At 37.4% G+C, this 72,089-nt stretch overlaps 6 protein-coding genes and 1 pseudogene across 6 annotated transcripts; 2 read left to right on the top strand and 5 right to left on the bottom strand.

Moving 5' to 3' along the window:
• Window positions 1–8,932: 8,932 nt before the first annotated feature.
• LOC128718166 (uncharacterized) lies at window positions 8,933–9,657 on the top strand (annotated as a pseudogene).
• Window positions 9,658–16,962: 7,305 nt separating this feature from the next.
• On the bottom strand, window positions 16,963–18,915 carry LOC128707331 (uncharacterized). The gene is made up of 2 exons (XM_053802283.1): window positions 18,879–18,915; window positions 16,963–17,411 (listed from the first exon to the last, which is right to left on the bottom strand). Exons 1-2 carry the CDS (start codon window positions 18,913–18,915, stop codon window positions 16,963–16,965), a joined length of 486 nt encoding a protein of 161 aa, XP_053658258.1.
• Window positions 18,916–20,278: 1,363 nt separating this feature from the next.
• On the bottom strand, window positions 20,279–21,177 carry LOC128709113 (leucine-rich repeats and immunoglobulin-like domains protein sma-10). Its single transcript, XM_053804097.1, has 2 exons — window positions 21,158–21,177; window positions 20,279–21,029 (listed from the first exon to the last, which is right to left on the bottom strand). The coding sequence occupies exons 1-2, from the start codon at window positions 21,175–21,177 to the stop codon at window positions 20,279–20,281; spliced, it is 771 nt and encodes a 256-aa protein (XP_053660072.1).
• Window positions 21,178–33,220: 12,043 nt separating this feature from the next.
• Window positions 33,221–35,279, bottom strand: LOC128708458 (uncharacterized). Its single transcript, XM_053803437.1, has 4 exons — window positions 34,719–35,279; window positions 34,456–34,654; window positions 34,292–34,392; window positions 33,221–33,580 (listed from the first exon to the last, which is right to left on the bottom strand). Exons 1-4 carry the CDS (start codon window positions 35,277–35,279, stop codon window positions 33,221–33,223), a joined length of 1,221 nt encoding a protein of 406 aa, XP_053659412.1.
• An 11,304-nt stretch (window positions 35,280–46,583) lies between these two features.
• On the bottom strand, window positions 46,584–52,678 carry LOC128718167 (pro-resilin-like). Its single transcript, XM_053811837.1, has 3 exons — window positions 52,649–52,678; window positions 46,862–47,269; window positions 46,584–46,715 (listed from the first exon to the last, which is right to left on the bottom strand). Exons 1-3 carry the CDS (start codon window positions 52,676–52,678, stop codon window positions 46,584–46,586), a joined length of 570 nt encoding a protein of 189 aa, XP_053667812.1.
• Window positions 52,679–59,839: 7,161 nt separating this feature from the next.
• On the bottom strand, window positions 59,840–61,808 carry LOC128707214 (histidine-rich glycoprotein-like). The gene is made up of 4 exons (XM_053802164.1): window positions 61,773–61,808; window positions 60,624–60,905; window positions 60,417–60,551; window positions 59,840–60,328 (listed from the first exon to the last, which is right to left on the bottom strand). The coding sequence occupies exons 1-4, from the start codon at window positions 61,806–61,808 to the stop codon at window positions 59,840–59,842; spliced, it is 942 nt and encodes a 313-aa protein (XP_053658139.1).
• A 1,535-nt stretch (window positions 61,809–63,343) lies between these two features.
• On the top strand, window positions 63,344–64,016 carry LOC128707215 (uncharacterized). The gene is made up of 2 exons (XM_053802165.1): window positions 63,344–63,748; window positions 63,837–64,016. Exons 1-2 carry the CDS (start codon window positions 63,344–63,346, stop codon window positions 64,014–64,016), a joined length of 585 nt encoding a protein of 194 aa, XP_053658140.1.
• Window positions 64,017–72,089: the final 8,073 nt, after the last annotated feature.

Here is a 72,089-nt window from a genome sequence, read left to right on the forward strand (position 1 = left end):
ACATTGAAATTAAAATCAAATTACTAAACTTAAATCGATTTTTCTCAAATTTTAGTTTCACAAAAATGATCCATTGTGTCATTCTTTATGTCAAAATGCTATGTCCTTTACGAATCTGTACAGAATGATACAGCCCGGTACCTGGATTATTTGACAGATATAGGCTTAAAGCTTAAGCTTTCTAACTTTTGGGATGATCTACCCCAACATTAGAAAGAATCCAGTATAGAAGCTTGGAAATCACGATGGGCAGTATGAAATAAACTCATATTCTGTCCTTGGAAGTATTATCCGGAGTGATGCCCCAAAACTAAGGTTTTTTATACCTTTCGCTCCGACTTTCTATCCGTTTTGCGTATCAAATCCTTTGATGATACAGAACTCCTAATTGTTACTAGAAACACAATCGCGCTTCCAGAGACCTACATTTCCCTTTTAAATATCCTCGATGACAGAGGAAACTAGAGCTGTACCGGGTAGTCTTCGCTGGATGACAATTCCTTGCATCTTCGAGAACAAGTATGGCCATTTAGATAGTTATAAACAGTACTTCACTGATGTATCATCCTCAGATAATGGTACTGGTTTTTTTTTTTTTTAATACAAACACAGAAATTTTTCATAAACTGAGGCAACCGTGCTCAATTAACATTGCTGAGTTAGTAGCAATATTTTTCGCACTGCTGTTTATTAGTGCCAGACCGCCAGATGAGTATTTTATGTTCACAGACAGCGTCAGCGCGATGGAAGCACTCTAAACAGTGAAGTCTGTTAAGAGTTCAGGCTATTTTGTGGAAAAAATTCCCGAAGTCTTAAGCTCCTTGTTTGATCAAGTGTTTCATATTGCGCTTGTATGGAGAGGTGCTACTGAAGGTGACTTCTATGATAGACCGATTCTCGTTCACAAGTATACCTATTTTCTCCAAGAATTATGCTTAGCCCGATGGTAGAATTTATGAGATACATGATCACGGAAGATTTTGTTACTCGATTTCACCAAAAGTCTACGACCCTTGTTTGAAGGTAGAGCTTACGTAGCCTTGCTGTTGTAGAGTAAAAAGGAAGTATTGCCAAAAAGGTGCATTGTTTTTTTTTTTTGTGATGGAATGTTTAAACACCACAAACATATTGCGAAGCGGTTCCCGATATTATGATATAACATTATTTTTTTATGAGTTCAATGTTTGCAATGGTTTAGCTGAAACCTACATAAAACATATAATTATACGAACAAATTTTAGACTAGGCAAAATAAGCACTCATAAGTGTTCGGTATTACTGTTTTTTTTTTTTTTTACATTTACCGGCAGAAATAGAAGGTTTAATTTGCTCATTATCATTAGCCATTTCCAAAACAACCATTAGTTTCACAGGAGAATGTTTATCGATTTCTACAACACTTTTTTACACAACTTTGCGTATGCTTCTATTATCGGTGATGGTGATCGGTGATTACAATGACGCGTACGGAGAATACGGGCTGATCGTACGACTATTGTGTCTCGCTTGTGCGTACGGTAAAGGATAGGCGTTTATGTTCGGATTTGCACGAAGTTCGATGTGGACGTGGGCAGGACGTGGAAGTCCCGTGTGTGCCCAGCCGTGTATGACCGTTGACCTCCCGAGCTGATCCTTTTTCTTCTTCCTCTTCTTATTAGGTGGATGGGTTGAATCCTCCTATGATGTTTGCTGTCATAATCAGAGGCGTACGTTACCACTCTGTTTGTGAATGAGGGGGACTGTGTGTCCATTTCTCTGATTATTTTTGATGTTATTATTCCAGGTGAGTTTCTGTGAGTTTATTGTTAGCTTCAGTCACCGGTTTTATGTTAGTGTATATGTAGTGTTTCTATTGTCAGTACTGTCTTCTGTCCCGAGTTTTTGTTGTTCCGTCGTTCGTCTCTTCTCTTTTTGTTTGTTGAATGAGTTCTCTTGTCAGTAGTTTTCTTCCATCACCGAGTTTGTGTTACAGTTTTTGGTTAGCCAGAGGTTCTTCTATTTTATTTTCATTTCATTTTTTCGATTAGTATGATTTTTGGGTTTTTGTCTTTGATGTTATTTTTTTTTTGTATGTTATTTTTTTGGGTTTTAATATTGTTATTTTAATTGGTATTATTATTTGTTTTTCTAGTGTGGTGCATAGAGAGTTGTCGTCGTTTTTCTTTGAAACATGTTTTATTTCCTGTTTATCTTCATCTTGTCAAATATCCTATATCACTTGAGATATGGGCCTTTTTTTGCTAGACTGTCAGCGATTTCATTTCCTCTTACTCCTGTGTGGGATGGTGTTGCGGACGCGGGCTGCGTCGACGACTTCGACACTCCTGGCTGTCGCTTCATGCGACAGCCTGTGGATGTGGTCGTGTTGGCGGCGACGTACGCTGCCAGCGAAGTCTACCGAAGGAGCGGGGGTCATCGCCTCGAGATGATCCCGGTGACGCTCCCAGACGGAATTTGGTTCTCGATCGTGCTGGTCTAAGTTTTAATAAATAATGTGATAAGTTTTATTCCAATGAGTGTTTATGTCTTGTGTGTGTGCGGATGAACGATCCGAAATTATTCCCCCGCACCAGGACGTAACAGATGGTATCCTAACTATTTATGCTTTAATTTGGTACATGTTTTTATTATTGTGTATACATTTTCTTCTATTAGCAGTTTTTGTTGGGCGGTTTTCAGTATATTGCATGCTGTTAGGCTATCCGTGTATATGACTGGTTTTTTTTTATTTTCACTGCTTTGTCGAGAGCCTTGCTTATAGCTTTAATTTCGGTTGTGGTTATGGAGGCGTATTTTTTTATGCTGTAATTGAGATGTATCTCGAGATGTATGAGATGTATGTTGTAGATGTATGTATGTTCATTTCTCTAATATATATCCCTATTCCGGCTTTGCCGGTAATTATGCTTCCATCCGTGTATATGGAAGGTCTGTTTTGATTTGTTTGTTCTATTTTTTGTAGTGTTAATTGTTTCTTCAAATCTCTGTGATTGTTAGTTTTTTTGTCTATTTTATTGGTTAGTGTTGTGTCTATTCGTATTTGTAATTCATTATTGTCTGTTGTGGCTATATTTAGGTGGGTATTTTTGTTTTTGTCTTTTTCAAATAGCGACTCTTGATTTTTTTTTTCCTTTTTTTGTAGTTGATTTTTTGATGTTTTTTTATTTATGATCTTATTAGTTTTGAGAATACTATGTTTTTCGTTAGTTCTTTCTGAGTGGTTTATGTGTTCCTTATGTTGAATGCGATTTCTACGGCTAAAGCGTGTAAAGTGTTTATAGGCGTGGTTTTAGTGCATCCTGTTGCTTTTCTTAGTGCTTGGCTAATGGTTGTGTTTAAAGTTTTTTGGATTTTTTTAGTGCTGTTGTTTGTGAATGCGCTTCCTGCTTCTATTATGCTTCGAATGTTTGCTCTGCATATGTTTAGGGCTTTGTGTGGGTATAAATTGTTTGTTCTAGAGCATACAATTTTTATTATGTTTAGTCTGGTGTTTGTTTTGTTCTTTATATAGTTAAGGTTTTGGAACCACAGCTTTATTGTCGAGGTTATTCTCGGGTGGGTGCTGATACCGATCTGATTTCGTTTGCGAGCCCGATTACAGATCAGGCCGTCGTGTCAGCATCCATCGCACGCACACCAGTGTAACGCAGGGTTCGGCAAGACGTACAGGACATAACTATATATTCTATGAGAGGTTTAAATGATAGTTTTCTGTCTCTAACATTTCCAAGGTATTTGTAATGTTGTACTTCCTCGATTGGGTTGGTTTGTATGATAATTATTATTCTGTTGATGTTTTCTTCGAAAATCATAAGTTTTATTTTCTCTGTGTTGATTGTTAAATTTAGTTTTGTTATTTCTTGAACAAAAATGTTCGTATCATTTTGTAGGTTTGTTTCTAGTACTAGTTGTGTTTTTCTGTTTCCAATTATGGCGAAATCGTCTGCGTATTGGATTAGTATTATGTGATTGTTATCCAAATGTGTGTTATTGTTTGTGTTTGTGTTTGTGTAAATCTTTGATGTAGAAATTGAATAAGGTTGGTGACATAACGTCACCTTGAGGTAGTCCATCCGTGACTAGTTTTTTGATTATTTGATTATTGCTCTCTAATTCTATTGTTCTGTTAGTCAGGAATATTCAAATCCATTTGATTGTTTGTGTTGGTATCTGAGTTTCTATCATTTTTTCAATCAAAATGTTTGTTTTGATTTTGTTATATGCTTTTTCAAGGTCGGTGAATATTATACCCGTTTTTTCCTTTTTTTTCTTTTGTTGTGTTGTATTTTTTTTGCTTTTGTTGTGTTGTATGTGATTTGTTATGAAGTTAGTGGGTTGATTAGTGGTTCTATTGTTTTTGAATCCGAAAGATAGTTCGGGGAGTATGTTGGTGTTCTCTATGTGTTTGTTCATTTTCCTTATTACGGCTGTGTTGAAAATTTTAGTGTTTGTTGGGATTAGTGTTAATAGTCTGTAGTTTTCTATTTCATTTGTGTCTTTGTTGGGTTTGCAAATAGCTGCTATCTTCATTCTTTTTAAGTGTTTGCAACAACTGGTCTAACTGGACGAGCAACTGGTCTAATCAGCTCGGTCAGGTTGGATCCCAACGGTTAGCTCGGCCTATAAATCGCTTGGACTAATAAATCGCTTGGTCCGTCCGATACTGGAATACACCAGTGTTGTGTGGAGCCTCTTTGGAGTTGTGGCTACTGCTGGAGTTGAAAGGGTGCAAAAACACTTTACGCGCATTACGATCAGGCGCCTCCGAGACTGCTGCAATGCCGATCTACCATCCTATTCAACTCGGTGTGAGCTTCTAGACCTTCCTTCGCTGGAATCTAGACGTATGCTCAAGGAGTTTTTATTGCCGGCTTACTTCTTGGGGTTACCGATGCGCCATCCCTCCTTTCTCTCATTCCTCTTTATGTTCCCCCCCGGTCCCTTCGTCATCTCCCTCCACTATCTGTTCCAGCACGACGAACTTTATTTGGCTATAACGACTCGCTTTTAGTGTTTTCGGCAGTTTAGTTTAGGGTTTAGTTTAGATTTCATTCTAAAATTCTATAGCCTGAGAGTCAAACAATAAATTATTAATAATAATAATAATAATAATAATAATAATAATAATCATGACGAGCTGTATGAGCTGTACGGCGAACTTACTGTCGTACAGCGTTTTAGACTCGCCAGGCTTCGGTCGGCTGGTCACATCATGAGAATGACACCGGTCGACCCAGACCGTAAAGTCCTTTTAGGTCGTCCATATGGACAGAGGAGGCGTGGTAGGCCCAAACTGAGATGGAGTCATGGTGTTGATGCGGCCGCCAGGTCGGAATAATCGTTTGGCAGTCGAAGGCACTCGACCGTGAGCGGTATATAGGAATCCAGCAGCAGGCCAAGACCGCGAAGTGATTATAGTGCCGGATTAGTAAATAAGTAAGTAAGTAAGAAAGCATTAAATTTTAGTTTGTTTGTTTGCTTACTTTGTGGTAGACATTGAATCTTATTTGCTATTAGCTTGATAGATTTTGTTTATTTTTTTGCTCTAACATAATCCTACACTAATATCCTAATATCATAATGCAAAATCAATTAAAACTATTCTATTTAGAATCTAATCTCATCCCTAAATAAATCTCTTATGCCATGAATGTATTGGTAGGAAGAATGCAAACATTTGATTTTAATTTACTATTGATATGGTCTAGCTGTCATCTTGGCTACCATGGCTTGACTATGGCTGTCATCTTGGTTACCATGGAGTACTGCATGCCAGGAGGGATGAAGACAGTCGGAGGTATTGCTCGAGTTGTTACTGTGAGAGGGTTTGCCGGGGTAGCTCTGTCAGAATTTTTATTCAATGGCGGAAACAGTGAAGGTTTGTTCAGCACTTTGGGCTGGGTAGGAGTAACGCGCATATTCACCAGCTGGATAGCAGATGCGAGTTGTCGATTTAGACGATATTTCGCTCTATGCGGACACTCGTGGTTAGCCAACCGTACAGCTTCTTTGGTAGCCTGGCATTGCGCAAATTCGTGCTCATCGGCACAATTGGGATATTTTTGTTTCATTCGGCAATTACACAAGCCATATCCAAAGGCATCATTCATTTCATCATTTCATTTCATTCATCATTCATATCATTGAAGACACTGGGCCATGCGCCGACGTCCACCGCGGGACGACTCCCAACGTACACTAATGAAGTTTAGTGCACGGGCCTCCTTGAACCCTTCTTGTGTACAAGTGCCCCTGTCAAAATGCACATATATATATATAGGCATATATATATGCCTATATATATAGGCATGTAGAGTATGCCACCGCTTCCTAATTTCTTTGCTTAATGCGAAAGACTCCAAAGGGTTTCATGAAATAGCGTTTCCGCAGCTCCTCCATGATTTCTTTAGCATCCACTAGCAGTAATCTGCGTAGGACAGCCTTGAACGGTTTTTTTTTTACGCATGTCGTGCGAATAAAACTCCGCATCCTTTTTTCCTTCAAGATACTTAAACAGTTATTCAAAATCCTCCACTGATTTCACGAACACTTTGACTCCTATTCCGATTCATTGATATTCCACGCCGGGAATATATTTGAGATCATCCTTAAGTTGATTTACAGAAGGTTGTTTCACAACCACAGGCGGTGGTCATATCGTTTTGGTCGTTGCTGCAGGCAAAGTTTCATCGGTTGAAGCAGAATTTATCGTTACACTGTGAACCCATCTCCTATATTTCGCCGTTACAAAACAATCCTCCTGATCAGGAACATCAGGAACATTGTCATTTTTTCTCACAGGTGTCTCTTTCGTTTTTTTTTGGGAGCCAGCTCCGTTGGGTTTGGAAAAGAGAGCAACAAAGTACCTTTCTCTTTTTACGCTTATTCATAAAGGTAAAACTGTTATGCAATGCAGATAATAGATCAGATTGTGAACTGGAACGATCGGATGGGAGATAACACGAGCTAGCTAGCGCTGGATGTTGACCTGTTTTCTTCGACGTTCCAGATGAGACTGACGCGAATTCTAATGTCGCAGGGGAATGAAAAGGGGGGGGGGGGGGGGGGGGCGTACACGCAAGCGGTAGGGTGTGATATATAGGTGGATAGCCGCCAGAAGGGAAGGGGAATCGTTATAGGATAGCAGGATGTTGGCAATTAACAGTGTACGCACATGATCGTAGCGCTCTTTTAGCCCGACCAGAGTAAGCATTTGACAACGTACTGTATAGGGAAGGGAAACAACGCTAGGGTCGTTTAAGAAGCGTTTGATGGCGATTCTAGTAAACTTCCGTTGCACCCTCTCCAACCTATCCACAGAGGTGAATTCTGCTGGAGATCAAACCACGCTGACATAGTCCAGAATAGGATGCACCCAGCAGCAATACAGCGCCCTTAAACACAGCGGATCACGGACCTCAGACGCCATGCGGGAGATGAGGCCCAATAGCTTATTTGCCCGCTCGAGGACAAAATTGATGTGTGGTTCAAAGGACAGTTTGTCATCGAGCCACAGGGGTGGGGAGAGCGACCAAACGAGATGACGTAGCATTTGTCTACACAAAGGATGAGCCCGTTGGACAAACACCATTCTACAAACGCATCAGCATAGCTTTGGAGGGAGAGGAAGTCAAGAGACGAGGACTCCGGAAGATAGAACTTTACATCGTCAGCGTACAGCAGACATCCATTAGGTGGGAGACATCTGACGCATTCCGAGATGAAAAGAGACAACAGTAACGGACTCCAGACGCTACAAGCTTCAGCTTCAGCTGAGCGGTGGGTACCATGGTTTCCTTGATCGGAACAGAGTTCAGGTTGATGGCGTCACAAGGAGCGCCCATGAGCCCTGACTCGAAGGACGCGGATGTGCTGGTTGGGTCTACGAAAAGGCCTTCAAAAGACGTGCTAACAGGTTGCTGATTGCCAACGGAGAGGATGTGGAATGGTCGCCCACTGACATCGTGGATGGAATATCAGAGTTGCCATGACGGCTGTTGGCGAAACACTAGAAGGATTTAGGATTGGAATGGAGCAGGGATTCCAATATATGCGCAATATGAGTGCCAAATCGGATCCTGTTGTATCTGCGGTGAGCAGATGCTGCATATTTGAACACGTGTAAGTGGTAAAGGGAGCGGTGCCAACGGTAAGCGCGACGTGAACGTTTAATATAAATATGGACGCGAATGTATATCTTAGGATGTGCAAATATTCGTTTAGTTGTTTGTAACGCGTCTTTCTACCGATCGCCCTATTGCACTTTGTCTGCGAATCCCATAGAACTATTCCATACATGAGTCACATCATCCTCCATGGACCCAAATCCAGCACATTCATGGCCAAGTACGTCACAAATATTGCGTATCAGCGCCTTAAACATAAGTTAATATAATACTAATTACACAGATAAACGATGTTGACAAGCTCATATTTTGTTCACGAACTAATATCTTTGATGAGGCGATCAATGGCTACTACATACTACTGTGTCCGAAAAGTAAGGTGACATTGGATGTCTAATTTCGCGCGTCAAATTTGACAGATCTGCCACGTTTCAAGTCACAACATCTAGCAACAATTTGTTTTCGGAGCTGCGCCAAGTGTTTTTGTCCATATCGATTGTTCGATCCTGATCCTAAACCTAATCCATAAGAAGACGTATGCGCAAGCGTGTGAAAGAAATGACGTCATATGAGATACCTATCAACACCATGATAAGAGTTGAGATTCTCATCCTCAGGGAGGATATAAAACGAGTCAAATTTTGTGGCTCGATCTCTTGTTCCTTGTATCCTCTTATCGCGACAAGAAGTAAAGTCCAACCCAAGTGTGAACCCAATCGGCTCTTTTCAGAGCCACCGAACGTTTTGAAATATTATTAGATTAAAGCAAACACAACGTAGGACAACCCCCGGTCGGAACATTGACCATGTCCAAATTTGTGGAGCAGCGCGCATTTATCAAATTTTGTTTGCGCAATGAAATAAACGCTGCGGAAACATTGCGGATGTTACAAAAAGCCTTCGGTGATGAATCTATGAATCTATATCGAAGAAAAATGTATACAAAGGTCGAAAACGATAGACGACCGTCCGGGGAGACCATTCACCTCGACCGACGACGCCCACGTCGTCCAAATCAAGGATTTGGTGGTCAACAATCGTCGGTTGACGATACGAGACCTTTCCGAAAGTGTTGGGATTTCCAAAGCCTCGGTCAACAAAGGGGGTTGAAGCGGGTGAAGTCTCGCCTGGTGCCGAGTGCCTGAACCTGCTCGAAAAGCGGAATCGCGTCGAAGTCTGCAAAACCGATGCTGGCAGACTACGCTGGAAAGCTGAAATCGATTTTAACTGGCGATGAAACGTGGATTTACGCATACGACCCGGAAACAACGGACCAGTCCAGCGAGTACCGTTCCCCGAACGAGCCGAGGCCCAAGAAGTCGCGCCAAAGCCGGTCGAAAATCAAGGTGTTGCTGACGGTATTCTTTGATTACCGTGGGGTGGTTCACAAAGAATTTCTCCCGAAGGGCCAAACGGTGAACACAGAGTACTATCTAAGCGTAATGCGGCGGTTGCGGACCTCCATCCGGCGAAAGCGGCTGGATTTGTGGAAAAACAACAGCTGGTTTCCATACAGCGACGGCGGAACTAAAGGACATCCCAGCATCCGGGTTTTCCATCTGCTTCGAGGAGTGGGAGAAGAGGTGAAAGAGGTGCATTGCATCGGAAGGGGATTACTTCGAAGGTCCTTCATGACCTTCATGTCCTTCGATGACCTTCATTTGGCATAATAAAAAAAAAAAACATTTAAGAAAAAAACGTAGTATAGTATTGCTAAAAACGTAGTATAGTATTGCAGTAGTATATTGCTAAGCAATTACAACCAGTCTTGGTTTCATACATCCTGTCAAAAGTTGATTTTCCTCATGAATCTCATGATCTTCCTCATAAAATAGATCCCAAACGACCCAACCATCCAGTGCAATTTTAGTAGCTGGAAAGCATTCATTACCTAATCAGTGAGGTTCGACTACAATTCATTCATAATCTAATAACTTTGATAAGGCAAACAATGAATATTACTAATGTTCTTAAGCAATAAATACCACTTTTCACCCGTCCTGTTAAAATCTATTTTTTCCAGGGTTTGGTTATCAATACTCAAAATAAATTATTTCTTGACTTTAACCACAATTTTTTTGCATAAATTAATATATATATATATATATATATATATATATATATATATATATATATATATATATATATATATATATGTAAGAAGGAGAAGAGGCCGAAGGCAGGAGAGTAAGAGAGAAAGAACGGAGAGGAGTTGATAGGTTAGGTAAGAACAAAAATTGAAATTGTTATCAGTAGCGATTTGAACTTCAATAAAGAAACAAATCTCTCTCCTTACATTTGGGGGCTCGTCCGGGATTATGTCCCGCTCGTGACTTTAAAGAAGTGAGCCGATTAAGTGTGAATATCGCTGAGTGTGATATTACAGTGTGATATTATAATGCTGTGTGCGATATTATAATATCTACGTACAAGACTATTTTAGCTGAGTGCATTGAAATAATAGTTGAGTGCAAAACTATACGCTGAGTGCGTGCGGTTAAGTGTGAATATCGCTGAGTGTGATATTACAGTGTCATATTATAATGCTGTGTGCGATATTATAATATCTACGTACAATACTATTATAGCTGAGTGCATTGAAATAATAGTTGAGTGCAAAACTATACGCTGAGTGCGTGCGTGTGCAAAATACTATGGCGGAAGAACGTATTCTGTCCATGATTGAGGAGTTCACCCGTGCCGGTTTAGCGAAACGGTGCGTGGCGGAGGGATTCCCAGCAACGGGTACGAAAGAGGACATGGCACGTCTTCTGGTGGAAAGTGAAGTTAAGCTGTCCGAGATTGATCAGTCTACGACGGCCCCTTTTCTGGATGCTCTGCAGGAGGATTCGGAACTGAGAGAGGAACCGCTTCCCAAATTCGATGCAGCAATCTCCTGTCCCTACTCTTTTAGAGACGTGGAGGAAGGAATTGAAGCATATAGCGCAGACGGCTCAACAGATCTAATCACGTGGTTTGCGGATTTTGACGAGATAGCTAGCTTAGCGCGCTGGTCCGATGGGCATAAATTCATTATGTGCCGGAAGAAATTGACTGGTGTGGCCAAGAGTTTTCTCGCAACCTTGCGCGGAGTGGTGACTTATGCTGCGCTGAAGAGAGCCTTGCTGGATGAGTTCGCGACTGTGGTGAGAGCTAGCGATGTGTTTCGACAATTGGCTTCACGGAAAAAGAGAAAGGAGGAGTCGGCTCTTGAATTTATCTACTCGATGCAAAAACTTGCACTGTCCATCGATATCGAGGAAGACAGCCTATGTGAGTTCATCGTAGACGGTTTTTCAACCGACGAAACAACAAGAGCAATTCTATATGAAGCCACTACAATAGCTCAACTTAAACGAAAAATCGCGTTGAGAGAGCGGGCGGATGCAAAAGCTGAAACCGATAAGAAAAAACGTATCGGATTTGTACAGACATCGAAGCAGCAGATAGAGGTCCCGAATACGCGGAAAACGAAATGCTACCTTTGTGGTCAAACAGGGCATGTGGCTACTAGTTGTGCAGAAAAAACAAATGGATTAAAATGCTTCGGTTGTGGTGCGCGCGGACACAGGGCCAGTGAATGCGAAAAGAAACGCCCAGCCGTTTCAGGTGCAAACTTGGTGACGAACAGCAACGATACAACGCATTCCAGCGTATCGGTGCTCCACGACTAGAGAACACAGCTATGACGTTCAACGGATTTGGGGGCACACTAACAAAAGCAATGGGCCGATTTTCAGTGGATGTGTGTGTGAACGCCCAACCATACACTAGCGTAGCGTTTTTCGTAGTGCCAGACGGAACCATGGCTTATGACGTTTTGCTAGGAAGAGAATCGCTGCAATTTTTTGACATCGAAGTGACAAAAGATGGTGTAAAGACAATTCCGCGAGTCGCTGAGAAGGAAAGTGTGCCAGAAAGCAGTGTGTTGTTAGCAGAAGAGTTCCCGTCTGCCACCGATCCGGAAAACATGGTGCCGAGTTTGTTTGAAAATCAAGTAAAGCGGATGATCGAGAAGTGTAAGGTATCCGAAGAGAAACAACAAAAGGAATCACCTATAGCAATGACGATTACTACCAACGAGGGGGCAGTACCTTTTCGACAATCTCCGAGGCGTTTGTCTCCAACTGAGAGCGGTGTAGTGGAGCAACAAATCGAAAAGTGGTTGGAACAAGGTGTTATACAGAAATCAACGTCCGAATTTGCGAGCAGAGTGGTGATCGTAAAGAAAAAGAACGGCAGTTATCGCTTGTGCGTCGATTATCGGAAGCTCAATACAATGGTTTTGAAAGACGGTTTTCCGATCCCAGTTATAGAGGAAGTATTGGAAAAGTTGCAAACAGCTAAATTCTTTACGGTAATGGATTTGAAAAATGGATTTTTCCATGTACCAATAGATGAGAATAGTAGGAAATATACTGCGTTTGCTACAAAAACCGGGTTATATGAGTTTAAGAAAGCACCATTTGGTTTTTGCAATTCGCCAGCAGTTTTTATACGGTTTATTAATCACGTGTTTCAATCTCTAATTAACGAAAACGTGTTAGATCTTTACATGGACGATATTGTGATCCATGGCGTTACTCCGGAAGAATGTTTAGCGAAAATGGAATTAGTTTGTGATAGAATTTCGGAATATAGTTTAAAAGTAAACTGGGAAAAATGTGAATTTTTGCAACAGTCGATTGTATTTTTAGGTCATCGTGTTGAAAAAGGTACGATTTCACCCAGTGAAGAAAAAATAAGAGTAGTGAAGAATTTTAGCGTACCGAAAAACATAAAAGCGATACAAGCATTTTTAGGTTTAACGGGGTTCTTTCGAAAATTCATAAAAAACTATGCTATTATTGCTAGGCCACTAACGGACCTGTTAAAGAAAGATGTGTGTTTTCAAATGGGACCAACGGAATTAGATGCTTTCCAGAAGTTAAAACAAATGCTTGTAAGGGAACCGATTCTTAGATTATACGATCGTGACGCAGAAACACAAGTGCATACGGATGCATCTAAATATGGTTTTGGCGCAGTGTTGTTTCAGAAATTTGAAGAGAAATTTTACCCAGTTATGTTCTGGAGTAAAAAAACTACTCAAGGAGAAAGTAATCAGCATAGTTACATTTTGGAAGCTAAAGCTATTTTTCTTGCTGTGAAAAAATGGCGTCACTATCTGTTGGGAATTAGGTTTAAAATAATTACTGATTGCATAGCATTCAAACAAACAATCAAAAAGGATGATATACCAAGAGAAGTTACACAATGGGTAATATTTCTGCAGGATTTTGATTATGACGTCGAACACAGATCAGGTGAAAAATTGCGTCATGTAGATTGTTTGAGTAGATATCCCGAGCAAAACGTGATGTTAGTTTCCGAGGTTACAGCTCGCATAAAAAACCAACAGTCGAAGGACGAAACACTTAAAGCCATTATTGAGGTATTAAAAGAAAAACCATACGGTTCATACAAGATGAAAAGTGGAATACTTTACAATACGGTTGAAGGAAATGATTTGTTGGTTATTCCTAAGAATATGGAAAAACAGATTATACTAGATGCGCATAATGTGGGTCATTTCGCTAGTGTAAAAACCATGCATAGTATAAGCCAGCAATATTTTATACCGCACTTAGAGCACAAGGTCAAACAAGTAATCAATAGTTGCGTGAAATGCATTATGCATAATAAAAAGCTAGGTAAAAAAGAGGGACTCTTAAATCCCATTGACAAAGGATGTGTTCCTTTGCAAACCATTCATTTGGATCATATTGGACCGATGGATGCTACGACTAAACAATATAAGTACATATTGACAGTTGTTGATGGCTTTTCCAAATTCGTTTGGCTTTATGCTACAAAATCTACAGGTGTGGAAGAAGTTATATTGAAACTAAAAAGTTGGTCTGACATTTTTGGAGATCCTCAGAGGATTGTAACTGATCGTGGTACCGCATTTACTTCGAATTGTTTTGCAGATTATGTAAAAACTAGGCAAATAGAGCATGTTGCAAACACTACCGGTGTTCCAAGAGGAAACGGGCAAGCCGAAAGGGTTAACAGAGCAGTATTGTCCACATTGGCGAAACTAAGTTCCGAAGAACCATCTCGTTGGTATAAATCGATAGGATTAGTTCAACGCGCGCTAAATTCTCATTGGCATGCTACTATCAAGCAAACTCCATTTAATGTCATGTTTGGTGTTACAATGCGTAATTGCGACATAGGTCATTTACAAAAAATAATTGAAGTAGAAATGTACGAAACCTTTGAAAATGAAAGATCGGAAATGAGACAAGAAGCAAAAAATGCGATTGAGAAAGCTCAAATAGCGCATAAAAGAAACTTCGATAAGACACGAAAACCAACTATCGGATATAAGGTGGGCGACCTGGTAGCTATTAAACGGACCCAGTTTGTTACTTGTCGAAAATTAGCAAACGAATATTTAGGACCATATGAGATATTGAGCGTTAAGCGAAACGATCGCTATAAGGTACAAAAAGCGGCAAACTGCGAAGGCCCGAATATTACTACTACTAGCGTGGACTACATGAAATTATGGTCGTATGCGTTGAAAAATGATGATTTGGAATTAACTGATGAAGAATTACAATGAACTAACAACCTTCCCTTGAGGGCAAGGGAGAGTCAGGAAAGACCGAGTGTAAGAAGGAGAAGAGGCCGAAGGCAGGAGAGTAAGAGAGAAAGAACGGAGAGGAGTTGATAGGTTAGGTAAGAACAAAAATTGAAATTGTTATCAGTAGCGATTTGAACTTCAATAAAGAAACAAATCTCTCTCCTTACATATATATATATATATATATATATATATATATATATATATATATATATATATATATATATATATATATATATATATATTATATATATATGCATATATATATTATTTTATCAGCGAAGATGTTGGATACTAGACATGCTGATCATTATAAGAAAAAAATGGTTCGAGCTGTCCCAGACCTATGGAATATGTTGGGTGTTTCCTTAGGTGTGCAATACATAGTAAATTACCCTATACGTTGGCAGTTACAAGCGAAATGAGCTACCAAGCGATGCTACATACGCTCCCAATCGTATGGAGAAAACTTCGCGAGTTTTTTGTTCGCGGATTCGTATTTTGATGGTTCGAGTATTTAGAGTTTCATAATTGCTGTCTTATGTTCGTTTGTATAGGAAACATGCGATGAAAGAAACAGTTGCATGACAAAGCAATGCGCGGGAGAGGTAATGACAGAGAGAAGGGGACGAAGTTGGTGATTTTACGAAAAGACCTAATATGATCAAAATCGTTGTTATACGTTCATTCCTAAGTGAGAAGCGAACGAAAACATACCCCTAAACATGAAAGCCAACTAAAAATATTTAGTACCAGTTTTTTGTAAACAATTCTTTTCGACTTGTTATGTTCCCTTTGATAAGAAAAAGTGTAATGTAGCACAATATTCGTTAATTGAAACAGTTGTGCGCCTGGTCATGCAGATTGCTATTGCACATAGCTTTAGAACGCATTCTATCAGAGGCGGATCTTTCTACAAGCGGACTGAGCGGTCGCGGGAACCTCGACCTTAAAAAGGCCACTAGTTGTAGCTGCATGAAATGATTCCAGAAAGCACAAATTTTTTATTTTTTATTTTAATTTTATTTTTCGAAAAGTTGTGTTTTGTTTCCTCACCTACCAACAGTGCACACAAATATAAACATATTTGAGGGAAATATTACGCGCGAGCGAGATATAAGCGAGAGACCAAGAGTCGACAAAGCTCAACCCGGCAAATGACGTTATAAGGACCGAGAAATATTACGGGCCTTGTAAAAACACAAGATTTATGTGTATTTCTTTCCCCAACAGCCTCGGGATTATTTTGTATTTGTTCTGTTCGTGTAAAATTGGTTGATGTTGGTTAATAAATAAAAAATGTTAAGTCGTCTACATTCAAGTATTACTGATATTAGATTGCAAATATTATAAGAGATGATTATTGGCCCCATTAAGAACTTTCCCTGTAGTAAATGTAAGATTTGTTTTTTTGTAATTATTGACATTTGAATCACTATTGCAATTTGTAACACGCTGATACAAAGCGTGCAAAGAAATATAAAACGTGTTTTTAGGATTGTACAGATGTCTGCCTTTATTATTTAATTGTAAGTGTACACTTCTACTTCATAACGAATTTCAACACGTCACTGTCCTAGCGTTTTGTTGAATTAACTATTAATAACTTCTGGTAGCAATTGTTTGCTTTCTTTGTTGTCCTAATGATATTTTCCGTGATGAAACCCTTTTGCCGTATCTATATGTTTGTGCTTTGAAGTACGCTAAATTGAGAAATCCCACGGAGTAAACGGTTATAAAGCAAACCCATTTGTCGCAATGTGAATGTGCTTTAGTTGGGACGGTTGATTAGGGAATGACGAGTACGGGTTACTAGGATAATCGATTTTTAAGGTTAATTGAATATTTTAGAAGGATGTATCAAGACTGTTTTTGTAAGGTTTCAATCGAATTAAAATTTCTGGTGTTTCATAAAGCGATACAAGCGAGATACAATTTTCATTTTGTGGAATATGTTTGAAGGTTAAACTAAGAAATGATGAAAATTGTGAGCATATATGTGAATTAATTAAATTTGAATCTCGACCGCAAGCTTACATCTACCCAGCCTAAATGCATGTTTGTGGTCGAGTGTTAAATGAAACCTACAAGTATGGTGATATTATAATCTAAACTGCCGATCATCAGAATAGAACAGATATAATTATAACATAGAAGTGAAAAAAGTCATAAAGGTCGCTTTGCCCATCATCATAGTATCATTTACGCTTCGTAGAGTAATTGCAATGATCCTGATTGCGGCTCTTCAGAGGACTTTTCATTAATCTCTTCATGTTCCGGTGTACTAACGGGAGGGCTTCTTTGTAAGCTAGTTCGTGTTACAGTTCGAGATCTTCCAGGTGTAAGATGATTTGTCGAAACGATCGGTATGTATTCGAAATCCATGTCTCCCTCACTATTTTTGAGTAGGTAATTATTGAAGTTCCGATAGTTTTCTTGTGGCTTCGGTTCTTCTGCCTTTGTTCCGTACCATGGCTCCAACCGTTTATCGGTTCCGACAGACTCTCGTGGTGGTGGTGAACTGCGTTTGCGAAGGTAATTAAAACAACACGTCCGGAAGTGTCTTGTACCACATGCAGATGCGCATTCCCGACCACACGAATCGCAGGACAGTGCTACTGGGAACGAGCAGGCAACCCACAATACACAACCTGTTAGTGACGAAATAAAAAAATACGCTGAAACTGAGTGCTAAATTGTGCGATAATCTTGACTACATTTGATTTATGATCGAGATACGACCGTGGTTTAACCAAAGCAGAGATATACAATTGTCAATTAGATAAATGAAATAAATTTTATGACACCTTTAATTGATTCGTATACCGTAGAAAAAAAATGTATCAAACGAACAAACCGGTAAAGTATCGTGACGAGCTGATTTCCAACCAAGACATGTTTGTGTAGCTTCTCCGATTAACACGAATAAATTTTACATAAAGCTACTGATTTTAACTGGAATTAGCAGCTTAATTTTACATTAACATTAGCATTAACATTACTAAAGCAGCTTAATTAACATTTATAAAACTTAAACATTACTTGCTCAAATTATCAGAACACAATTATTCTATTATCGTTTCTTCCTCAATTAGTTTTTGTAGAAATGGTTGGACGCCATTGGGATTTTAGATTGGTTCGTAATAAATGTACCGTAGTTGAGAAGCTTAGGTATAGGTTCCATTTATTCGCTAATTCTATTTTTATTTCTATTTCAATTTGTAAATAACTTCCATAAACTACAACGTCAATAAAAATCAATATTCTATTTTAAGTATATTAGCATATTTTATGTAAAAGTTAACGTTATTGAATTGTATTCACATACGCTCTATGTTTCATCATCATAGTGCTAATATGAGTTGATGGTAAAAGTTTCTATTATTTTCTTATTCTTAGAGCACTAAAATTACTATATTGCTGTAGTAAAGCTAGAATTTCCGATCATATTATTTTGTGTTATTAGCATTTAATGTTAAGCTCTCAAAGGAATTCGATTTTTCAAGCGTTTTCAGAATTTGGGACTAGGATTTTTAGTATATTGGAGATAAAAAATCAGCAAGGGGCGGTTCTATGTAGTATATTACGTATTAAGTTTAGTAATACACCGTAATATTATAGGCATGAACGAGTTGTATGATCGAGCAGAAGTACATGCAAATTAAACGATATGCTATGGACGTTTGATGACATTTCATGACAAGTCTTTGGATACATGAACTTTGAACAGCTTAGAATGAATGTGATTTTTCATGCTTTTAACAAAATAACATTAATTTTTAATTATATATTTTATGGGTCAAAATTGTACTATCGATTATCGATATCGTTGTATATGACAACGGCCAGGGCAGCAAGCCGATCTGAAGTATAATACAAAATAATATAACGCAAAACAATTGCAATTACAGCAATTCCTCCAATATGACTTCATTATTAAAGACTGGATGGCATGAATATAGATGGATAATGTTGAAGCAATAACACACATTTATACACCTTCATAAATATTTATGTATCCACTCACTGAACTTTTAAACTGAAAAATAATTTGAGTTTTTGCATAGCAGATATATGCTAACCTATTGTTAATGTTTAATTGATTTGTAAACACTTACATCCCAAAATTATTGTTATATAAGCTGCAGAATTCATAATGATACACTAACTGTTGTTTTTCTTAAAAGATATTTGTGGAATGCTGAATATTATTCAAACCACACCATACAATAACTTTACTATTTAGCACAGTATTTCATTGATCCCGCACTGTTTTTTATTACTTTTCATTTATTTATGGTCACCCATATCTACAGCTTTTCGTATGTTCGAATTATGAACTGCACCTGTTGTTGTTGCCGTTTGAGTGGCTAACGGAAAACTGCACATCCTTTCAGTCAAGCTTGTGGTATTTATACAACATTTTCCTCCGGATTGGAGATAAGAAATATGAGAAATTGCGCGCTGGAGCTCTTATCACTGAACTTGGACTTCTTTCGCATTGGGGAGGAGTCAACATGACGTCAGTATGCGTGTGAAGCATTTTGAATTTTCCCGCGTAATCTCTTCGTCATACGGGTTTGCTAACATCTGTCCGATGGCGCATTGCTGAAAATCTGCATAAAGGTCTTCATGCGAGAAATGTCTACGGCCAAATGTCTTTATTCAAATGCTTGGATTGGTTTTTCGTAATCGAAGAAATCTAATCAATTTCGAGCAAAGAGTTGTAGATTTAATTAACAAATCGAAATTAAATTATTTCTCTTCCTATAAACTCGTTGGCGACAGAGAGGCGCTTGTGAAACACTGGCGTACTTAAGGCTTTAGCTTGCAAAGGTATGAAATAATGGTTTTAATAATGGTTTAATGAAACCTTAACTTTAAACTTTAACTTAATGCAATTATTATAGCTTTTCATAATCTTAGGCATTATCTATTTTCTGTGTTTGTTGAACACATATGTAACACAATGTAAGTATGAAAATAAGTTCTATAAATAATTGAACGTCATTTAATGGTATCAGGCAGTGTGACTATGGCTACGAACATAACGCCTTGGAGAAACTTGATCGAACAAAACATGGTAGCCAATAAATATGTAAATTTGTGGAACTTTACTTTTACTTTAATAGCAGTGCTACGTATTTGTCAAGCGATTTTTTTCCTATGGTTATGATTCATGGAGTTGTAGAGAGAATATTTGAGTTAGTAACGAAAATACATATAATCCCTTTCACAGTAACTACAACGTATAGTTACACATTTCAAACATTTGTTTCATAAACAAAAACATAAATGTTTAAGGTGGAATCAGTTTTATTTCACAGTAATTGCTAGATTATATGTCATTGTTTTCTGGATGTGTAGTTAATATGCTCAATTTATAGAGGATATGTTATACTATATATGAAACAATTGTGTAATGGGAACTATTTGTAGTTGCATGTTATTTCCTAGCAGCCTGTTTATCCAATTCTAATTAGTTTATATCTGATATTAACACCATTATCGAATTTTCTCATAATAAAACATTTTTCAAACGTGGAAAGGACTGTTGACTAGACAACGACAAACGTCTAATAGGATTTCCAGTGAGATTTAAGGTTGTCAATGAAGGGAAAAGCCATACTCCAACGTCTAATTTTGTAAGCATGTTTTCTGCCAGATTTACTTGTTCAAGGAAACCAAGTGAAATGACACCATTACCAGCGGTAGTACTGAAAATGCGGTTTCGAGCCAAATTGATTAGCCGGATGTAAGGCATGAATGAAAACACGTCAAAGTTCACCGTGTGCAGCATATTTTCACTGAGATCTAACTCCTCGAGCATGTTGAGATAGTTGAAACTAGTAATACTGGTGAGAAGATTGTTGCGCATGATCAGTTTCCGAAGGGTGTAGCTCTTTTCTGAATCTATGTACACCCGGGAGAGCCAGTTGTCAGCCACATCCAGTTCGATGACGGTATCGGGCATATCAAGACCTACCATGCGAACTCCATTCATCTGTAGGTATCGAACGCGGCGCATGCGATAAAATAGCTCGCCTGAAAAAATTACAATCGTACTGTCTGTGTTGACGAAATCATAGAACTGTCCAATGCGGATTTTCTCGTATCGATCATCCGGAAACACTAAGCCGCGCACATCTGTTCGGGCTGTGATTCGTAGTCGCTGCACGGTGCACCATTTGTTCTCCACAACCTGACAGGAAACGTGACTGGAGCGTCCTTTCACAAACACACATAACAATGCAACGACCATTAATGTCCTTTGAAGAAAGAATACACAATTTGTACATTAGTAAACACGGGTTTGTTTTAACAACTTAGCCACTAAGAGCTAAAGAGCGATTTCATACGCTTCAGAACAACATTTAAGTTTACACCGATCACTTACAGTACACCATAGCTGGCCATGCTTGTACACTTGAGCGCTACTTTTCTCAGACTAATGAAAGAACATTGCGGTGCACATCATGCGATAAATACTGTACAATTGTGCTTATAGTTAGTGGTACACTGCCTTGCCCTTCCTTGACTTGCCCCGCTTGTTTTAACTTCCTTGTTTTTGTATCGTTCGTTACTGGCAAGTCATCTAACAAACTAATAAGGGGCATCCAGCGGGGTTAGGCTTGTTGACCGACTGTTCCCGATACACGTAATCGAGACTAGATGATCTCCGTCGTAGCTGTCTGTCATAACTTTGATCATATCGGATCGACTGCATTACTGCATCGTAGCAGTAAACAAACCCAACTATAGTGCAATAAGGGAAGTACATTTTTGCAACACAAAGAGCATAAACAACCTACCGACTAGTGATAATTTGCTGTGTTAAACATGTAAGGTATTTTTCATAGCAAGCAGCGGGAAATGGTAAATTTGCTATGTTGAATTTTCTAGAACTTTTTGCATTTCGTTAACCTCTTTGTACGCATATTTAACTTTTTAATTTATTCGATTTATGTCATATTTAATTTTTTTATTGTTGATTGTTTGTCAATGAAAGTAAAAAACAGCAAAGTCACGAATACAGTTTACATGATCATTGAATTATCATTGAGGTTGCAATTAGATCATTCTCTAACAAATGATGCGTGCCTTAAGTACAAGTAGCAGTTTTCAAATGCTTCTTTTACTAGCGTTACCAATCCAGTAGCAGACTTGATAGGCAAGGTTAATAGTCATATTGGAATGCACGGCAATATAGTTGATAAAACGCAGAATGATATTTTAGAATGGAGCAGTTTTCTATTAAGCTGTTACATCCCAGCGCATTGCAAGTCTTTCGTAAGAATACTAGACGAAAATTAGACAAATTAAAAAGTGGTTTTTAACAATATTGGAAGAAAGAAGGAAGAAACCCCAAAAAAAAATTATTTATCATTTGTATATCTCGACATACAAAGATGGTTCAATGAAAATACTGACCTTGTGATCGATTTTGGGATTTTGCTACATGGGCTCGTACTAACCCCAGCATGTAATTGGTTCAAATTTGCCATATGTGTTCGTCATTATAGTGCATCTGAAAATATCATACTCATGATAACTAGTTTTATTCTCTTGGTCTGTTTTATGTTACTTGGTGCAATCGTAGATAATAAAAAGATTTTCTCACAAATAAAGTATTTACCGGAAACCACTCGTTTGCTACGTTCGTTTTGCTAATGTATGTCACATTGCGTGCTGCTACATAATCTACAGCTGATTGAAAAACACGTAGCAAACCCTATGTTAGGAGTAGGTTTATATTTATGATTCGGATTATTTAACTTTTTTTCAATATTTGGGACATTCGTTTTCGTATGATATGTTTGTTTTAATTTCTCTTTAATTTTATTTTAGATTTTTTTTACTTAAAGTTTGAATTACCAGATTTTATTGGAATTTTGTAGTTGGAATGTTAAACTAGACCAAACTTTTGTGCTGAGTGAACTAGTTTATATTAGTTCGCATGTTATAACGCCCGTTTTATTTTCGACTTAGATGACAGAAGCTTGGTGCTGGATTCATATTTATCATTCATTCATTCGTTTGACTTATTTCGTAATAAGACCTTTATGTGGCCGAGTACACCCGGGATAAGGTGACCTTTCACGGTTTGGACAAGGAAATGTCTTCAAACGATTGTGAATTGTATCTTAGACTAAGCTACCCCGTTAGTTGTAAGCAATACGGCCTGGCCGTCCTTATTGAATAAAAGACATATATGTATATATAAGTAGGTATTCACGTATGTATAGGTAGATTTGATCGGTGCCGGATTATGGATATGTTAAAGGATGGACGCAATCTATGGCGAAACATGACTAAAAACTCTTAAAGTATAATATCACATGGTTATATTACGGTATGGTTAGATACGAATTATTATCAAAAATGATAATTATCATAATGAATCGTTAGTTCTTTTTTGGTGAAAGAGCACACTCGTACACAACCATGAACTGAGCGAGTAGTTGGTTCTCGTTCACCCTAGCCGCCTATATACTACTGCTGTTTGTCATCAACACCTTGACAGGCACAGTCACTGATCCTTCGGCTTTAGCAATCCGATAATCTGGTCATCGGTCATCCAACAGGATGATATTTTACATGGAGTTCCGTTGCGACTGGTATCCTGACGTCGCCGGATGGTGGACAGCGGCCTCGCCGTTGTTCGATCTCGCATCAGGGTGAATTTCGGGTATTCATGATGCCCGGTAAAAAAGAGCTGGACATAGTATTCGGCAGTGACGGACATACACCGCGTCCGCACGAATTGAATCTTGGTCGTCGTAGACGACCGAATGCAGGCGAACGCCATTGCGGCGGATCCTGCCTTTACGTAGAACTACTGCGTGTCATTGTGTCACGAAGAACTGTAATCAGCACTGGCACGAACTTAAATCGTACCCGATGGAGGACACAAGCTGAACTTAAAAAAGGACAATATCAGCTGGCACGTGGCATGGGTTGCCCATCGAGCGAAAACGCATCCCGTATTCTGTAGGAAGAGAACAGAACTCTTCGCCCAGTACGGAGATAGTGCGCCCAACTATCTCGGATGTGGTAGTGAGACTGAAGAGGAAGGTGCGTTGCAGGAAGACCCAAAGAAGGATAAACCTCCTACGGAGAAAAAAATCTTCTTCTGCAAAAGATAAGAATAACTCCTTCTCCTCGGCAACCCCTCGTCTAGCAAGTGCTCCTTGTCAATCCATCCCGGTGAAATCCAGGCAAGACGAGACGCTTCCCTCTGGTCCCTTCCTAGCAACCCATTCCCGACCCGAGCTGCAGCAAAAGCTGCGGGATCGTCGTCAGGCCCTACAAGAATCGGTCCCACTGTCAGGCCTGATCGATTCATTGATTTCAGTACTGGACATCCCATAGCCACTGAAAAGCATTTTTACTATGGGGCGTCCTTTAATACAAAGCACCCTGGGAAATGGCTCGCTGTGAGTACGTTAGTACGATTGTGAGTACGTTAGTACGAGTACGGACATACTTCAATGGAATTGTAGAAGTTTTCGTGGAAAAATTGATCGTTTTAAAACCCAGGTCGGCATACACAAAACAGACGTATTTGTCGTCTCTGAAACCTGGCTAACCCCAGATAAAAAGGTAACCTTCCACGGATATAACATCATCCGTCAAGATCGAATTACTGCAGGAAGGGATAGTTGTGTTGGTGATATGTTGATTGGTGATCGGAGAAATTACCCATTTTCGGATACCTCACCCATCACCACACGTTATTGAATGCGACGCAATACAGGCAAAGCTAGGCGATCTTGAATTATATTTTGCGTCTGTCTATATCCCTCCGGAAGCCGGGAATGAAATAGAGAAGATCACAAGAGATCTTGAAAATATAACAACACCCTTTTTAGCCTGGGAGATTTTAACTCCCATGGGCACGACTGGGTATGCATCAAAGCCGACTTACGTACTCCAGTCATCAGGGACTTTTGCGACAAATATAGCTTGACAATATTACATTCCGATGAAGCTACTTGGGTCTCAGGGCCTTTGGCGCGTGAAAGTGCAATATACTCTCACTTCTTGTAAAAATTCTTCTCCAGGTCTGGCCAATGTTACTCCAAGTTTTTTTCAATACATGTAATACGTGGCGAACGAACGATTCTAAATTATCTTCATCCTCAACAAGTCCATCAATGTCAATGTCGTCCCGCAAGAATGGAGAGATGTGAGAGTTGTCGCAATTTTGAAACCTGACAAACCGGCATCATAGCACTTTAAACCGGTCAAAAACTTCAAAACGCGCGGTTAAGTGCAAAGCTGAACACATAGCTGAACACACAATGAATTTCGATAATAGTTTTGTTGAAACAAGATGGATCAGTTTCTCCGGACTTCCACTAGGGTCGTGTTTGAGCCTATTATTTTGTATTATTATAATTATTTGTTACAATATTTTGTCAATGCCAGAAATCGGTAGACGACGTTGTTGTCTCAGTCACTAGCAACAGCATCGTAGGTCTAAAAAGCCCTTTGCAAACCACGCTTGACAATTTACAGGTGTGGGAAATTAATCCAGGTATCGAGTTTTCCCCAGAGAAAACTTTAACTTCTGTTTATTGATTTCTTGATTATTCGCATCATTACGACACCATGAAAAACAGGTTTGCCAATGTGTATAAACCGAAATTTGAAATATTTTTATATGGCAAAAAGATCTCAATTGTCCAAACTTATAGATACCCAGACGAATGGTTTAACAATAAAAATGTGTTTAAAAAATACTTCTCAAAAAGAAATGTTACATAATATACTTATAGGACCTATATTTCAAATTTAACTAAATTAATTTGTAACTGCAAGGAAAAAAAAGAACATTATAAAAACTAAAGCTGTTGGGACCAATTCCCCTTTCGAATAGCTCTTTTATGTATTTTAATGACTTTGCTCGGTGGTGTTCAATTTTCGATGACAAGTTTATTTTAATGCGTATCACTACCGATCATACTGCCTGTTTACGCTTTGCACGTCATACACTGTTTGTTTTTGTTGTGACGTCGTTTTGTTGACTGTCCGCGCAGCTGTTTAATGTATATAGATTATTTTCACTGGGGCAGCGTTAGCTTAATTTTGGCTGCGTTAGGGCTACGGCCATTTCGGATGCGTAAAAATTACACCATTGCACAAACAACCACGAAATAGAGCAGCACGTACGCCGAACGGCCAACCCGGAACAATCATTTGAACATTTCACTGGTTTTGAAAGAAACACTAAAACACAACGTAGGGATCGATCGCGAACACTGCCTACCGATCGTAGCTTACCGAACCTACCCGAAGTTTCTCGGATTTGGTGATGTTTCGGGTCCTTAGATTCGAAATCTATCTGTTGATTCACTATAATATAACGCTACAATTTCGAATTAACAAAAGCCTTTTTTGCATTCACATCTAAACTAGCGTACTTTTAAAATAATGTGGAACGTACCGAGTTGTGCCAGTTTCCATATCTGAAACGTCAAATAATACTGAAAACCGACGATATAAATGCATATTGCTCACTGTTAGGAATACGAGGACTTCAACACAAGATTTAACGACATTTTAAACATTGGGTATTGATTGGTATAGAAAAGAGAAAGAACTTCTCCAGAATACCAACCCCAAAACAACAATCCATAGACACTGTCGCAATAAAGGTCAAACTTGGAGATCTTCACGTGACAATTGCATCTGTTTATATCCCCCCGATAAGCCAATAATTGAAAAGTTCAAAGAGGATCTGGAAATTTAGCAACGGACTTGTCTGGACCGCTTTTGATCCTGGGAGACTTTAACTTCCATGGAATCGAATGGGGGAGCGATAAGGATGATATCTGCGCTCCCATCATTCGAGAGTTTTGCGACAGGTTTGCGTTTTTAATCCTAAACTCAGGAGAGGCAACTAGGATGCCGACGCCTAAAAGTAGAGCAAGTGCACTGGATCTGTCTCTTTGTTCACAAGTGCGCCCTTGAAGCTCAAACAAGCTCAAAACCGTTTGAAGGCGAAAAAAGGGATATTGGCGCAAATTCGTCAATAATCTAGATCCTCCCACTTCGCTAAATTCGCTTTGGAAAATGGCTAAACGAGAACGAATGTTTTTCCGGCGAATGGCTTAACGAGTTTACTCACAAGTTACCCCGATTAGGTTCCAGCGCAAAACTTCACTCAAGATGCGCCTGGTAGTGACCCAATTTTGGACTTACCATTCACCATGGTGAAGCTATTCATGGCTCTTCTTTCATGCAAAAATTCGAACCCCAGGTCTGGATCAGGTTAGTAGCTAACTGCTTCAAAACCTACCAGACATGGACGAGAAACCACTGTTGAGAATCTCTAACAATATGTTGGAACTCTACATCGTCCCGCAAGAATGGAGAGAAGTGAAAGTTGTCACTATTTTGAAGCCTGGCAAACCACCATCAAGACACGATTCATATCGTCCGATATCTCTGTTGTCGTGTCTGAGGAAACTCCTAGAAGGAATGATTCTTTTCCGACTAGAAGAATGGTTGGAATCCAACAACCTTCTCTCAAGTACTCAGTTTGGTTTCCGTAAAGCTAAGGGTACCAATGACTGTTTAGCGCTTCTGGTAACAGAAATTGAACTTGCTCGTGCTTGCAAACAAAACATGGGGTCTATTTTTCTAGATATACAGGGGGCGTTTGACTCAGTTTCTCCGCACAAACTGAGCCAAAAACTGCAAACCGCCGGGCTGGGACCTAAAATGAATAATTTCTTATTCAATCTTTTGTCGGAAAAAGCTATGAATGTTAACAATGGTCACGTTTACTTGAAACGAACCAACTACCATGGACTTGCACAAGGGTCCTGTCTTAGCCCTCTGCTATATAATTATTATGTGAGTGAAATAGATTCTTGCCTAGCACAAAACTGCAGTATTAGACAATTGGCAGACGACAGCGTCATTTCAGTCGCTAGCAGGGACGCCGTCGAAATGCAACAGGCTTTACAAACCACTCTGGATAACCTTGCCTAATGGTCCGATAACCTTGGTATCAGGTTCTCTCCAACGAAAACAGAAATGTTAGTCTTTTCTCCTTTTAGCGACACCGAATAAAACAGGAAGAAAGGACTACATGAACCTAACATTGATGTCTTTTTATATGGGGAAAAGTTATCAATCACCGACAATTTTCGATACCTTGGTGTTTGGTTCAATTCCAGGCTAAACTGGAGCATGCATATCACCCAGCTAATTAAAAATTGTACAAAAAGAATCGACTTTCTAAGGACAGTCAGAGGTTTACGTGGGGCGCACACTCATCAGATGTCCTGCGGTTGTATAAGACTACGGTATTATCCGTATTGGAAAATGGAAGCATATGCTTCCATTGGGCATCCAATACGCAGTTCCTTAAGTTGGAGAGATTACAGTATCGTAGTCTTAGAATCGCAATAGGGAGCATGAAATCTACTCACAACATGTCCCTAGAAGTGATGGCCGGAGTGATGCCGCTAAGATTACGTTTTGCAATGCTGTCGCTTCGCCTTCTAGTTCGTTCTTCAGTATCACTTGATCATAGAAAATTTTAAAGCGCTCATAGAGACAGGTTCTAAGAGCAAAATCATTAAAATTTACAATTATTTTGTTGCTCTACAAGTGCTCCCCTTCCTGAGTGCTACAGTTCCATTGTTAGTACAGACTCCTCGTTGCGTGAGGAGATCAAGATCATTCCTCATGATCTTCGTCCGAGAGTCGTACCGGGCATTTTTATGAACAAGTACGGCCATATTGACAAAATGAACCAGTATTACACTGATGGATTATCCTTTGAGGAGGGCATTGGCTTCGGTGTGTATAGTGAGACCACCGAAGCCTTCTTCAAGTTGAGGCAGCCTTGTTCCGTGTTCACGGCGCAATTTTGTACGCACTATTGTTAACAGCAGCGAGTCCCCCGGATCAGTACTTCATATTTACAGATAGCCTTAGTGATATTGAATTACTGAAAACTCCAAGGGCTGTTAAGAGCCAAGACTATTTTGTAGTAAAAATTGTTGAGCTGCTCGGCTCTATGTTCAACAAGGCGTTTAGAATATCGCTAATCTGGGTCCCTTCTAACTGTGGAATTCCCGGCAATGAGAAGGCAGATTCACTGGCCAAAACAGGCATCAGAGAAGGCGTTTTTTACGACCGATCCATCCTTTTCCATGAGTTCTTACGCACTCCACAGCAACTTTTCCTGTCTCATTGGCAGAGCGTGTGGGAGGCGGATGAACTCGGGCGATTCTTTTTCTCGGTCTCTCTGCAAGTGTCCCTGCGGCCTTGGCTCGGTGGGCTCCCTGTGGATCGTGTGTTCATTCAAATGATGTCCCGACTCATGTCGAATCATTTCTCATTGGATGCACATCTACAGCGTATCAATCTGGCAGAGACAAAAGTGTGTGGCTGTGGGGTCGGATTCCATGAAATGGACCATCTTTTATGGTACTGCGTGGAATTCGAAACCGCCAGACCCTCCTTGATAGGAGCAGTCGAATCCATCGGTAGAATCCCGGATACACCAATACGAGATGTTTTGGCTGGCAGGGATATAAAATACATGAGGCTGATCTTTCGCTTCGCCAGTGACAACGGTCTTATCCTATGAATCCCATCCTTATTTTCCCGAGTATCCTTTCGCTCCCCATCCTTAGTTATTCGTTGTCCTTGTGAATGAATGTTTTTTGCAGTGCCATTTTTAAACCGTTGAGGAAACAGTCGCCTTTGAGGACAGCACCAAAGCCGCAAAAGGGAGGCAGACTAGACAGGGTGTTTTGTATTGTACAGTCTGTATCCATTTCTTTGTTTTGTTTCAGTCACGTCATGGCCCGTCGAAAAATGTCCGGTCCTGTTGGAAAATGTCGAACACAGGAGGTTGTTCCCGTAAAGACCGACGCCATAGCACATGACCCACACCACAAGCAATAGCTCCAATAGCAATAGGTCAATATAGCTCCACAACCACAACAATAACTACAATAACATCACCGGACCTAGACCATCACATAAAACAATAGGACAGACAAAACGAACAACAACAATAGTACAAAACCCAAAACGACACAAAACCAACATCCACTATACACCAACAACCAATCCAACCGAGTATGCCCGGGATAAGGCAAATCGCAAGGAGGAAATGCCTTGTAAAGTTTGAAATATTTGTAAAAACTCAACACTATGTTGATAATACGGCAAATGCCGTCATTATGGAATAAATAAATAAAAAATAAATAAATAGGAAGGAACTTCCAATAAAGAAGCCCGTTTCGCAATACAAAACCATTTTCTTGGTACCATTACCAGTACGGTGATGCTGCAATCAAGTGTGTGAAGCCTTGTAATTTCTCCACAACACGAGGTTTAACATATTTGAAGAAAAAAACTAAAAAGCTCACGGAAGTTGGCGGATCTTCCAAGAGCTGTTCATTAATGATACAATGTCCTTTTTAGTGGACACAGCAGTTGATGAATCCGTCATTCCACTTCATTTGGCTGGTGAAGTTTGCAAACCTATAAACTTAGTATTGCAAGCAGCCAACGGTAGTACCGTAGTGACGTATGGCACGAAACTGGTTCAAGTAAGTTTAGGTTTCAAAAGAGTTTTTACCCACATTGTGATAATAGTCTTATAATAGGAGCTGACTTTTACTGGAATACTGGAATACTAGTGGATATTAACGCGCGTAGGTTAATCGATTCGACCAAAATTTCGCCGTGGGAGCTGTACTAGAACAACATTTTCAAGTAAGTTGCCAACCATTGGCATTCATCTCTAAAGTAATCTCTCCGAACGAACAATAGTTTTCTACATTCGATAGAGAATTATTAGCAATCGTGCATCAAGCTTCAACACGTCAGACATTCTTTTAAAGGTAGGTCTTTTAACCCCGGAAGCCCCGTGAAAACGTTAAAAGATTTTGTTCATTGAAAATAATACGGAATATTGGGTTTAAAATGGTTGCTCTTTATTAGGTGAATTCGAGTGTGTTATAGTAGCTAAATGCTGTCATAATTTATCTACTCATCAACGTTGGTTCTCCATTGTGATTTTACCAGAATTAACCAATCGTCCTTAGATTCCGTTGAGATTTACGTTTAGTTTTGTTTGTTTATTGGCTTATGCTTTCAGTGCAGTTACTTTTGGTTGATTTTAGTTTCAAGAATCATGGGATGTCTTTTTTGGAATATGGGAAAAATAATTCTCATTATCATAGCGGACTACATTACATTAAATTGTGTCTCATACGTAGCGTGTTGAAAAAGGAACAATTTAACTTAGTGGGATAGGTTAAAAGCTGTTACACATTAGTCATAATTTTAAATGAATGCCATACAATATAGCAGTTTTTACGTTTAAGGTTTGTTACTGAGGTGAAGGTTTTTGAAAAAGCTTATTGGTACAGTGTAACATATTACAGTATTACTTATGTTGTATGCGTTTACTTTAACGTTTTCCTGAATATTGTAAGAGTTTTTGAAGGCACGCCGAATTGATAAAAGTTTCTTGTTAAAACAATTCGAGTGTGTGTGCAAAAATGATACAACAGCTCCTATGTCATTGTTTAATTAGGTAGTAATAGTTTCCCTTTTTATACAGGCAGAGTTGATGAAACAAAAATTGACTTTGTTCAAATAGGTTATTTGTAACTGTTGCTTTGTCTCACTCATGCATTGGGATTTTATTTATAATAATATATCTACAAAGTAACACAGAGGACTATCACAAACATAAAATATTGTACAATATTAAAATAATTTGAATACATTATTTTCCCTGGTTTGTAAATGGTGTTAACAAAAAGCCGCAGATTTGATTATTAGTGGGATTATCATGTATCTTTAATATGGTATTGTCTGGTGTCAGGCCAATGTTTGTTATTGTAAATAAGCTACTTAAGATAGTGATTTTAATAACGATTTATTTGAAGCAATCCTCTCTATGAAATGCTTTATGTGGAATAAAGACGATGAATATTGTGAGTGGTTTAAAAGTGTTAACTTTCACTAACTCGTTGAGTTGATATAATGATTATATCGTGAGATTTTTTTATTGCAATGATAATTTAGATCGCTTTATCATATATTCAATTCATCGGCTGTCAGTACCATTGCATGGCTGTCGCAAAATATGATAACAGTGGCAAACTACTGCAAAATGACAAACGACTGTTGTTGTGCCGTAGTATATTAATATCACACATTAATTCGCAGTTTTGCGGCAGCCCGGAGATTGGTAGCGTCTCCGGTCTTCACATGACAGGAACGGCCCAAAATTCCATCCGGACTAATCCTCGTAGCAAGGACTGACTATACGGCTACTTGTTAAAAGAAGTCCAGTAAGTCAGAAATGGCAGGCATGACCTAGTAGGTCATTACGGCAAGAAGAAGAAGAACTTAACAGTTTTACAGATAAATGTGTTCTTCAAACGCTTGTGTCAATGTAACCATAATAAATATTTCATAGTTATTGCGAATTAAAAACAATCTTTACTAAATAGTTTCTTTTTTTTAGTTGTAGGGAACCGTCGTCAATGGTAACATGCAATGATTGGGGCTTTGTTGGTTTGTGTTTGTTCTTTTTCTAACAAATGTTGTACATCCATCGAATCTACACGTGTGTTGCGAATGGTTCATATTGCATTTCTCTTTCATTTATTGATATTAAGTTCACGCTTCAGAAAACTAGTGCTATCAGAGAATTCATTAATGCTGATCGCATTAGTTGCAACGTAGGATTAGTTTCAAATTTAGTTGCGTTGAGTTTAAAGCCTAACTGAAAATGATTTTTCAAAAACGGAAATTAAAATTTTGTAATAATGAAGAACTTTCTAATAGCACGCACATGCCATACATGTCTATGGGACTGATTACGTTGTTTATTTTTATGAAATTGTCCTATACTAATACGCTAAGCGTTAGGTTATTTGATTAAGACTCATGGGATCAAATCTCTCTAATCAAACAATGACCGATTATCTGACTATTTGATCGAGTAGTACGTATAGTAAGCCTAGTAAGCAAATATAAGGCAGATAAGAACGAGTAGCTCGATACTATACCAAATAAAAGGACGCAATCCATCCTGTTAGGATTGAATGTAACGTTCAAAGCAATATAAATACGAGTGTCGCTATATCTATACCGAAGAGGGACTGTACTCTTCTTGATCTGTTTATTCTCTTATCAACATATCAGCTGACGGCCAGCCATCTGCAAGAATTTAATTCAAAATTGTAATTAAAAGTTATATCACCTATTCAATTAGTCAGATTTGTTAATCTGAATTTCGTTAATACGGTCCTTTAATAGGGAAGGTAGAAGACTGAAAATGTATCTACTTTTATCTACAAACAGCCTTTATGTATATTGACGCGAAGAATTTTCAACTAGTGTTGGCTATCGTCACTAGCCCAAGTACAGAGGAAGAAATTTGAAACGATGCAATACTGCACTAGTCGATTTTGCTAGTCTTTATAATTATATTGTTTTCTTGTAGTATTGAGGTTGATTTTGCTGGTGACGATGAACGCGAAGATGGACGAGATGATGATATTAAATGTGATGGTAGAGACGTAGAGGATCCTACAGTAGCCGCCACAACAATTGGTGATGAGTCCGTGGCCTTTCCATTCTTGAACGTCGGATAATTTACAATTGAAGATGGTAACGGGCTAAATAAAAAAGTAACCAACTTGCATAGCAAAGTGCACAGAATTGCCTCATGAAAAACGGCACATATACGGTAGTTGGAACCTTCAAAGGGATCTTTCAGTGCTGGACATAGCATGTGGTTTAGGTTAACTTGCACTGGCTGAAATAAAAAAAAATAGATTAGTATTTCGAAATATGACGATAAATATTACATATTGACTATCAAATGTTTTAAGAAAGTAACGTTTCATAATAAGGTTAAATCAGGTAAATAAGTTATGTAACTTATTATTTATAGCTTCAAACGGCTTATGCAAATGACGGCTTATTTTGTGATGGTTCGAGCACAGAACGGAATTGAAGTTAGTTCACACGTTCTACGTCGTATCGCCCAAATACGGGCACGATTCTCTATAGATATCCTCTTGCACAATTTTAACACGATGTTGAATGAGTTAAAATAATGTAAGGCACATTTATTGACATCAGGTAACAGGCAACATGTTACGGTTCATCGATTTCGTAAAACGCGATTAATCTTTTATTCTACCTAATCCTAATCAGCGTGCGCATTGCTTCCTTGCACGTAATTCATAGAACAACGTATGCCATAACCATCGACCAAGAGATTCACAAACATTATACAATATTAGTTGCAATATGCAAAATCCTCAATATACAATATGCAACATTCTTTAGTATTGGTTGAAAAACTTAAAACTGTTAAAGAATGAAACATTTAATTTAAACCATTGGATATCGTGTTTTCTATCGTTTGACTTTCTAATCGGATTGAAATATGAGAATTGTTAAACGCGTAGTACTTCAAAAAATTGGACAAAGATTTAAACTGATACAAATAATTACTTACAGTTGCTACCACTTGAAGAACTCCAAAGTGATAGATTATTAAAGTAGCATAGCCTATAATATTCCAAGTGAAATCATTCAACGCTTCCATGTTATACACCCCTACAATTTAATACAACAAGATATTATAAAAATGCAAATAGCAAAACCGCCATAATCGTTTACCTCCACTTCTTAATAAAAATACAGGAATAATGCACATAAGTGCGTGTTGAATCCAGTAAATAGATGATTCTATGGGTAACTGTCGGCTATCGGTTTCCGGGAACATGAACGCTAACAGTGGCCCGTTTAAAAAGTTCATCTGTAGTCGAAAGAGCACCGTACTGCTCTTAGTCGGTTTATTGCAAGCTAAAAGATATATCTAGAGAGGAGTGTCAGAAGGTTGTTGAGATAAGTATAAGACGTTATTCTCCAAAAATACTTACCTGTATGATGGTAGTTATATGACACGGATTTAAAATGTAAATCACTGTTCTGGTAGCGAATTTAAAGCCTAGTTCAACTCCCAATGTAAGCGTCATAGTAACAAGTAGAAATTGTTTTCCCCAGCTAGGTATAAGGATGTCTCCAGGGATTACCATACCGCGTCCTGATACCGTTTGAACACATCGCTGACAATGAATATCCTCTACCATTCCGCTGGCAATTGAAGCAGAGGAGAACGATCGCTCCCGATGGTGTGGCATCAGTAAATCTCGTGGTTCTGAATCAATTAAATTGCGCTGGTAGTGTAAATGGTGAAGATTGTGATTGCTGCTACTAAGTGATCTATTCACACTGAGAGCAGTAGTTGTCGTTCGATCAAGCTGTCGGTACGTGATTGGTTTTAACCTGCTTATGGAACACTTGATTGCGATCAGACAGAACGGTATTACGACGATTGTTTCCATCAGCTTTCGACTAGGTGATAGGTAATCTGCACATTCCAGGCCAGTATTACGCGGCACTGACCCGTTAACACCATCGTATGCCCAACTGAACTGCATTATGTATAGCTGAAAATAAATGAACTTGCTTTACATCTGCAGCTCCAGTATATGACAAAGATTCATTACTTACCGTAAAACGAATCTGTTCGTTGTGTTATATTCTATACCAATTGACTATGCCACTGAGTCATGCTGATGGTACTGTACATCTGAAAAGAAAAATATATGTGCAGCTATATTCGGTTACTACATACGAGAGTGATGTCATCAGTTAGCAATATTAAATTAAATGTTTCTTGTAATGTGCATCGGTAGGCAAATTAAATTAGCATCGATTTAGTTTAGCTCATTGAGAGATTCACGAGTCAGCAATCGATAAACAAATATTGTGTCACAACTCAAGTACAATTCAGGTTGCGCTTTTGAAGATATTGAAACAAAGCATGTAATATAAAAAGGAAACATTTTCGTTGTGGCTTGAGAATAGAATATGATTGCCTCGTGCAATGTATTATAAGATTAGATCAGAATCGTTCAGATAGGATTTATGATTTTTTATTTAACAGCTCTTACTGCAATGTTTTAAGCACGTTCAAACTCTGTTCATGTATAAAATTGATTCATGAATTGTTTAAAAATAGTTTTGAATGCTTTCAAATTTGGTGTATATGGTTTTTTACTATAGAATAGTGATTTTGTTGTATGATTAATTTTGTCATTTTCAATAATTTGTAATAAATTTCATAGGTTTGATTACTATATTTGTTATGAAGTACTTAATAAAAAGTGAAGTATATTAGAACTTTATATGTAAATAGTTCAATTATTGAACGTTGTTTATGCCGCTTTTAATTTGTACTTAAGCTCTGATGTTATTGATATAGTGGACACATATGTTTAGTTATTTTGTTCAATCTGGTGTAATTAAATGTTAATACCAGTTATCAGGTCTGATTCCATTAAATTAACTGAAAAATATAAAATAACAAACTACGCTTTTTATAAGTATCAACTAGATGCTCCTTTGTAAATGAAAAAATGAAAACGTAGAACCCACACCTTACGCATTGACATTTCCCTCTCTTTCAGGCATTATTTAAAAAAATAATAGAATTAATTGGAGAACTTAATATTGTTATTCAGGATGTTTCCTTTACATTCAAAAGTCCCATAACAGTACAATAAATTTATTAATGAAGGCACTGCAGAGCAAAAACTTACACGACAGCACATGGCACTTGACTTTTCACGACTATCTGTTCCTATCTATGGATTGTAGCTCAATAAGAGTCTGCCAGCTGTTATTGTGTTATCACCACGATGAAATACGCTATTGACGTGAATAACGACGCCTATCAAGAATAACTGAAAGTTTATGTTTAGTTCAGGGTTTGCTTGCAATTTTAATCTATCAATTTATTATACAGTCCGTAACATGCTAATAGTCACACCTAGGTTTTAGGGAATAACAGAAAAAAGTTCTAAACAACTAACAAAACAAGGTAGGTAAAATGATGTTCTGTAAAGTTGTTGAGAATAAAAAAGACTGCTCTTTTTATGGGGATATAGTTTTACGCACACTTTTACACATTTTTTCACATCGTTAAAAACGCCACATGTAATATAACATGCTATAAGACACTAGAAAAAATCGTTGATTTGTGGTGCGTATTTACATTTTTCAATTTATAATTTACATTTATCATCCAAAATATTTAAAGGCTTAAAGGTGTTAACTTGAAACCTATTATACCATTTTTGATACCCGCGGCAACGATGCATCCCATCTCTTCATCTGGTACTAAAATAACCGATACGAACTATAGAAAAAAAGTATTAAACTAAACAAATAATATAGTGTATAAAGCATTTTTATGTTAACGGTGTTACCCGTTCTTGTTTAGTATTAGCTGAAATAGCATCTAAGCATCAGTAGAGGTCTCCGGTATAATGGAAAGCTGGTTTAAGTTACTTGTTTAAGTTTTTTTTCTTCATCTAAACAGTTTTAATTTGCATTCTGTAATTAAGTAACTATTATTAAATGGTATTGTGAAGCCATTTTAAACATTTTAGAAAACATGTTATAGATGCATTTTATATCTACACGACAATTCCGTCCTTATCTACAAGCATCGCCCCGTAACTCCGTCTTTGAAATGTCATTTAAATAAATACATTTTTTGTATAATTACAGGCGTACTGCACTGACAATGGCGTGACACCATTATATGATTAGGTGCATGGTCCATTTATAACATTTGTACTGATAATTTCGATCAGCAACGCCGTTAAACAAGTTATTCGTTGTAAGAAAACTCATCTTCAAGAAACTCAATAAGTTAGCTTAAAAACTCTGAAATTATGAATTCCAAAAAATCTAACGTAGGTGATATTTCACGTGATATTTAACGAAGGTGACGAGTTTTGCGTAACAACGTCTTTGCCAATCGATGCATAAATGGTCTGATTTTCGTATAACAATTTTCTTCTGATTTTAAAATAACAAATAACCAAATATATTGATTGTTTTGTTTGGTGTAATGATGTATGAATTTACCAAAGCTAAAACATCAATCCGCTTAAGAGGAACATTGTCCAACCAGGATAGCAGAATGCGTGTGTTGTTAAATTAATCGAATCAACCTGTTTTTGTATTTACCCACTTTTGGCCGGTATTCGTCCGATTTTAGGATAGTGCATTAATATTTAACCGTTAAAAAAATCGATAAATCAATCTACTTTTGATCCATTTTCACGTCCAGCCATCCGTAATGAAACAATTACGTACTATTACTTTAATGTTTATAAAACGATTAAGCCATTCCCAGGTTACAAAGGGTGCAGAAACTGAAATTATGCATTATATATCATGAGAAGGAGACCACCTTTTTGAGAATGATCACGTGTTAAGCTATGTTTGATATAAGTTTTAGCTCATAATTGTGCATATGATTTGAAATTGAAGAAACTGCTCTATCGCTAGCTACATAAAAGAGTCGTGTAAAGAACAATCTTTCGGTATTTTAAAGACATGAGCCACAGGCATAAGATAGAATCAAGATTAATAAATAATAGTAATAATACACAATTAAACCAAACATTATTACTCCTTGCGATTCAATTCACCGACTGATAGGTAATATAGATGGATTGACATTTGCAATATCCAAATTAATCTTGGTAAAAATTGCATTGTTGGTTTATTATTTTTTAGTAGAATTAAATGTAATAAATTCTTTCCCAACTCGGCATGCGAAATTATGAAAAAGAAAATGCCAATGACATTTAATGGTTATCTATTTTTATATGCATTTCGCTATGTTATTTGTCAGATGCAATACAGGAAGTACCCGTGGGCCGCGAAGTATAACGTTTCAATGCGAGGGGAAGCATTATCACCGAACCGAAAGGTAACAAGTATGTACAGTGGTTGTTTTAATATGGTTTCAGTGTTTCATAACTATTGTTATAAAATTCTATGTATGTTTCCTGTTTTCTGTTAAAGGTTGTGTGTGCTGTACGTCACAGTATGAACTTTACAGCAAAATAATATTAATTTCTTTTCGATTCAAAAGTGCGTAAATATGTGATTGCTACATACCAGTCTCATTCAGTTGATATTCATTATCCTTCACATAGTTTTTCCTTCTTTATCCGATTAAACATGTCACCAAGTGTCAGTGAGCCATACATATATATATATATATATATATATATATATATATATATATATATATATATATATATAGGACAGTACAGAGATGTTAGAAGCACTTTGTACAAAGCATTAAATAATCAATTTACACAAACGATATATATCACACTACACGGGATTGACGTATGCATAGTAATTGGTCTTAATACTGACCAAAACCCAAATCACATAACCCAAATTACAGCGATCCTTCACAGAATACGCTAATAAATATGCTTTTTATTTTGCAGCTGCAATTCACCAACACATGACATTCATTGCATTAATGATTGCACCATCAATCTGCTGATAGGAAATAATGCGGCCAGCGTTATATTTGTACCTTTGATCACAATCAAATTATCATCATCGTAACATGTGACATTTTTCGTTGGATCGATTTACGACACACAATGCTGTTGTATGATTGCATAAAACAGGCTTAAGGTTGTTAAAAAAAGAAAACAATATTACTGTAGCCACGATGAACATTGAAAATCAAATTAATCAAAAAACACACTAGGTCTGGCTCCTGGCCTCAACCAAGTACCTGGATTGCTTCTGTTTGTTGTTGAGCCCCGGGAGAAATATTATTCGAGTTCTAGACACTGAATTGATTTGAAGAAGCCAAATTGGAATGGGAATATGTTGACCTGGTGCAGTCGTATTCGTTCACTTGAGTAAATGAGTTTCCGTCTGTTTTAGGCCCTGCAACGAAGCAACTTAATAAAACTGAAACAAGGAACACTGTACTTGCTACAGGGTAAATATGAACATTCATGTGAACTAACTACGATGTGTTCACTTATCACTCTTTTTCCTATGTTAGCTTAAGTGAAAAACTAAATTCTTCGAGGCCACTTACTATATATCTAGTTGGAACTTTCTCACAGGGATGTTGGTGAGAAACAAAATCGATAGGAGAGCAAAACATCGGAGAGCAAAAGGAGAGTTGATACGTTTCGGTAGAACGGAGCAAGAGAATTTACTAAGGCTCACCATCGAAATGACATCCGAACCCGGCAGCATATTCAAACTGCAGGTGTTGTGAGAAATATGAGAGAATATTGCTGGTAGATGATAGCTATGCGGTCGCTTCAACAGAGCATAAAACTGGTCCAGAGAAACCATTGCACCACTACGGATCTATAGGTAGGACACATATCATTAGGAGAAAGTTATAGAAAATATTTAACGGTTATTTATTCGTAGAATAAAGTTTTTCTACATTTTTCAGCAGCTAAATAATTGGCTTTCCTGTTAACCGTTACAACACACATGCAGCTAATTAACAACTTTTACACTTCATTGGAATTCCAAACAAAAGAAGCTGATTCAATGCAACACATATTCGACTTTTCTGTTCAATGTCCAAATGCAACCGTTGGCTAACCGGTGTAGTATACATATTACTTGTTCACTTGGTTAAAAAATACATTTGTAATTCTTCTGCTTTGTGAATCATAACTACCCATTGTGAGAGAAACATGTTAAAATGAGCTACAGTTTATGCAGAGAATAGAGAATTTACAGGCTGCCAAGTCTTGATTTGAAGATTCTTCCTGCTCCCAAGAAATCTTCTTCTGCGATTTGTTTACGTCTTGCTTGGATAGTCGCTAAACCATTGCATACTGGTCGACTCAGCGGACATTAAAAAAATCGCATGAATGTTGAAAAAAAAAATTAAAAGTGTATCCTTAACGTACACTAAATAAAATCACGATGATTACTTAGTATGACTCTGTTGTTGAGTTATAAAAAATAGTTTACTGTTAAAGCGTATCGAATGCTTAAAACATACATTATAATATATTATTCGTAATTTAATATTGAAAAATGGAATAGATTGCTCAGATATCCCACTGGAGGATGAACATTTGATCTTATTATTCAGACTTTATTAATCTAGCTGTTACCCATGCTATTACCCTCCATTTCGGGTTTGATGATTAGTTATGTCTATTTTGCAAATTATATTCGGAAAATTTTTGATTGCGTAAACATGCGATGACGTAGAGTTTATTAGACTGAAAACAAGTGCAATGAGTAATTTATTCTCACATGAATTGTTATACTTAAAAAGTCAAAATTGATGGGGCTCATGGGTTAAAGTCATGGGTTTAGTGCAGCAGGCATAGAATGTTTTTACTTCCTAATGTACGGCTCTGCCGTATGGCTTTTGGCTACAGGGTACATTACAGGGTTTTCGGGGATTATATTGACAAGTTCAGCGAGATGTTGTTTTGTTCGGGCATATAACTGACTTGTTTGGCAAGTTATTGAATTGTACAGAAGATGGCGTTGACATGTTCGGCAAAAGTACTCCGAAGAAAGTGACGCCAAGCAAAGTGGATATGATGCGCGTCTTGTCGCAAATACATAACCTAGAGAGCCTTGTTCAATCGTACACCAGTGAACAATATTCGCAACGTAAACACCGATTGAATTTGCTCGAGAGTTATTGGCAGACGTGTGCTAAGTTGCAAACGACGCTTGAAGATGCCGAAGAAGATGAAGAAGAACTTGCTCGCCTGTTCAAATATAGAAACGAAACGTACGTTCGATATTGCTGCATAAAGGGCACCTCACATAATCCAAACAAGATCTGAACAGCACAATGATCGAAGACAAAGTAAACTCCAACATAACTCCTGTCGCTGCTTCACCTCACCTTAAGTTGCCGAAAATTAGTCTACCTACGTTTGACGGGAAGATTACCGCATTGCTCAGTTTTAAGGATCGTTTTGACTGCAATGGTAGCTTCCAACAGACCAACAACCAACACTCAACAGACATTCCGGATGTCATGAAGCTGGAATATCTCCTAGCATCGTTGAAGGTTGACATTGCTAAACGTTTTGAGCATGTCGACATTGTTGAAGAAAATTAATCCTGGAATCCACCTGGAAGGCGTTGGTAGAGATATACAACAACATTCAACCCCTGAAGCGTGAGTACTTTAAGTCTATTTACTCCGTAGTACCAATGAAGGACAATTTCTTAGAGGAATTACACGTTGAGTGTTTGCGAAATAGAATCAAAATTCTAGCCGCACCGTTCCAAGTTTCATCATCTTCTATTAAACCAAGTACTTCGAAGGTGGCCAGCACAAAGCAAACAAAAAGCCTGTCGAGTGCTAGCGATGCAGTTGAACAGTGAACAGTTGAACAGAACTAGTTCTCCAACAGTTGAATTACCAATAGTACAAGCAGCAGCGGCTCTAACGGTAAGCAGACAAAGTGGCCGTGTGGGGTCCTGAGCTTTAAGGGACTCCGAGTTCATACTACAAAAAATATATAAAGGTTTAAAAATCTTTATTTTCTTTTTTTAAATTTTTTTTATCATCTCTTTTACACCTGCACCGAGTCTAGGCCGGAGTTTGTATTTTTTTTTTGTTAGATGGCCATATCGACTTATTTTATCGCGTAGCCAGATAGTTAGACCTTGCTACGGGGGATTGGTCCGGATGGGATTTTGATCTGGTCCGTTCGTGTGAAGACCGGCGCCGCTACCATCATGCCACCGGGCCTAGGAGTTTGGTTTTCTTTGTAACGAAATTTTACAAACTACATCGGAGGGATTGTAACATATTTATCTGAAATTGTTTGCCGATAACACAGTAAACAGCAATACGGCCTGGCCGTCCTTATTGAATAAAAAAAACACAGTAAACCGTTCTACCGACGTAATCGAGTCGTGCCCCTAACAATCTGTACCTTGACTATTTCAGTCAGGAGAACGATAGTCGTATGGACGTATTGTTTTGTGACTGCCGAAAACAATCGACTTGCTCCGCTCACTCCTTATATTGCCTTACCCCGCGAGCTTACCATATTCTACAGTTGTCTACCAAAGTAGTTAAATTTATTAACAAGCGTTGTGCGATAATTATTACTTCTAGGTATCGGCTAACGCTGCAAATCGGAACAACAAAATGCTAAACATCCTGCTTAAATCGTTCACTCGAAACGCTTAAAACCGAATATATTCGTTTTCTCTTTCCGTCTACCTTACCAGATAGTTTCTCACTTACTCATTCATTTTTATTTTCTTGCTCGTACAAACAATTAATATCACGAATACGGTACTTTTCTCGACTAGATGAGTTCAATTGTGTCCAAGTTCTTGCGAACAGGAGAATTAAAAGTTATTCTGATTATGTTTAGAGAAAAATTGGATTACCAGAAAGAAAACTCGAATGCTGTGAAAGAGAGCTTCGACAATTTTTAGAAATCAAGCGAGTGTTGAAACCGACGCATCGTTACATGTCAGTGATAATGTGTCTATGCGTATTCTGAACTTCAGTTGTGCAAACGTGCTTAGTTTTGTTTAATCTCATTGTTAATATTTCACAACTAGTGGGATCTTCCGTTTTGGATATATAAATATAAAATATAAATTTCTTAACAAGTGCAAAGTTTGAAGGTATACACGAAATTATTTTATCGCATTGTATCCAGTAACCACTGTAATCGATATGTGTTTGTTTGTTTGGAGGGGGGCGGGATATATATACATGTGTATTGCATGTTAGGAAATGTGTTTAAATTTATTGAACAAATAATTACAAAAAGTGAAAGTATAAAACAATGGTTTCTTCCGTTTGAAGATTGTTCCGTTTCGACTATCAGTACGCGTATGCCTTGTGACGCTGCGCGTCGCTTCATATATCCTTTTCTCTATTTCTCTTTCTCGCTCCTTTCCATATTTCACACTTACACTTTTACTCTTCAACGCGGCCGCTCAGATTTTTCTCGTCAATTGTGAGGAAGAAAACGTGACTGGCAACAGTAGCAGCAACGACAATAACAAAACTCAAATGGAAGAAATTGAACCACTGGAACGAACTTATATTGCCTTATGACCCACAAGTTTTGAGGATAAGTTCATTGAGTAGGTCATTCGAAACGAGCTCAAAAATGTAGAAGATATCTGTGAATTAAAATCATCCTACAGAGATAACAATGAAGTCTACTACAGAAGACTTTCAATCGCATATTTTTATCGTGAAAAATCGAATAGCAGATCATATAGTTTTTAGAAAGTATTTCTAGAAACATTTTAAATTGTCGTGGACAGTCTTACGACTATGTTTCAAACACGATTGAAAGATATTTTGGATTACAAGCGAATATAAAACAACACAGTTCAAGCGCTGATTTTGTACCTTGTGCGAATCATTCATTGAACTTCGTTGAAAATTTTGCTTTTAACAATTGCAGCGGCGCTCTGCATTATTTCATCATTTTACAAAAAAAAAACTTGTTTTCGTCCTCTACGTATTTACGTAGAGAAATTTAAATCAAATGCAAACATAAATCCAATCTATATAAAAGGATGGTATTTAAAAAGATGGTCTGGAAGAGTAGATGTTGTATTCAAAGTAGGATTTATCTACATTAATTAAGCTAAGAAGTTTATTTAATGACAATAATTTGGAGCAGCATATTACAAAGAATGAATGCAACTAATAAGCCACTGCAAACGGTAGAGTGTGAGGTTATTATGAAACATGTTCACTGCAAAAGAAATTTTTGAAGGCAACAAATTTTATTCAATTTTGATAACATATTTGCTAAAATATCTCAAAGAGAATACGAAGGAATTATTGAACCATTTAGGATATTTATTGACTGGAAATTATCCAAAGTGTTGCAAAAAATTAAAAGAAGTTTATGCAAACGGCATTGATGTGCATAATGTGGAAATTGATTTTGATCAATTTTTATTATTTATTAAGGAAAATAATGTTTTGATTGAATAAAAATAAATGGAAACGGAAAAAGTAGCGAACTGCCGTCTGACAATAATGCAAATTTATTGAATTTGTGTTGCGTTAGCGAAGGAATATCTTGCACATTTCCGAACGTGGAGATTGTGGAACGAACACGTGGACTGTCCCCATTTCAAATTCTTCAGCAGAACGATCGTGGTGAGCCGGCTAGCATCAGTACATGCGTTAAGAGCCAATGCGTCAGCAGCATCCAAAAACTCTCGATTTTCGAGATTTTCGATCGGATTTCCGAGCGTTTTTCGATAAACCAAAAATGATCGGAAAACCGATCGGAATTCATGAATTCCGATATACACTCAATTTTCGAGATTTTCGTATTCCTTTTTTTCATGAAATCCGATCGAAAATTTCGAAAAACAAGTGTTTGGGACATGTGCAAGGAAGACACATTCATTAAACCCACCTATACATACAAGACCGATGTGCGCTACGTTTACAAATGTGCAGGAATGAGGGAGGAGAAGGGCACAGTGAGAGAGAATTCTCTCAAAAGGGTCGACCCATCGATGAGCGTTACCATTCCGTGCAGGTGCAAGCAGGAGAGAAATAGCGGTTAGAGCGAGCACTTCTGAGTTCTGTATGGCGCTAGGTCTAATTGTTTCCCTTGGGTCGTGGGCTCCCGAACCAAATTGAGTTTGACATCCCTGCTCTAAATGTTTGAAATACGAAGTTTTGAGCTTTGAATTGTTGTCATGAGAAGGGAATGAAGAGCTTGCAATAGAATTGGTTCTTATCTTCACTATTTTATATCACGCTGCTGTATGCGCTCCAGATATCATTTCATTGATTTGAAATGTTTGGGCTACTGGCTGAAATTCAAAGGTTTCATTCATTGATAATTGATTTTAGTACATAAAAGAATTTGATATAAAACACAATGGTTTTAACAACAATGAATTACGGATCTAGCGCTCAATACGTGTAGGCATATATCATCTTGTTTTTTAACCATTTTGAACAGATCTAGTTGTATATATGAGGAACCTGTGATACAATCATAATTCATAGGTAAAAAAAGACATGAATATTGAAAAGTACCTCAATGTTAAAAGTCCATTCATGGGATATCTTTGAAACTTTATTTTTACGTACAGTTTACAACATTTTCTTCTTCTATTTTAGCTTACTATAAACTAATACATGTATACAGAAGTGAATTGTACAACGCAAACGACACATTCCGATAGCAAAAAAGTAGAATCATATTAACAGTTTAACAGAAATCAAAAACGTTTCGCTAAACTTTACAGTGGCATATACTGAGAATAGGTGAATAATTTAATTTCTGTCGTTTTGCTAATATTAATCCTCTTTCATGCTCTTGGTGGTATAGTGTTGGTAATCGTGTATGTATATCGTATATCGTTGTTTTTGTTGGTTATGGCAGTACCTTCATCATCGTTATCTTCCTTTCCTCGTAAAAAGCACGTTAATTTATACTACGTTCTTTAATTATTTAGTTTTTTTTTACTCCACCCTTTGTTGATGGGGTTTTTATACAGCTTTGTTCCACATTGCTCTTAATAACTCACTTAACTTGTACTGGGGAGTTTAATCCATTGTTTAAACTCCCTCATAAGACGTTTTATCAAAAATTCCTTTTAAAAATCGCTTGGGTCGGATCGTTGAAGTGTGTGTTGTGTTGACTATAAAATAACTGGCGCAACCAGTTGTTACGGTAATGAACAGGTATCTGTGATCAACTGTGTGTGATGTGATCAACATTTATGTGCTCCATGAAATGACAAATGCAATACTTACAATGCGGTATAATACCTATGAATTTCGTTTAACTACAGTGAAGGTACAGGTCCCGTTCCGTCATGGGATATCTACAATTACTGACGAGTGGACGTCGTGGGTTATTGGAAGTTTATTGATAACCGTTAAACTGTCCATTTCCACCATATCCTCCATTGTTACCATTAGCTCCATTTCCAGTACCAACATCTTCATAGGTGATGGTTGGACGATACCCATTCTGGTCGGCCTCATAGTTTACAATCTACAAAAAGGAATAATATAGTATCAACTGATGAGTTGCGGCATAACATTTTCCATGGATGAGTTTCAACGGTTGAAACAAAAAATTCAGTATAGACAATGCACAATGCCAAGCCCATTATATGACAGAAGGATGCATCCACTCACTTGCTTGCGACCATCGGGAAGGAGGACATAGTAGCGTCCAACGGTTCGGTCGCCATCACGAGATTCCATGTGTCCGAAGTCGTTGCCAGAGGCGAAGTCCTGCACGTTGTACTCGAATGAGTATTTGGCAGGTTGAGCATTTGCGTCCTCGTAGTTGTATCCGCCGTTTGCGCCGTTACCAGAGGGGGCTCCGTACTGCTGGGATGGGGCAGGATAGTTTCCGCCGTTGGAGGCCGAGGGGTAGTTGTAACCATTGTCGTTTGAGTTATAGTTGTAACCGTTATTCCCATTGAACGATTGGCCTGGGGGCAGGTAGTTGCTCGAAGGAGAGGAAAACCCGTTGCGTGGAGCAGGCGGTTCGGCCGTGGCTAGAGCAGCCAAGAAGATTGCAGCGATAACAACAAAGATCTGTAATGTATGAAAAGAAATAAGTCTTTTCTGTTCACAGTCTTGAATGAAACTGACATTATTTTTTGTTATTCCAACGAGAGACACAAGCGAGTTAGGCAGCAATAGCTTTCGGTTCGAAGTCTACGATTATACGAGTTATAACTGATTCAGTCACCTTTAAAGAATGGCGATTGGCGTCACGGTTGAGAACGCTTGTGCGTCGACAAAACTGTTTTTGCTCGCATATCTACCCGAATGTGTGTGTGTGTTTGTGTTTTTAACACATTATTTCGCTTCAATTTACGTCACTTAATAAACATTGCTCACCAATGGGTGGATCCGGAATAATGTACAACAAACTAGCAATAATGATGTGAAATATTTCATGGTTCGTGTGAAATTATTTGCCAAAGTTTCTGTTATACAGAACAGAACGATATTTAAAATATGAAAACGTGGTGTAAGCACCAAAAAATCGATAGTGAAGTAGAACAATACTATTTTAATGCAGGAAGGTGCAATAAGTTTACCAGTTTACCATAATAAGAAACCTGTGCTAACAAAAGTTCAGCACCACACTTGCGTTTTGTTTTCCTACTTACAATTCGCAAATAGATACGATTGGTGAAATGTAATTTGCTTAAAGTCACGTTATTTCATTATTTCATTAAATTAAAAAAAAATCTTTGTTTTCTTCAATAGCTGTTAACCACAATAGTAGCTTGTGTAAGCTATCAATACACCACTAATTTCTATTATGTATAGCTAATTTCAATAATGCAGTACAGAACACTTTTCAGTAGTAAAATAGATGTTTGCCTGTTTAACTATTTTTTTAAACATGTAGTGTAACGTTATTTCTGAACACACACTAATCGCTGTTATTAGACAAACAATCGACATTTTCCATAGAATTTTTTGTACTGTTATGCATTTGTTTGTTCAATGTCATTGCATACCTTCATTTTGAATGTTTGCACAGAAACACTATTTGACAAAATTAACTTAATCGTGAAACACTGCACTTCAGAGCAAAAGTTGCTCCCCGTTGATGTTAGAATATCAGCTTAGAACAAAACACTAAAACAATGCGAACAAATCTTCAAAACAGATTTGAAACTTTGCCAGTTTGCACTACTTGTACTGCGCTCGAGTTTGTGCTCTTGATGATGGTTAATTTGTTTATGGGTTGATACAATCCTATCTGCGGTATATATACGTGGTTTCAGCGCAAGATCACAAAATGTGAGCTGGCTGTACTTTCGGTCCGACAAAGTTTACTAAGTAAATGAATCTTCTTTGCAAACGCTGTCTCTTTTTGGTCAATGGCTTACCAAAAGATGCGGTTGGACGCAGTTACTACGAGAAACGGGCATTTTCGCGCCATCTAAAAGCGTGCCGAGATAAACCTCCAAAACTGAGCCTCACGAAAGATGAGTTGGGTGAGCAGGAAGGAGCGAATGAACGAGCATGACCATCGCGAAACGCGTGCATCTCGTTTTGGAAAGAAGCAAAAAATGCTGCATATTTAAAAAAATGAATATATACTAGAGAACGTACGCCGGCTGTGCATCAGCGGCTGTAGAGATTGAAGAAGATCAAAAGAGAATGGAGTACTCATCAGACCACTCTCTGAAAAGAAGGGAGTACTTCACGAGCACTAGTTGAAACACGCGCTTGTCGTGCGCGAAGGGAAGGAATCCGAGCTCAACCCGAAAGCTAAGCCAGAAAAAAGTTTGGGGTAGTAGGGCGAGAACCTCACCGGTTTCATCTTCAACATCGCATCAGTTTAAGAGATTAACAGACACCTTAACGAAGCTCTCACTCATTGTCCAGACATCCGTATCAACGTATTGCATTAAGATAAAGTCTAACAAAATCTGTAACAGAACAGCCTATGGGAAAAGTAGATCATATGCTCTATTTGTTGTGCCATCATACAGGTACACAGGTAGCAATGTAACCTGTTTGCTTGATGTATTTATGTGTTGTGTGCGGCAAGCATAGTACATGATATAACAACGCGACACTTTGTAGAAAAGCCACACAAATCTTTTGAAATTTTGCATTCTATACGTATTTGAACAAAACGTAAACGTTCAAGCTATGTAGTCAGATATATGTAAACAATCGTTTTTTTCACACAATGTTGGTGTGAATTTTTAATGTCGCAAAAATCCAATAGTCCGTCTTCGCATGCATATGCATCAGTCATCTGTGACCTGTGATCATGTTTGATAAAACAGCGAAGTAGGTAATGTTAACGCTCCTTCCAATTCAGGTTGATAAAAAATAATTGATTTCATCTTCATCTTTTTTCCTTCCCACTTTTTTTTACCTCACGGGCTATACACATCTACACGTTTAAACTTATATCCGTAATTTGCAATATACTGGGGGCTCTACTTAAATAGAAAACGCTATGCTGGGTTTTGTTTGTATTTGTTCGTTTATTTATTTTTAATTTTTTCATTTATTTATTTATTATAACCCCAGTTTAATGGCATTTGCCGTATTCTCAATATTGCTTGTGCAGATAATTGAACAATTCGCATAAGTCATTTCTTCCGTTTGAATTATTTTCCAGTTTGCTCGTTAAAGTTAAATTATGCATAGTTACAGTGTTGTTATTGTTATTTTACAGTTGTTGCAAAAGATACAAAAGTTAGCAATACCGCTTATCATAAATAAAAAAAACTTATCAAAGTTTTAATAGTGATCGATGATTTCCATAACATCATTATTTTTTATGAGATAAATTTACGCCTTAAAGATTGTGCTAATCAACATAATAAACGTTTGTACGTGTATATATATGTTCGGAAATGTTTACTCATTTTTAAAGCTTATTTTATTTTATTTTTTTTAATTATTCCATCATTTCTTTCCTGCCATTATTCCAGCTGTTATATTTTTTTCGCAAAGCATTTCAAAGTTGCAACTACCGTTATTTGTAGATGCATTGTGTTTTCTTTATAATTTTGGTATTGCATTGCACTGTTTGACGTTGGTCCGTGTAAATGCTTAGGTAATTATTAATTAATTCTTTCAACTGAATGGAACGCTTCGTTAGTATTTACTATGCGGCTTGAAAATGGAGTGGCAATTTATTTAAGGTGATTGCGGCGACGCGATACCCAAGAAGAGGTCCAAAGTAATTTTACGCACTCTGAGTAAAATACAAATGTCCGCAAAAAACTATCCAGACGGTTGGCGGACCACTATTACGTTGATCGTTCACTTTATTGTTTCAAAAATATCCACATTCTCAGGAAAGATACTGTTCAACCAGAATCGTAAGAAAATAAAAGTTGCGTAAAGTGTGCTGAATCTGAAAACAAAATCAGCAATGAGCATAGCATGCCATAGCAACATGTGATATGGCCATATGATGGTCCGCTACAAGAACAGCAGCCGTGAAGAGCAGTTCGTGTTTCTGATTGCAATTGCGTCTATTGGAGCAATCTTCGTACGTGCAAATTGATATGAAATAGAATGTTCAACAGGTGTTCCAAATGCTATCCCTTTGAACGGAGTGGATATAAACGGTTACGAAAATCCGTGTGTTCAATTACTATTAACACCTCCACTAACCGGTTGATCTGGAAGAATCAACGTGGAATTTTGCGATGTCATTGAATTAGTCAATTACAGGGGCAAATTAACGACAATTTAACTATCTAGCAATAATCAACGCAAGTAATGATTGTAGTCTTAAGTAAAGATACTGCAAGGAAAACAAACCTCTAGGATTCTAGATCTCAAAATTCTTTTCATTGCTTCATTGCTTCTTTTCATTAAAAAGTTACATGTAGTATATATCAATGCAAACAATTCATGCACATGAGTTATGAAAGCAATTTGAGAGAAAAATAAAAGCGTTATTGCAAACACAAAAATAAATTACCAAATGTAGCGCACTGACCAACAGGTTAACACAATTGCCGAAATCACGAATTTTACAGTTGACCTTTCAGTAATACTCTTTGTGTTGTTTCTGTTTTGATTTATGAAACCTACGTTTGGTAACTGGAACAATCGATACCTAGGCATGGTGATTTGAACTGTTGGGGGTAGGTTGAACCATGTTGATGATGATGATGATGATGATGATGATGACGATTATCGTAAGAATCACTGAACCTGGGTTAGCATTCCGACTGGCAATCAAAAGTGGAGCAACAGACACTAGTCATAAGCTCTAGTTCTATTTCGATAATATCTTAAATTTACCAACAGTTGTCTGGCTGAAAACATAATCCGAATGGACAAAACAGACGTATTTCGAATAGGAAGAGCGATTGCACCTGCTTTCGTTGTTTAAACCTACCAAAATCTACAATATTGCAACCTGCTTGTCTCATGTTGTGATCAAGTTTATTAACCCGGCGATGTATGAAAACCTAAAACTAGAAAAAAATCTAATTGTATATATAATAATGATTCTAATGCCGCAATAATACTATAATATGTTATGTAATATTATCACTGTAATATTATTACAGTAATATTATATAGATATTATTATTAAATTATTAATTAGATAAATGGTATAAAACTGTAGAAATAAGAATTATCACTGTCCGATTTCAATTAAATGTGAAGCAAACATATCAATATGGGTAAATAAAAAGAAAGATAGAAAAAGATTAAATGTTGAAGACATGCATCAACACAAAGACTACAATAATTTCAGCTATTCTAATAATACTTGAAATCGTGGGAGTAATGACTGAGTACTGAGTTAAAACTGACGAACAGTAGTGTGGTTTTGGTGGTTCACCTTTGTCATTTACCATTCATTGTTCTCTGTGGTATGGCCAGGAGGTCGTATTTCACCTTAGCGACTGTATGAAGCAGACCGTGAACATATAGGTAGATGGATATTTGTAATGAAGTTCAATTATTGTACCAGGAGAAGGGCAGGCTTTCGCTAACCTCTTAATTGATCGTTTAATTTTTAAACGTTTAATTCATTTTCCAAAAATGGTGCTGAAGCGCCGATCCTCTTCCTTGAAATACGATAATCGACAAGAAAGAGTGAGAGATATAAAGACAGACAGACAGGGAGAGAGAGAGAGAGAGAGAGAGAGAGAGAGAAATAGAGAGAGAGCGCGAGAGATAATGTAGAAAAATAGGTAAAAAGAAAACAAACAGGATGAAATCGAGACTATACATCATTGTATGCTAAGGTCAATCCACATAAGGCCGACAAAAAATAGTAACGATAAGCCTATTTTCTACCATTGCTAATTGTCTGCAAAATACTGCAAAATAGTGAAATAAGATTGTGATGCGACAAACTGACTAATAAATATCAATATGAACCATAGCTAGAGACGGCAACAAAAATGCAAACCGTGAGAATTGAGAATGACTACAACGAGTTCCACTTACCAAGCCCATTCGCAGCAGTAATACTTTCATTTTTAGTAAGGTTATCTCTCGAGGGAATATGATTTTATTGACAGATTGTTGCCTTTAACAAATCCATAGAAGGTACTATCACACAATGCAGATGACCTTGACCACCACGTATGGTCATATACCTACTACGAATTTATCAAACGGACTTGGATTGGTTTCAAGATAATTTGTTCCTTCAATTGTTCTCTGAACCTATGTAAAAATAAATGAGATTCCAATTAGTGCAATTAGAGCAATTAGTGTAGTAATTTATGATGATCAACCATAATACGATGAGTTAAGTTTTTACAGGGAATAAGTGCTTTAAGAGAATTACGTAAACATAACTATAGCAACAGAAAGTTTTGTTTTAGAAGCATTTCTGATTTAAAAAACCCTTTCTTTTCTCCACGGGGGCCATGAACATCGGATGAACCGCAAACGTAAAAAAATAATAATGTGCATAACTTGCTTCTAAACATTGTTAATAAAAAAGCTTTCTATTCTGTTACGCCAAAGCTCCCAATAGAAAAGAGACTGTCGGGAATTACAGCATTGCAGTTGATCAAACCTGTGCTGGTATAGCGTCAAATGGCTCTTTCGTTAGTTCGTTAATTATGTTCATTTAATTTCATGAAATGATACTTACAGATAGTAATGAGACACTTTTCTTAATTGTTTTTACTACAAATGTAATTGTATCACAAATGTACAAATGTCAATTCTATTGTGCAACTAGTACCAAACAACAAATATGATTAAATTAAGCGCGGCGATTAATTGATTTGTTTAGTAAAAATTTAAATGCACATTTTGTTAAGATATAAAATATGCTTGAGCAGTGATCGATCAATGCTGTTTTACCACAACCGATGTTTCACTCGCGATCAAAACAATTAGTTACCGCTGTAATTGATGGCGTTTTTGCGCTGAGCATGGTTGGAGGTTGAACATGAAAGGAAGCGCTTCACACAGCGAAGGACTAGATCTCTTTTTCGCTTCGAATTTAAGTGTTTTACAGATACCACAGAACGTGACCCTGAAGAAGGTGGTAAAGTATGAATGAACTTGAAATACATCACGGTGCTAATAGTCCGTTATTTGAATGTCTGCCAAGTGTTTGGTAAATAGATTTCCTTTTCTGAAACAGACTCTTGATACATTACATGGTGAGTGTCGAGCAGAAGGAATATGGTCATACATGCAGGATAAAGTTATTTAAGAACATAGTTGTTCAATGACGAGCACTGTTCTTACATTCAGCTCTCATACTGCAAATTTCGTCATTTCGAATCTTATCTCAATCGGATTCTCTTCGTGGTAATGAGTGTCTGACTATCCGGTAACATAACAAATATAAGCTTGGTCAGATAAACTAAATATATATATATATTCCCTAACATATATGTATTCATTATATATATACATATATATATTCCCTTGATATTCTGTACTATTTCATTCATAAAGAATAGCCTTGCCGTATTGCCAGCCATAGATACTTACATATGTGAATACGTCGTTGGGTTAAGAACAAAACATCAACAAATCTGTTGGATATTGTTGCATTGTACAGTCGACATATTTCGAAAGCTAGAACTATACTTCACAGATGATTTTGGATCAAATTTTGTAGGTAGCGGTTGAAAATTTTAAGAAACTATTAGTTAATCTTCAATTTGAGTACCTCTCTCGCACATTCGCCAGAGTGCTGAACTGGTTTGCATTGTTAATACTTTACATTTGCACAATATCGCGATAAAGTTGATGGCTACGAGCGAAGAAACCTGTGCCTGTGAATTGAAATGATTAATCTGATTGAGCCATATACTAATACTTTGCGGTATAGCAGAGTGCTGAAGTGATGTGACGTGACACTGGGACAAATGCAGAAATTTTTGCTCGAACGGCCGTTCGGCACGGTAAACGAAAGGGAAACGTTTTATGAATGTGACGGTAAGGTTGTTGTAACAAGGTTGCGGTATGTAACGGGTAGCAAATTGAAGCTCAGGAAAACAGTCAGAGAAGCATTTGTAGCAACTCCCACGTCGAGCTGCAGTTTGAAATATTGCCGCAAAATAAAAAAAAACCTCCACTGTTGCGAAGACGAGAAACTAAAGAACTATCAAAAATAAGATACTGCCTATATTTGTAATGGGTACGGGAAATGAACGTGGATGGTTTAACGGTTGTGGCGATTTGTGCGATAAAATTATAATTTGGTTTAAATGATTTTAGTGCAATTCTTAAGCTACCTTTCTAACGATACAAACGACTAAATGTTACTTACGCATATTTAATAACTATGAAACTTTAAAAATTACATATTTTGTTGTTCTAAGATGTTCAAATTATAAACATAGTCTTACATATGTGACTCAATCAATTTAAACATAGTTAATCCCATTTGCGTTGATTTGACGAAAATGTAACATGTTATTTAAAAAATTTCCATTAGCAAAACGACCATAAATGCTTTGGTTTTTGTACATAATTAGTCAGTAGGATTAATCATAGGCAGCAAAATATTATTTGGACGAATAACGCTATAGCGAGGTTGACCCAACATAAAAAGAATGTGAAGCAGATGAATCTGACCGACTTGATGATCTCGTGCCTCGTTGGTTCATCTTGCATTTCGAAGGTCATAGATGGAATATCAACCGATTCTCCGTAGCATGGACTGATTAGAATCGAATGCGTGATACATATAAGTTTAGTAATTTATTCTACTATTGACGTGACCGTCAAGCACAAAATCAAAACAAGAAGAATAAGAGATTTAATGGGTTCTGGATTTCTGTTTATGTTTATGCTATTTTATGAATATAAAATAAAATTTTCTCATTAGAAAAAAAAAATCTCATTAGAAAAGCTGTTTGACGATCATTTAAGAGGATATATAGCACACACAACACTATTTTCAAACAATATGTTGAAGTTATTAGTTGTATATTTGGTCTTCCTTTGTGGTTTTGTTTTACAAGTACTAATTTTTTTTTTAAATATTGTATGGTAATAGCACGCTCAACTTTGTTTATAGTCCAATAACTTGCTGACATGAAAAACTTTCGTTGATTTATTTTTATTTTATTGCTTCATATTTAATATTTGATAAATACGCTGTACCTTTAGTGTTATCGTGGTATAATTTTATCGCTATAAGAACAATATAACTCGACTCGACATTATTAGAAGAAAGTGCACGCAATAAAACACTCATGATTACTTTTATTTATCCAGCACATCCCGTGCAATAAAGCGATAAGATTTCATCCAATTATGCTCGTTAGAACTTGAAACGTGTCCACGAACTTAATTAATTTTATGATTCGGTCGATTACTAAAGCTTGGAAAAAATGTGTGGCAACTTAGCTCAAACAGGGTTATCCCACGACACGGGTCGTCATCACCCCCAAATCCAAATCCATTTCGAAACATGTTCAATCTGACATTTGCGCGCGAAAATCATCACCGTACAACCTTCAATTAGTACTCATTTGGTGCTTAGTTGTTTAAACAAATGTAGACTTCTGCCGAGGGGGAAGCTGTAACCAATATTTGACCAATCATATACTTTCAGATTTTTCATATTGCTAAAGTGAAGTCTATTTCTAGCTTCCCTCTCTTCTCGCCTTTCTAATGCTCTTCATTCCTTGCTATTGATCAGCTAAAACATCGGTTAATGTAAAGGTATGCGAGTTCGATGGAATCCAAATTACTTAAAAACAATCCATACCTGATGTTCAGTGAGAGGGGTCTTGGTGCGAACGAAGGCACATCTTTGGGCTAAGGTGATCTTCGCCTAATCTGAGCATATCGAATTTGATCATGTAATGGTTCCACGGGCCTGCTTTTTTGAATTTACAACAGTCGATATAAAACCAACTCCATCATAATGCATTTCACGGTATTTGTTACAATTTAATGCAAATCCCCAAGCATACATTATTATCTTGTACATCACTTTGTCGATGGGCCACCAAAACCCCTATGCATTGTACCCATCTAATTAACAATTACAATTTAATCCGCCATCGGCTCATCAACCATTCAAAACAGATGCTACACAGAGGCAATGAACAATGATGATAGTTTTCGATAGGCTGTTGATGCGAGTGTCAAAGTTATTCCTTTCGTAACCTTGTGACCCACCCTATGGGTAACAGCAAATTGGAACGAACGTCAGCGCATGCAGAATGCTCTATGAACGAGCAGCAATAGTCACTGGGTGAATTTTTGCAATCCTTAGCAAGGCAGTGCAAATGGAGCAACTTTCCAAATTATGCACTAAGTAAGCAAACAGAACGGAAGGTACGCTAGATTCGACTCCGTTGGGCACCGACAGCCATATTTTGAAAGTATCTTCCTACAAGCGTCATGATTACCATTATGGCAGTCTGGCAGATGTGCTGTGCCCTATGTCTAACAGCTATGTACCGCTCTGGAGAATAGGAGCAGTGATTCGTCTAGAAAAAGATGTGGTTCAGGTCAAGGTTCACTTCCCAGAAGTGTGCTCTGATTCAGACAGCAAATGTCGTTTTTTTCATAACGTTCACTCTTTTCATTCTCGTAAATTCAAAAGTTTAGTAAACCAAGTAATCTTGATAAGATAATAAGATTCTTGAAGGTAACAATTATTTACATTTGGTAGGGTGTTATATTCTAGCTGTTTTGTGATTGATTGAAAAAATTGGTTTTGTAGCATTATTAAATCGAGTGTTCTATATTGCACTACATATTTTATTTATTTAAGATAGATATTTTATTAATCCCACTCATTTTGCGTTACATTGCGAAATAATGAAATGACTAATATTAAATATGAAGTCAACAAAATGGCATATCCATAAGCTGTCAAACCTTTGAGAAAGCTTCACAAAGTAGAGCTCCTTCAAACATTACACCATTTTTCTTCATACAGAAGTGTTAATTTCAGTCTAACAGTCTAACACACCAATAATTTTTTAATAGCAACTGGTTACGTCTGTTAATTATAGTAAAATATACTATGTTTTAAAGTAATGGAGTCGACCTATTTACTGCCTTGAAATAGCTGAATGATCAGATGATGGCGACTATCTAAAAGTATTTGCTCAAAACGTTGTTGGCAGTGGTGTATTCTTAACGAATTTCTTTGACATGTCTTAGTGACAAATTTCTTTTTCCTTAGTTTAAACTAATGAACCAGTGCACTTTTCGTGATTGTGAAGGTGAAGTGAATGGAAGATTTGTGATGATTTACGTGTGCATCCTTCTACAAAATGTCGTTTGTTTACCGCTGACTAAACAGGGCTTCTCCTTGAAACTACGTTACAAAGTTACACAAGTGTTCACCCCTACGTTTTTGTATTGTTTAATGTATTGTTTAAATTCTATTTAGTTTGATTTTCTGTTGATGTAAGCTTTGATTGTGGCACGCATCATTAATTGCAGAATGCAGAATCGAGCTTGTCGTAAATGTTTGGTAAACGCAATAGTGCAATTCACTTAAATATCTGAATGTGGTACTGGTTTGAAATGCCAAGATTGAAAATATATAATAACGAAGTAGTTGTTTTCATTAACGACCGGACACGTGTTATCTTCTATTGATCAGTAGAGGTAAATTTTGCTGTACTGAATAAATCGAAATTTTCATGATTTTAATAATTTTATCATAAATATAAATATAATTATAAATATAATTATTATAAATATAATTTATAATCATAAATCTGCTAACATAGAAGGGACTCAACGACAGCACAAAAAATGTCCATGAACTTTGTGACACTTAGTAAAAGGAACTGCGTAACAAATGGAACATCAATAAATGACCTTCACTGTTGATTGTTCGAACGAAATAGATTAGTTGAAAATTAAATAGTTCTGACGCAAACATATTTTTTAATATAGTTCATCACTTTACTTTACCACCATAATTTTAACATTACTGTATACATCATGAAATAAAATTTGGAGTTTGTATACAGAATTAATTAGTGGGCTTCAAACTTTAAGCTTCATTTTAAATATCAAACCCCAAATTTAATTACGTAGCATATATGGGAATATTCTTATGTAACAACACCGAAATACACAAACACTGATGTGTGTCATTTTTTCGCCGCATAGAGCCTTCTTTTCCAGTTCTTTGATTAGGTATCGCTGCTTGCTATTTGCACTGAGACAAAAACAGTATAGCGCAAGCACTATTCCTGTCAGATATGATCTTCAAATGCATAAGCACAAGTCTCCTTTCCAATTTGTTCGAAAATTTTGAACGACTTATGCTGGCGCATCATCACCGTTGTGTAACCTATTTGGCTTCTAAAGTTTCGTATAGATTCGAAAGAATGTTCAAGTAACGATTTGCGTTGCGCGTTACCTGTAAAATATGACGTCAATTATGTTTTGACAGCACGAATCACGTCGACGATGAACCCGTAATCTCGATGCGGCTTGAATCAGGTGTAGCAATGGATGGTGAATGAAGCAGGTTAAACCAGACGAAGAGTCGCCCCTCTGGGTGATTGGATCACGTGCAATCTGTAGAAAGTAATATTACAAATTGCCAAGAATGTAGACCCGTGCAACTAAAACTTGTAAAGTGTGACTAACTATTATAAACTTCATTTTTGTTAGCAAATTTATTCAGCGTCCATCGGACTGCTGGAACTATTGTAACATGTATGACCCTTTGCTACACAAAGGGTATCAAATGCAAGCGCATCAAATTTGAAGCTAGCAAGGAAGAAATAGCTCAGTTTATAATATTTCATCTACTTTAATGGAAAGAGCGCTGTTCATACGTAATATTACCAGCCAGTGTCATGGATTTATAGAAATAACGAACCAACCAACAAGTTTGCTTTCAGGTCCTTCGTTATGTGAGGATGTATATATTGCATATGCGTAAGCTTATAAATTAGCTTCTGATCGTATGTTATTAGCGTTGGTGAATGACTTAAATAATAAAGATCACTTGTCTACTAAAGTGTTCTGCTCTTGCATGATACACCTTTGGCATGTGATCTGAAGTATAAGAATCTAAAACTGCGCGATACATGTTTCGAAGCATCATATGATGTTTTGATTCTTATTCGCTATTTTCGACTCGTAAATCCTTCCATATTTTCCGATTCATTGATCCATCTTAGATTCGTATAATACTCATTTTCATTATAGAATTTAAAAGGTCTAGTGGTAGCCATTGTGACGATGATTAATGCTATTATGGTGATTCGAAGAATGTTGGTGGTTGTTAGTATTGCTGCTTCTTCTGCGATGATGACCGTTATGTCCGTTATGATGATGATCGTTATGACCGTTATGCCCGTTATGTCCGTGCCCATGTCCATGACCATGCCCGTTACCATGGTTCTCGTGAGCATTACTATCATATCCTCGATGACCGTCGTGAATCCCGTGATCTGCCCGGCTGTGTCCATTATCATGCCCATGCGTGTCGTATTCATTCGATCCGTGCCCAATACCGTTATGCTCGAAATCGTGATGCGATTCCCTAGGGTAACCAAGTTGAGTGTGCGGAGTTTCCTTTGGATAGCCATCATGTCCGTGCTCGTGTCCGTGCTCATGGGGATGATCATGGTGATGCGGATGTTCATCTCCTCCTTCGTAGGTAATCTTTGGTCTATATCCCTTGTGGTCGGCCTCATACTCTACAATCTGTTCATTCGTAAAAAGTTAATAATAATTAATAGCAAATAGTAAATAATGTTCACAGCTAGTAAAGACAATACACCTGACACATTACCTGTCGACGCCCATCAGGAAGCAAGACGTTATATTTTCCAGTGGTGTAGTCTCCATCACGCATTTCTTCATGACCGAAAGAAAGATCAGCATCTTCGTCATCGACTTCATAGCTGAATTCATACTTGGCTGGTTCCTGTAATTAGACAAATCACGAGTTGTATAGCGTTAAAGGTATTAGTTTATGAGTGATATGATCATTAGTTACATCTTCAAAGGATCCACTATCATCGTGGTTATCATGGTGATCGTGATGGTCTTCGTACTCGTGATGATCTGGATGGAAGCCAGACTGATGATGAGGTGGACCATAGCTTGAATCGGGGGTTCCATAGCTGCTCGATGGTGGTACTAGGTCCGTATGGTGATCGTCGTGATGCGTACCTTCTCCACCGTGACCATGACCGTGAGCGGGAGGTAAGTATGAGTTGATTGGAGCTTCGGCCTTAACTCTCATAATTACGGAAAGCAACAGAAAATGGCAGCAATGCTATGTAGAAAAACGAGTATAGTTTGCTATAATGATTGATCTCTCGCACTGTGCTAATTTGAACTTGAGCTTTTTTATTCTAAGCTTTAGATTATAAGAAAGCTTTTATTTGAGCTTTGCTAAGCCCACATTTCATATTATATAGACCTTGGCGTTTCTTAAGCACTATACTCTATGAAATACTGTAAAGCCTGAAATTCCTTTCGAAGTGTTCAGTAACCACTTGAAAGCCACCACTACCACTTCACTAGTAAATTGAAGTCAAACGGGCATGCTGATGATATTGTATTGCCAAAAACACAAAGAAATTATTTGCACGTTTGGTTGCTTAATAGTATAAGGTATAAAACATGTTCGATGGAGATACATGAATAATGTAGATAGTATTGAAATATTATCCAAACGATCGTATATTGTCTTTGCAAATTAATCTGCTACTGAAACAGGCAAGACAATGCATTAAATTTTTTTCAAATGTGATGTTGTACAATGACATCATTTTTCAGGTACTTTTCTAACACAATAAATAAACAACATTGAACTTGGCATAAAAAATCATCTTATTTCAGTTATTCGGACTGTCTGAAAAGTCTGGACAGTTATCTTTTAACAACTATTAATTTAATTTAGATGATAATTTCGTCTAATAACTATTCAAATTATTTTGCTATAACTCACGACTGTTCAGATGTTTTAAAAGTTGTTATGTTAAAGATCCATGAAATCTATTTCAATTTTGATTAGTTTGTTTGTAATTGCTCTCTGATTGTTTTTTTTTAACAGCAGAAGTAAAAGTTTACATTGGTGATAGCGTTCGTTGTCACATGTATGCTCTGTGAATGTGGATGTTTAGATAATCACTCTTACCTTTAGCACATTTGCACATGTTATGAACTTTAGCATTTCTAAAACGTTTATTGAACTTTGAGCTTTTTTTTTTTTCACGAAATCCGTTCGGGCTCTAAACACTACAAACAAAACGTTTTCAATACTTTCTATTTTACCGTACACTTCGTTTGCACATTTGTTTACACGCAGTAGAAAACAAATAAAGAAAATGAAATTTAAAAAATGCTCTCACTCACTAGCAAATTTGCTGGTCTCACTTATCCAGCAGGCAAATAAACGAATACTGACTGATTGAAGCCACTCGCCAAACTATTTATACGAAACTCTTGTTCCAATTTCAATCAGTTCATTCCTCTCACTAGTAAACAGTATCATGATCTTCTTCAATTGAAATATCTTCTATGGTCTATACCTACTAAAGCTCCCTACCAGATCCTCATTAGTTAGAAGAAGAATTGTCAAGCTGTTTGTTGATGGTAATGGTGGCAAATTGATGACAACATTTGCCAACGTTAGTCACATGGGCATGGATAGGATTCTAACGATATCCCATCAACAAAAGCAAATGTGCAATCGCTTAACTTTGAAAGAGCTGATTACGAAAAATAAACTGAAGATTCAACTCGGTGATTGCTTCGTGATTAACGTTAAAGATTAGCAACTAGCCCCCATCACCGAGTTGATTGTAGATCGCATCCCTGTCTTCTCTCAACGATGTGGCTGGCTTCTATTCATACAGTGCCGGCCGGCCACTCACAAACATGCTGCAATACAGCAATTTATCGAAGCTATGCAATTGATTGCCATTCACTAGGGAGCATGCAAGTTTAATGCTCGTGGAATTCTTTCTAGAGCAAAAAGCCGGCTTTTTTCAGTACAGCTCGGTGAATCCCAATGATCAATATGTACAAATTAACTCATCAAATCCATATCATTCAAATAAAAAATATATATATATGTGTTTGGGTAAATAACATTAGTGTGTACACTACTGAGTTAAAAAACATATTTTAAAACTTCTCGCCGAACAAGAGCAACAAAAACAAATCAAGCAAACCAGTAACAAATAAAAACAAAAAATTGCAACAAATATAAATTATATTTAGATTTCTCTCTTGTTTATTATATCAGTTGTAGTCGGTGTTACGCATCAATGTAAAATGGTGCAAAATTTGTGTTTTGTGTGGTTTGAATTCCGGTCGCTTTTGGATTACCTAAACATAAATCATGTAATTACCGTTGAGGACGTAATTACATGTAATTAGATGTTACACGTACATATTGATTGTAATTAACATGAAATTACCGCTGATCATGTAAATACCTAGTAAAGCTTTCCTTTAATGTAAGGGCTCATTAAACCTTAAATCTCACAATTATATGGAATATATCTAATTGTTATTGTTCTTTTTCAATTTGTATTTATGTTATAATTAAGGTATACTTATACTTTTATTCAAATTGTTTCGTTGGTAAATGCAGGTTATAGTTTATATCAGAAACAGCGCTATTTTTCATTCAGTTGTGAGAAGTGATACGGTGTTCATTTTATTTACAATTCTACATAATTTGGGTTATTTATGTAGAACATGGAGAGCAGAAACACTGTATATATGATGTTTGGAATAATACTATATGTGTTGATTAAACACGTCTCTGCCGAAAGTGACAAAGACTATGATCTCAAAATTACAAAATTTGTGTGCCTTGATACACCTTATCAACGAAGTGTGCTACATTACTGCAAAACTATAGTTCGTCGAAATCGGCCAACCGTTTTGAACTTGTCAATAACGATTCCTGAAAGCTTCGATTTTCTGAAAATTAAATTCAGTATAGAATATAAGTTTACTACCTTTCGCCCCTTTTTGTTCGACTTAGAAAAAGAGGCATGTGAATTTTTGTCGTCAAAAATACGAGATCCTGCATCGGAAATTGCTTATAAGGTAGTATTTGAAAAGTTCACAAGTATTGCTAAGCCCTGTCCACATGGTGTAAGTAAATCTATGAACTGAAAATATCTTTATATTACATTGGTAAATTTCAGAAGCTAAGCAATAGTTACGGATTTTTAATTTGCAGAATCGTACCTACAACATTGAGTATTGGGTGGATCCTCAGACTCTTCCAAAATCGGTGCCTGCTGGTGATTATCGATTAACTTCAATCTTCTCTTTTAAAGACAACGTGACTTTATTAAAACTGCAAACTTACGGTACAACAAGGAGAAAGGGAATTTTTCGTTCCATGATTGAGTGGTGAAACAAATTGTAATAAGGTTTGGATTTTATAATAAAACATATTGAAGGGTTTTACAACAAAGAAATAGTATTAAAACGACCGAATACACCCGGGATAATGTGCCCTTACGAGGTTTAACACAGTTTATACTCACTTTTTTATACGTAACATCCGAAAAGTAAACGAATATTACAACAAACGCAAAATTAAAAATTTACTGAATGTGATGTGATACAATGAGAATACGTGAATGAAGATTCAATGAGGATTGAACGTAACAACTTTAAAAGAAAATAAGATTTCCTGATCGTATAGTCCAGCACTATTGAAAGATTTTCACTTGGGTATATATCGGAACTTAGATTTTAGGGGCGGCTGGGTGGCATGATGCTAGCGGTGCCGGTCTTCAAACGAACGGACCGGACTAAAATTCCATCTGGACGCAGGACTGACCGTCCCGATACGGTTAAATAATGTCAAAGAAAGCCAGAAATGGCAGACCTAGACCCCTTGAGCTTGTTGTTTCGATGAAGAAGAAGATATTAGAACTCTGAGAATTCGTTTCGAGTTCAGTTAATTTCATTTTAATTTTTAAACCATGTGTTTGGCATTATTATGTTCACGAACATTGCTAGGGTTGAATAAATCGAGTGGGACTAGGCCCTCAGGTTCTTACAAAATGCGTAAAAGATGTTGTGAATCCATCTAATAACTATGCTGGTTATGGCTTTATCGACGGTAGTCTGTTCCTAACACGTCGATCTTATTTTAATCGGTAAATATGATTTTCTCAAGCTGTAAAATGGCAATCAATTTCATACTAAGCCACTAGAGGATGTTCACATTCCGATTTAATAGAGTAAAACTTTCTAATTCAAGAAGCAAACGAGATTTTCCAATAAAGTAGCTCGAGCGGAAAAAAAACTGACAAACTGCAACTTTATTTTGGTTCAAAGTACAGACACTTTTGACGCTATTTTTCATATTTTTCTTCTTTATCGGCACGACAACCTCAAGACGTCTAAGCCTGCCATTTCTGGCCTTCTGCGACTTTATTTACCCGTAGCAGGATATTCAGTCCTGGGTACGGGGGTGTAGCGGTTAAACTCCAGCAACTAGTGTTGTGATCCAACCTGACCGAGCTGATTAGACCAGTTGCTCGTCGTTGACAGTCAAGCTGTTAACGTGTCGATGTGTAGGTGAAGGATCAGCTCGGCAGGTCAACGGTCCCAGGGCACGAGTAGAAGGAGAGCAATGGCGCAATTTTAAGAGAGTTGTGTTATTGGTCGGTGCGCACGCGTCCTGTTGAGTTCCTATCTGTTTTTACGTTTAAATATAGTTAAGTTCGTAAATCCATGCGTTCACAGGTTTTTCATTGGTTTGATCACAAGATATCACGAACATTACACGAAACATAAAAACTAGAAATATAAACGTAAACGTAACGTAACTGTCAGTCAAGCAAAAATTTGACAGTGCAGTGACAGACGAAAATAAAAAGAGTAGACGCACAGCGACATCAACCACAGGCGAATTCACGTGATCTTTTAATTAATGCGTAAAGAAACCAGAGAGTATCGCATTAGGGGAATATATTTCATCTCCCAAAGCAAAGCAAAGCTAAATCCCTCTCTGTGGCATTCCTACGCCTACTATTGTGGTTTTCTTCTGTGAGTCTGTATGTAATTACAATTTACTTCGGCTATTTGCATTAACAAGAAAAAAAATAAGATAAAAAATTGTAATTCAAATTGCGGACCAAATTAAAAACGATTTTTTGTGAAAGTGTGGACTAAAATTAGACAGGGTCTGGCGATAGATAATAAGTGGCGTGCCAAACTTATTGAATCGCGCAAGCGAATAAGAAAAAAACGGTGAGATTGATAGTGAAACACAAAACACTTTACATATCGCACAAACGGTTTCTTACGGTATCGCACAAACTGGATATGGAATGGCATGCACAATTTAGTGAATGCGAATTTGGCCAGGCTGTTTACACACATACGGATTCAGGAGTTGAGTTATAAAATGAAATTTTTGACGATTAAATTAGATAAAAACCAAACCAAATATGTATCATTATTTAACATACTTTTTAAATTCTATTCTGCAAATCATTTGTTTCAAACTTCGTAAAATTTTGTAAATTACAAACCCCCACATTTTTCTCATTGATAATTCATTGAATATATTTTTTTCCACTATAGACCACCACATTTTTCTCATTGATAATTCTCTCAAGAATCGATTCTGATGCATTCCGATGGAGCTAGACCAGAGTAAAAGGCATTAATGAAGCAAAACTGCTAACTGCTAAGAAAGCCTTCAGTGGTGAATTAAGCGGTAGCGACAGAAGGAAAAACAGTAGCTTCCGACACTCGAAGGCGTGCAGACGTGTTTCTCGAGAGCGAATCAAGCCCGAACGAAAATAACTAAACGAGCACTATCCCAGTATCCATATCTTTCTGTCGCCCATAATGGGCCGTATCAAACGTATGGTGAGCAAAAGGAGAGACGAGCAGGAAATCGAAACCGAACCAGAGTTCGGTCCTACTTTTATTGACCCTTCCTGGTTGTTGGATACCGTGCACAGCGAAACCACTGCTTTACCACTGCGGTGTTCGATCGACGATTGGACGGAAACTCCTCGTCGGAGTGCTGAACGATAACTGATCTTTAGTACGGAAATGGTGCCGTTTTTATACCAATTTTTGTCCATCTGTTACCTCGTATGTGTTGGTATGTGTTCTTTTGTGTTGTATGTTCCGTGAATAGTCGTTTCGTAAATTCCTGTCCTTTTGTCCTACTTTTTCCGAGTCTCTTGTTTCGGCCAACCTAAAAACAAGGAACTTATTGTGCTCATGGTTGCCCTGACGACTTCCCAACTATCAATTTGTTAGTACCCCCATTTTTCCTAGGTGGCGCTTTTTCGTGTCTTGGCTAACCAGGACGCTCTGGTCGCCACACAATAATTAATGCAAAGAACAACATCTTCACCCAAGACACCACCTCTGATTGTGGTGAATAGTAACAACGTTGGACATCAAAAGATCACCTCCGCCGGAGTCGTGCGTTACACAACAGCTGTAACAAACAAAGGTATCGTAGTGCGCACTACAGCAGTAAACGATTTCGAAGTAGTGATAAACCACTTAAAGCAAACCAAAACGAACTTCGACACACACCAACTGGAAGAAGATAGAACAACCAACATTGTTCTAATGGGTCTTAACGACACGCCAACAGGCAAAATCCGAAACATCCTCAAAAAGGAAAATGTGACTCCCCAGGTGATTAAAGACTTGGTTGTAAACAAAAAACGATACATATGTTTTAATTTGTGCTCATTACGCGTGCATGGCATGAGTATTCACGGTTGGGATTTGGGAACGTTGCGATAGTGAATTTTGTAAGTATGGGCAAGCGGTATATTTGCTTCATTTCAGTAAAGGCATAGTAGATCTGAAAACGTTGTGTTCCTTCAGAGTATAGATCCATCAGTAAATTGGCGGTACTACTCTAACAACAGCATAGTGCAATGTAAAAATTGCCACAGAGCGGCATGTTGTTACAATGTTCCAAAGTGATTATGCAGCTCATCATGTATCATCCGAGAGTCCAGTGGCCAAGGGGTCAACGGACGGACAAATCCCAACGCACAAGCTGAAATGTGCAAACTGCAGAGGTAATTACACAGCAAATTACTCCGTTTGCCCAGAACGACAGAGCAAGAGAACACCTTATAAAAGCAACGTCAAACCACAAACACCAATACAGGTACCAAAAACTATCCAAAATTTCCCATACTTACAAAATTCACTATCGCAACGTTCCCAAATCCCAACCGCGAATACTCATGCCATCCGCATGTAATGAGCACAATCTAACACATATGCATAGTTCAAAAACATTGTTTTCCGTAATGGCGGCCTCAAATATTACTTTTTCATACTGGAATGCAAACGGCATCTCCAACAAAGAAAAGGAACTAATACAATATCTAAATGAAAATAATATTGATTTCATTGCTTTTTTGGAAACCTTTCTTAAACCTTTCTGCAATTACTGATTACATCACGCACAGCGTAGACAGGAAAGACGGTACCAAAGGAGGAATTTTAATCTTAAATCAGTAAAATCACATGCAACACCAAGTAGCAAGAGGGCAAGAGAAATGCAAATAGGGAAATTTACAATCTATCACCCCAACACACCTAAATACTATCCATTTGACGCATCACGGAACCCCTCCACAATAGGCTTAACTTTATCAAATATCACTTTCGAAATATCCGACTTAATAACCAAAACCTGCTTTGACTCAGACCATCCCATCAGAACGAAACTGTAATGTTATCTGTTTTTAATGCAAATTCTACAAACAACTAAGAACAATATTTGATTACAGCAAACTGCAACCTGGAACATATTCAAAGAACATATAAATTCCAGGATAAATCCTTTTGAGACACAATTTTGTGACATACAAAACAATGGACAAATAGACGGAATGGTAGAAAGGCTCACCATTATACCAACCATTATAACGGGTCATAATTTAGCATTTTCTCTCAAAAAACCCTGTACTTATAGGATGATTATACCCTCAGCAATAATCTCGCTCATAAAAATCCAAAATATAGTCCCGAGAAGATGGCAAAGACACAGGCTAAACGTTTCACTGAAAAATCGTATTACCGACTCTAAAAGACAATTGAAATAGCTTTGTTTGAAGTTAAAAACAATTAATGGGAAAAGAATTAATAAATAATGAACAATTGAATAATAACTACAAATATTGGATATATCGTTCGCATAATTAAAAACTATGCAAGGTAAGTCCTCCCAATAAAATTAAAAAGTAAAACGTTGATTATCCTTGAAGAAAAATGTAAAGCAGTAAAAGAACAGGTTGAAGCAACACACAATATTACAATAAATGCCAATAGTAAAGAGAAACTCAAAGAGGCTAGGGATATAAGAAACCTAAAAAAGACACCAATCCGAGCAATTCATAAACAAACAGATAAAGCCAAAAGATATTAAAGAACTGTTATCCAAATTAAAAACAAAAAAACCTAAGGCCCATCGCTAAAACAACTACCGAGGAAAGCAATAGCGCATCTGACCACCATTTTCAATGGATGCCTTAAACTTGGCTACTTTCATAGTTACTGGAAAATAGCTAAAGTTATTGCAATCCCAAAACCAGGTAAAGATCCAACCGAAGCAGAAGGCTATAGACCTATCAGCCCGTTAAATTGCATTGGAAAAGTATTTGAAAAGTGCATTGAGATCCAGATGAGAATACATACCTCAACAAATAATATCATCCCAATTGAACAGTTCGAATTTCAACCCTCTTTGTCCACAATACACCAGCTACATAGATTCACGAAAAAACATAAAAAAAACAGACGTAACAAAAATCCACAGGTTTCAACAAAATTTGACATCAAGTATTTGTAGTTTTTAATTTGTATATTAATTTTTTTGTATTAATAATAAACATTTGATTAGTAATACGCCCGGACCGTTCTTCATGATAAAAAAAAAACATTCCTGTCAATGCAAACCCTGAAAACCCCTGAAATATTCGTCTAAATAGCATTTGACAGATCTACTCGGTCAAAACACTATCCATTCAAATATCCGTTTTCTTGTTTGTAACGTAATATACTTTATATCTCACAGCAATATCCCGTATACTTTAGTCATATCAACCTCTATGGATCAAAATCCAGCTCTTCCAACACATTCACGGTCAAGTACGATACAGATATTACGTCTCAGAACCTTAAATACAACTTTAAATAATGCCAACCACAATTTGGGAAGAATTTACAAGCAGATAATTCGTTTACAAACTAATAACTTTAATAAAGTAATAAACGGTTTCTGCGTATGTTCTAAAGGAAATTTGTGCCAGTTTGGTTTTTACTCGTCTTGTCAAAATCGATTTTTTTCTGGGTTTACTTGTCAATTTACATGGGATACGACCACCTGGTCTTTATACACTTTGAGCTAAATCGTGTGATGTGCTGTAACAAATATACTGGGCCTAGCTCCACTTAAAGTGGAGGACTAATTCAACCATAGAAACTTTCGTCAACATAATAATGCCAAACGAAAGGTTAAAAATTCTGAGAATTGACTTCAGCATCACTAAACGTCTTCTCAGAATCCCAGAATATACCCAATTCAAAATCTTTCAATTATCCTGAACTATCTCTCTCGCTCTCTCTCTCTCTCTCTCTCTCTCTCTCTCTCTCTCTCTCTCTCTCTCTCTCTCTCTCTTGGCGTAACGACGTTCTAGGCCATACCTGCCTTTTTAGCTTAAATTTACCAAGGATAGTCAGTCCTTGCAACGAGGCATTGATCATGTTACAGTCTACATGAGCACAGCAACGACAATGGTAGTAGATTGATCCAGTTTGCAGCAGCAAACAATCTGGTTGTTGGAAGAAAAAAATTTGTACATCGGGATATCCACAAAACCACGTGGGTTCCATCCCACGGATATCCACCAAACCATCCCCGTATCGAGCCACCAGCAATCAGATTGACCACGTGTTGATGAGCCGCCAAAGACAATCGAGCCTGTTAAACGTCAGAACATATCAAGGTGCCAACATCGATTCCGATCACTATTTGGTTGGCCTAGAGATACATTGCAGAATCGCTCGCCCCCGCGACAATGGGGGTCAAGTAAACACGTGACAATGCCACTATCCCACCATGACTGCCACTATCAACACCAGAATTGGCAGGTTCAATGAAGAATGTAGACAAGTGACCGAACGTAAGAACTGCGCCTACCGAACAATGCAGAAGCGGTATAGAACGCGGGCATGCGCAGAGTAATACACACGGCTCAGACGAGAGGAGGAAAATGTTCACCGCACCAAGAAACAACTCTGGGAGGAACAGCATTTGCGGGAACTTCAAGAAATCAGAGTACGTACGGACCCGTAAGAAAGTTTTACCATGAGATAGTAGGTCACGGAAACAACTTCAGAACTAAGATGGCCTGCCTGCAAAATAAGTATAGAGATCTGGTCAGTTACCAGTCAGAAGTCGTCTTGGACTCAGTATTTTGATGAATTATTAAATGATCAGCTCAACGAGTTGCTAGAGTCTCCACTAGCAGATGATATCATGCTACTGTCACCTAACATTGAGCAAACCCGAAAGGCCATCCGTTGGCTCGAGAATAACAAAACACCAACACCAAAGGAATAGTAGCCGAACTGATAAAACTGCAAAACAGTGAACAGTGAATCGAAGCCTTACAGAACTTATATAGTTCCAGTACTCACATACGCCTCTGAGACATGGATTTTGTATAAAATTCACGAACAAAAATCGCTAACCCGCTATAAAATCTGATCACTAATTTGACTCATGCCTATGGCGTATATGATTCCCCTTTTTTGTACAAACGATATAGTTTGGGTCTTGTCTTGTCTTGTGGTCTTATCTATGTCTCCTTCTTGGCATAATGACCTTCTAGGTCGTTTTTATGGCCTTTCATTTCTGGTTAGTAGATTTATTTACCACGTAACAAGATAGATAATCCGGGGGGAACGGAACGGACAAAATTTTGTATCAATTTTGTTTTGTAGAACCGGCGCGGAAAGGAAGCGAAATATGTTGAAGTACTCCTACCCGAATGAAAGACAAGTTGGTTTAAGTTCCATAGACTTTTTTTAATTCTTCTATCAGTCTTCTGTTAATCATCCTTTCTAAAACCTTGTTTTATATAAGACGAAAACTTTCTACATTATGATACAGTATTTTAGATTTCAATAATGGGATAACGTAGCTCATTTTCCATTTTTTCGGAATTTTCCCAGATATCTATATGTCATTATAAATCCGAAGAAGAGTCATTTTACCATGAGGCGGAAGGTGTTGTAGTAAAGGATAGCCTATCTCATCTGGACCTGCAGAGTTTCCCTAGCTTTTATCAAAAGCATATGGGTTTTGCATTGAAAACAAATCGTTGTAGTCATGTTCTTCTGTAGATTCAAACTTAAAAACAATTCTACGAAAGTGTTAGCTACTTGTAATGGATCTGAGATCGTATTT

Source organism: Anopheles marshallii, chromosome 2, assembly GCF_943734725.1.
Source record: "Anopheles marshallii chromosome 2, idAnoMarsDA_429_01, whole genome shotgun sequence".
In the NCBI taxonomy this organism is placed as follows: domain Eukaryota; kingdom Metazoa; phylum Arthropoda; class Insecta; order Diptera; family Culicidae; genus Anopheles; species Anopheles marshallii.

What these genes read in the sequence shown, in the direction of transcription:
- LOC128707331 (XM_053802283.1), bottom strand. Translation starts at nt 18,915, where the DNA reads ATGAATTCTGCAGCTTATATAACAATAATTTTGGGAT. An exon ending in TATAACAATAATTTTGGGAT is followed by an intron (nt 17,412 to 18,878) that starts GTAAGTGTTTAC and finishes CGTCACTAACAG; the next exon opens with GTTGTGTATTGTGGGTTGCC.
- LOC128709113 (XM_053804097.1), bottom strand. Translation starts at nt 21,177, where the DNA reads ATGGCCAGCTATGGTGTACT. An exon ending in ATGGCCAGCTATGGTGTACT is followed by an intron (nt 21,030 to 21,157) that starts GTAAGTGATCGG and finishes CTTTCTTCAAAG; the next exon opens with GACATTAATGGTCGTTGCAT.
- LOC128708458 (XM_053803437.1), bottom strand. Translation starts at nt 35,279, where the DNA reads ATGCAGTTCAGTTGGGCATACGATGGTGTTAACGGGTCAGTGCCGCGT. An exon ending in ATTTTTATTAAGAAGTGGAG is followed by an intron (nt 34,393 to 34,455) that starts GTAAACGATTAT and finishes ATTAAATTGTAG; the next exon opens with GGGTGTATAACATGGAAGCG. An exon ending in TTCTTCAAGTGGTAGCAACT is followed by an intron (nt 33,581 to 34,291) that starts GTAAGTAATTAT and finishes TTTTTATTTCAG; the next exon opens with CCAGTGCAAGTTAACCTAAA.
- LOC128718167 (XM_053811837.1), bottom strand. Translation starts at nt 52,678, where the DNA reads ATGAAAGTATTACTGCTGCGAATGGGCTTG. An exon ending in TACTGCTGCGAATGGGCTTG is followed by an intron (nt 47,270 to 52,648) that starts GTAAGTGGAACT and finishes CATACATTACAG; the next exon opens with ATCTTTGTTGTTATCGCTGC. An exon ending in TTCCCGATGGTCGCAAGCAA is followed by an intron (nt 46,716 to 46,861) that starts GTGAGTGGATGC and finishes TCCTTTTTGTAG; the next exon opens with ATTGTAAACTATGAGGCCGA.
- LOC128707214 (XM_053802164.1), bottom strand. Translation starts at nt 61,808, where the DNA reads ATGCTAAAGTTCATAACATGTGCAAATGTGCTAAAG. An exon ending in CATGTGCAAATGTGCTAAAG is followed by an intron (nt 60,906 to 61,772) that starts GTAAGAGTGATT and finishes TTTTCTACATAG; the next exon opens with CATTGCTGCCATTTTCTGTT. An exon ending in TTCCTGATGGGCGTCGACAG is followed by an intron (nt 60,329 to 60,416) that starts GTAATGTGTCAG and finishes ACGAATGAACAG; the next exon opens with ATTGTAGAGTATGAGGCCGA.
- LOC128707215 (XM_053802165.1), top strand. Translation starts at nt 63,344, where the DNA reads ATGGAGAGCAGAAACACTGTATATATGATGTTTGGAATAATACTATAT. An exon ending in CTAAGCCCTGTCCACATGGT is followed by an intron (nt 63,749 to 63,836) that starts GTAAGTAAATCT and finishes TTTAATTTGCAG; the next exon opens with AATCGTACCTACAACATTGA.